The sequence below is a fragment of the Erythrolamprus reginae genome, chromosome 1, assembly GCF_031021105.1.
Source record: "Erythrolamprus reginae isolate rEryReg1 chromosome 1, rEryReg1.hap1, whole genome shotgun sequence".
NCBI lineage: Eukaryota > Metazoa > Chordata > Lepidosauria > Squamata > Dipsadidae > Erythrolamprus > Erythrolamprus reginae.
Window position 1 is genome coordinate 324,357,865 of NC_091950.1, and position 72,089 is coordinate 324,429,953.

A 72,089-nucleotide genomic window follows, 5' to 3' on the forward strand; every position below is an offset into this window, starting at 1 on the left:
ACTGAATTTGCTTCCTGGCCATCTTGACAAGCCTTCCAGAAGATCTATTTTTCAGAAAGCAGGCTCAAAAGAACATCACTGTCGGGGTTTCTTTTTCTTTTTTCTTTTCCCTCCACAAAACCTTCTAGTCTTTTGCCAAAAGCTTGAGCAAGCAGGAAATTTTGCTTCCAGAGAAGCCGAGCTCTGCCAATTTCCTTCTCTTTCTGTCCCCTTTCTTTACAAGCACAACATTGCTTTTTTTAGACCAAAGGTCAGATTACTAATTGAGTGATTGATTATGTGCCATGAAGTTGTTTTCAGATTTCAGAATTGTGTATTAGGAAATCTCTGGTGTCTTTTCTCTAATTCCAAGTACAGTGGTACCTCAAGATACGAACCCCTCGTCTTACGAACAACTCGTGATACGAACCCGGGGTTCAGAAAAATTTTGCCTCTGCTTACGAACTTTTTTCGAGTTACGAACCGGCATTCGGAGACAGCTGGGAAGCCGCACGGCTGTTTTAAAAGGTGACAGCCGTGCGGCGGGGCTTCCCAGCAGCCTCCCGAACGCCGGTTCGTAACTCGAAAAAAGTTCGTAAGAAGAGACAAAAATTTTCTGAACCCCGGGTTTGGTTCGGGAGGTTGCTGGGAAGCCCCCCAGCCCGGCTGTGACCTTTTAAAACAGCCGCGCGGCTTCCCAGCTGTCTCCGAACGCCGAACGCGGAAGTTCGGCTTTGGCGTTTGGCTTCGGGAGACAGCTGGGAAGCCGCGCGGCTGTTTTAAAAGGTCACAGCCGCACTGGGGGGCTTCCCAGCACCCCCCGAACCCCGAACCCGGAAGTTCGGCAAAAGTTCGGGGCTCGGGGGGCTGTTGGGAAGCCCCCCAGTGCGGCTGTGACCTTTTAAAACAGCCGTGCGGCTTCCCAGCTGTCTCCCGAAGCCGAACGCCAAAGCCAAACTTCCGCGTTCGGCGTTCGGAGACAGCTGGGAAGCCGCACGGCTGTTTTAAAAGGTCACAGCCATGCTGGGGGGCTTCCCAGCACCTCCCCCAACCCCGAACCCGGAAGTTCGGCAAAAGTTCGGGGTTCGGGGGGGTGCTGGGAAGCCCCCCAGGGCGGCTGTGACCTTTTAAAACAGCCGCGCGGCTTCCCAGCTGTCTCCCGAAGCCGAACGCCAAAGCCGAACTTCCGCGTTCGGCGTTGGGAGACAGCTGGGAAGCCGCACGGCTGTTTTAAAAGGTCACAGCCGTGCTGGGGGGCTTCCCAGCACCTCCCCCAACCCCGAACCCGGAAGTTCGGCAAAAGTTCGGGGTTCGGGGGGTGCTGGGAAGCCCCCCCAGCGCAGCTGTGACCTTTTAAAACAGCCGCGCGGCTTCCCAGCTGTCTCCCGAAGCCGAACGCCAAAGCCGAACTTCCACGTTCGGCGTTTGGAGACAGCTGGGAAGCCGCGCGGCTGTTTTAAAAGGTCACAGCCATGCTGGGGGGCTTCCCAGCACCCCCCCGAACCCCGAACTTTTGCCAAACTTCTGGGTTCGGGGTTGGGGGGGGTGCTGGGAAGCCCCCCAGCCCGGCTGGGACCTTTTAAAACAGCCGCGCGGCTTCCCAGCACCCCCCCAACCCCGAACCCGGAAGTTCGGCAAAAGTTCGGGGTTGGGGGGGTGCTGGGAAGCCCCGCCGCCCAGCTGTCACCTTTTAAAACAAGGTGACAGCCGGGCGGCAGCAGTTTTTTTGCGGGTTTTTTTTTGGTTGCACAGATTAATTGACTTTACATTGTTTCCTATGGGAAACAATGTTTCGTCTTACGAACCTTTCGTCTTACGAACCTCCCCCTGAAACCAATTAGGTTCGTAAGACAAGGTTTGACTGTACTTTAAGCACCTTCTCTGAGGAGATTTGCTCAAGCTACAGACAACCTCACCGAGTCCCCTGGGCAGGGGTGGACATCAGGCAGGACGGGGTGGAACACAGTTCCACTGGCGGAAATGAAGCTGTGGGCCCAGCTCCAGCTGACTATCCCCCCCTCCCATCCTCTTCCTCCTCCTCGGAAAGCGGCAGGGAGACCAGCACCGGCAGTAGTTGCAGGGGCCCCATTTCCTCCCCACTCTTTTCTCAACAATTGATCAGCACCCGTTCACCTAGCTATCCAGCCTGAGGGAGGAGAGCGCGGCAAATGCGAAGCAAATTGTCCCCCCAGAGAGCGACACTGGTGAGGTTGTAAGTCGAGGACTTAACAGTTCACTTGAACGATGATGATTGTTCAAGCCACTCCCACCTGGTCACATGGCCGGCAACCCACTCCTACCCAGTCACATGACCTTCAAGCCACACCCACAAAATAAGCCACACCCACAGTGTGGCAGTAAAAATTTTGGCTGCCCTTTACTGTCCCTGGGTGATTCGTGCCTGAACTTTATTTTAGTCAACTATCCAGCTCTGTTTCTTAGTTATAATCTTATATCAGTTATCTTCATTCTCGTTCTTATTTAAACTTGCATTTTGATCTTTATCCTTCATGAATTAAACAGACTCTGTATTAGAATTTGAGTGGTAACATTCTCAAAATGAAATATGCATAAATGCTCTGTGTATCCTGAGTATATCGGCACATCGCATGCACCTCCTAATTGCTGGGGTGTGGGAAATTGTGCGGCATTCTGAACGGAGGCAAGCGTGGAGGTGGAAAGTTATTCACAGGTAACATGAAAGTCATTTGGAATTGAGCAGCATCCATGTTGAATAAATAAAATGAAAGGCTCTCTGGGAATAAAATGTGAGTACAGGAAAAGTAAAGACAATAGGATGTGAGATTTAGCAGTTGTTTGAACTGAGTATCTGCTTGAAATGTTTAATTTGGTTTGGATAGTAAGTTTTAACCTAGTTTTATTTATACATGCATGTGGAAAATAATGAATTGAGAAACATACAACTTTTTCTAGAATATCAATGTCTCTTTTGTAGCATGATGACCAAAACTGGATGCAGTACTTTAAGTGTGGAGTACTTAGTACTCTAACTAGGGTATTATAGAGTGGTATTAGCACCTCCCTTGTCTTGGAGTGTATTCCTCTGTTTATGCAGCTCAAGGTTGTGTTAGGGAGGAAAGTTCTCCTCATATATTGCTCAGCTGAATGGACATGTTTATAGCCATCTCAAGGTCAACAGTTTCTGCAGACGAAATGTGAAGGCTTCACTTGAAGATGTGCCCACATGACATTTGAGGGGCATCGGGGCAGCCCGGGTCTTTAAGGAGAGGGATTTGGGATTACAGTGGTACCTCTGCTTAAGAACTTAATTTATTCTGTGACCAGGTTCTTAAGTAGAAAAGTTTGTAAGTAGAAGCAATTTTCCTCATAGGAATCAATGTAAAAGCAAATAATGCATGCAAACCCATTAGGAAAGAAATAAAAGCTTGGGATTTAGGTGGGAGGACGAGCGGTTTTTTTTTCTCTGGGTGCTGGCAGAGGTTTATTCCCTCTCCAAGCGCCCAGAGAAAGGAAAATGCTTTGTTCGCTCTGGACTGCCAAAGCCCCCTTAAGCGCCACCGAAAGGCTCCTCTGGCAGCCCAGAAAAGCCCGAGATGGCCAAGATTAAAGGGGGAATGGCAGAACACTGGCCCAGCCTTCGTGCCACTCTCAAATTTCCTGGGAAATTTTTCCGGGCTCTGGTTCTTAAGTAGAAAATGGTTCTTAAGAAAAGGCAAAAAAAAATCTTGAACACCTGGTTCTTATCTAGAAAAGTTCTTAAGTAGAGGCGTTCTTAGGTAGAGGTACCACTGTATTTTCTATATGTATTTTTTCTGCATTTTGCCTCAGACCTCGCTTTCAACTTGTTGCTATTAGTTCTTATCCAGTAAAAGTACGTTTCTCTACCAGCATGGATTTGGGTTTTTTTCTTTCCTGGACTTTAAGCAGAGGCATACCTACACGTTGCCTTTTCTTTACATGTAAGACCATAGATGCCCTCCAGACCATTGGTTCCTTTATATCTATGTTGTCTATAAGGCATATGTCTTTCCTAGGACATGGAGATGCCAGGGAACAGAGATACAGTACATACATGACTATCCAGCTTCTACTGTATGTCTTCCCTGTTTCATTCCTGCTTTCTTTTTTCTTTCCCTGAAAATGATGTTGGTTGGGTTTTTTTATTAGCAGGATTACTGATAAACTCTGTGCAATACATATAGGGAACATGCCATCCTCAATCAAGTTTTATCGTTGTTTCAAAGGGTAAAGAAAATAAAGGAAACCATGGAAAATCCAAAGAATGACTACTCCAGATGCAGTTCAGTTCTACACTAAATTTTAAAAAAGGCATTTCAATTTCACTGAAGGGAAAATCTGATAATGCATTTATTGATGTATGCAATAAAATCTGAAGTATAAAATATCCTATTTGTATTACAAGGTGAATAAGACAAATGGCAACATTATACACGCACACACACACACGCACACAGAGAGGGAGAGAGGGAGAGAGAGAGAGAGAGAGAGAGACTGAAACCATCAGCAAACATGTAAGGCAAGCAGAAATCTGAAAACTTATTATCGAATGCTACAGTCTTTCATTCGGGGCCTGAATTTATGAGGGTAAAAGACATCTTTGTAGTATGATGATGCATTTTATTTCCAAATAGTTTTCATAGATGTGTGCATATGTAAAAATGATTAATATAAGCCATAGACTGGGACCATGAAGCAAATGATGGATGAATCTGTGAGGCTTTGCCCCAAAGCGATCCCCTTTCCTGAGCCTCAGAGTTACTTGACACATTTTAAATATACAGTATATTGATATGGTAAAGGGGGGGGGGAGAGAGGGAGGGTATGTGTGAGAAAGACAGAGGTGGGGAGGGACTGAGAGAGAGAGATCAAAGAAGGATGCTTGCATGGAAACTATTATTCACTGCGGCTCGATAAAAGAAAAGAGAGGATCATTTCCTGCCAATCTTGAATGATTACCTGGATGGTCTTATATAGGAAGTAACAACATTATTCCCCTATACCACCGGCAGTGGTTTGCTCCCAGTTGAGTCCGGTTCTAAAGGGTTTGAGAACTTACTACCAGTATTGGGCTGCCCTGGTATGCCTGGGATTGCTGATCCCGTAGTGTGCCCCCACTGCATGCACTCACACCCCCGTACAAGAATTTGCCTCCACGCATACGCGGAAGGAAAGACATTGGCAAAAAATGCCGAAATCTTGTGCTTGCATGCATAGGGTTTCAGCGATTTTTGGCAATTTTCGGCCTTTCTTTGCTTCTGAACATGCGCGGAAGTAAAGAAATCACCCAAAATCGCTGAAATTTTGCACGTGCGAATGTCCTCATGTGAGATTTTGGTAATTTTGCTGAGTTCTCCTCATGCTGGGGTGTTGCCCACCCACTGCTGCACATGTGTACGTCTGCGCCAGCCTCTGGGACCAATCCAGTAGGGAAAGGTCAGTATGGTCCTTCAGTGCCTACTACGGTATACTCCTACTTGCTGCTTGCCCCCTTTTCTGCAGAATGCAATGGAATACAATATTTTCTATTCTATTCTATTCTATTCTATTCTATTCTATTCTATTCTATTCTATTCTATTCCATTCCATTCCATTCCATTCCATTCCATTCCATTCCATTCCATTCCACAGGAATGGGGGCGAGCAGCAAGTAGGAGTATACCGTAGTAGGCACTGAAGGGCCATACTGACCTTTCCCTACCGGAATAGAATAGAATAAAATAGAATTCTTTATTGGCCAAGCATGAGTAGACACACAAGGAATTTGCATCAATGCTTATTGTATCTCCTGCAACAAGACCTAATGTTTTTCTTCTGGCTCAGCAAGGCTTTTCCCCGCTGCTTTGATTTATTCTCACTTTTGCAAATCACTGTGCTACACGACAGAAGATGCTTTTAGAGCCCTTGTGGTAGTTCAGTGAGGAACAGAACTGTTATCGCTGCAAGAGGCAAATTTCACTGGCATCAAGATAAGTGACTGAGAAAAAAAGAGAAAGAAATGGGAGGAGGAAGAGAGGCAAGGTTGAAACACTTGAACGAAGGAAGATCGCTTTCTTACTGATATTTACATGCATCGAACTTCCTGCTTGATACAACCACCTCCGACTACCATAGAACAAAGTAGGCTGAAGCATGCTCATCTTCACTTATTTCTTGCAATTAATTCCTTTCCTGCTTTCTACCAATATTTACAGACTAACTCTAGTCGTTTTCACATTTCGACTAAACAATGTTGGCTGGCAGGACCCAGGGGAAGAGCCTTCTCTGTGGCGGCCCCGACCCTCTGGAACCAGCTCCCCCCAGAGATTAAGATTGCCCCCACCCTCCTTGCCTTTCGTAAACTTCTTAAAACCCATCTCTGCCGTCAGGCATGGGGGAACTGAGACATCTCCCCTTGCCTATGTAGTTTTATGCATAGTATGTTTGTGTGTATGCTTTTTAAATAATGGGGTTTTTAGGCTTTTAATGTTAAATTGTTATTTAGACTTTTAATATTAGATTTGTTATTGTATATTGTTTTATCACTGTTGTGAGCCACCCCAAGTCTTCGGAGAGGGGCGGCATACAAATCTAATAAATAATAATAATAATAATAATAATTATAACAATAGAAGAAGAGAAGCATGCATTAGCTGACTATGTGAAGGAGAGCAAAGAGTCAGCGTTGATGGAGGTCAACAATGGGAAGCTTCTCAAGGTGAAGCAGACTAAGGACCAGTACAGAAAAAATGTAACTCAATGTCGTATGGACTGTTGGCGGAACAAAGCATTGCATGGACAGTTCTTGGAAAAGATTGAAGGCAAAGTGGATAAAGAAAAGACCTGGTCATGGCTTACAAGTGGAACACTCAAAAAGGAGACAGAAGGACTAATACTGGCGGCACAAGAACAGGCCATTAGAACAAATGCTGTCAAAGCCAGAATTGAAAAATCAACAGACGATCCAAAGTGCAGACTCTGTAAAGAAACAGATGAAACAATCGATCACATACTCAGCTGCTGCAAAAAGATAGCACAGATTGACTACAAGCATAGACATGATGCTGTGGCACAGATGATCCACTGGAACTTGTGCCGGAACTACCATTTACCAGTGGCAAAGAACTGGTGGGATCATAAGCCCGGAAAAGTGGTAGAAAATGAGCAAGCAAAACTACTGTGGGACTTCCGACTTCAGACTGACCAAATTCTGAAGCATAACACACCAGACATTGTGATCGTGGAGAAAAAGAAAGTATGGATCATCGACATCACAATCCCAGGAGACAGCAGAATTGAGGAGAAGCTGCTAGAGAAATTAGTGAAATACGAAGATCTAAAAATTGAGCTGCAACGACTCTGGCATAAGCCAGGGAAAGTGGTCCCTGTGGTACTTGGCACGCTGGGCGCAGTACCAAAGGATCTCAGTGGACATTTGAAAACCATTGGAATTGGCAAAATCTCCATCTGTCAATTGCAAAAGGCCGCTTTACTGGGATTGGCAAACATAATTCGCCGCTACATCACGCAGTCCTAGGTGCTTGGGAAGCGCCCGACTGGTGATGAAATACAAAATCCAGCATAGTGATCTCGTTTGCTGTGTTGTACTGACATAATAATAATAATAATAATAATAATAATAATAATTATTATTATTATTATTATTATTATTATTATTTTAATAAACATAATAAAGTATAGCAGGAGTGGGTTCTAACTTACCTTGCTGCTGGTTCTCTTCCTCTCATGCCGCGTGGCCACACTATGTGGTCACATGTGCGCAAAGTGCTCACGGACATGCTCAGTGCCCAGTCAAGGGCTACGAAAATTTTTACTACCACACTGTGGGCGTGACTTATGCATTTTCTTTCAACATCTTTCAGTGCAAATTGGGTGCTCAGGGGTGGAGCTCCATTTTCTCTACCCCACTGCGTTCCCCCGTCTGGGCAGTAGCCCACCCCTGGCAGTGCCCCGCCAAAACATCCCCCCAAAAGCCAAAAACAAGAATGCGGCTGAATGTACAGTGCCGGAAACTTGGCTTCTGCACATGCTCAGTAGAAAGGATGGTGCCCATGAACTGATACCAATTGAACCAGTTCTGTGATGTCATCGTGACATCACCAGTGGATCACTACCAGTTTGGGCGAACCAGTCTGAATCGGGAGGAACCCACTTCTGAAGTACATATTTCATTTACTTGTTCTGATTTTCACCACTTCTATAAAATGCAATTATTCAATCCATTTTCTACCTTAGGTGTGATACATTCATCCCCCCCCATGCTTTTATTGCATAATATAATCTATCTAACGTTTGCTGCAAATCGTTCAGATTCTCAAACGATAAGGCATTGTCTGAATGGAAAATTATGCACTCATTCATGCCCTCCAACCACAAACTCATAAGTACAAGCATTACTTCACAATTTATCATAAATACATAAACAGCCAAGGGAAGGTTACACTTTTCCTCTCTGCTCAACGGTGAACCATTCACTAAAGATTTCATCTCTGACAGGCATGAGTGGCATTTATTTCTATCATGCGCTGGTCTAACTGCATTCAGGCATATTTAAGAATCCCAAATTCCATAGTTGCCCCAAACATTCTCTAATCCAAATCTATTCCCTCTGTCATATATTTTCTCTAAACCAACAAATATACTGATATCTTATTTCTCATATTCATGCATTTTCTCAATGACCTGGTCAAAAGCAAAGATGCAGTTTGCACTTCACTGCCCAGTGAATAAAGCAACACTAACCTTCTCATGGTTTCTACTCCACCTCCAATTTACTCACCTATATTTTCCATTCGAATTCTCCCAAGAGTATTTCCAGGCACACTTTGTTCATTTGTTTTATTTATTAAAACAGAATAAAAAGATGATGAATAAAACAATAACTAAAATAAAAAAGAAGGCACCACTCTAGCAGCAAGCATATATGGGTGTAAGTAACTGCTTCTCATTCATAGATTGATAAAATTTTATATAATAAAGAATGACCATTTCTCTACAATAATTGCGCACGCATGATCTACAGCTCTAAGTAGCTTTTTATTTGTTTATTTATCAATCAAATTTATATCCTGCCACAATAAAAAGACTCTCGGCAGCTTAAAAAATGGCAAACAGAAAACATAAAAGCAGGCAGTTCTCAACTTATGACCACAATTGAGCCCAAAAATTTTATTTCTAATAAGACATTTATTAAGTGAACTTTGCCCCAGTTTATGACATTTCTTGCCATAGTTGTTAAATGAATTACTGCTAGGGTAAAGCTAGTTTACACAGTTGTTAAGTGAATCTGACTTCCTTATTGACTTTGTTTATAAGGTCCCAAAAGGAGTCACATGACCCGGGGCATCGCAAAGTCATAAAAATGACTCAGTTTCAAAATATCTGAATTTTGATCATGTGACCATGCGGATGCTTGCAAGCTTGTAAGGGTAAAAAATGGTCATAAGTCATTTTTTTAGTGCCTTTGTAACTTTGAATGGTCACAAACTGAACTGTTTTGAGTCGAGGACTACCTGGGCAATTAAAAACTCCCAAACACAGTATCAGGTCCTCAAGATATCTGGAAAAGTTCTGCCTTTTCTGAAAGGCGGATAATGTTGGAGGCAGTGAAGGGCTGCAAAAAAATTTACTACTACACTGTGGATGTGGCTTATTTTGTGGGTGTGGCTTTTTGGCCAAGTGACCAGGTGGGAGTGACTTGAAAATCATGTGACGGGTGGTGGTGGCTTAAAGGTCATGTGACTGACTTAAAGGTGACCATCTTGATGACACTCACATCAAGAGTTTGCCTTAGATTTAGGGTTAGGGTGCCTGGCCTCTCCTCGCCTTAAAGAGATACAATTTCCCTATCTATTTACTATTACTGAACATCCAAAATATACTATTTAATTCCATGTATATATGCCATATTACACACAGGCACACAAAAATATACATTATCTACTATATCAATGAGTCAGTCGAGGTGACTGGGGCCCGTACTTGTCCATCTGTCTGGGAAGAGTTTGATCTGGTGACAGTCTGTAGGTAGAGATACCACTGTATGTATGCATATGTATAGGTATAGGTATAGGTATGTGGGTATATATCAAATCTCATCTGATGCAAATATATAACAATGTGTGTATTCTCCTATTATCTTAACTAACGTATAAAATGTTTTTTCTTCCTCAAGCAGGGTACTCCACATGCTTTTCCTATTATCCTTTTTGAGTTTAATGGCATTGGTAAGAAAGCGATCTTCCTTCGTTCGAGTGCTTCAACCTTGCCTCTCTGCCTCCTCCCATTTCTTTCTCTTTTTTTCTCAGACACTTATCTCGATGCCAGTGAAATTTGCCTCTTGCAGCGATAACAGTTCTGTTCCTCACTGAACTACCACAAGGGCTCTAAAAGCATCTTCTGTCGTGTAGCACAGTGATTTGCAAAAGTGAGAATAAATCAAAGCAGTGGGGAAAAGCCATGCTGAGCTAGGAGAAAGACATTAGGTCTTGTTGCAGGAGACACACTAAGTACTGATACAAATTCCTTGTGTGTCCAATCACACTTGGCCAATAAAGAATTGTATTCTGTCCTGTCCTGTCCTATCCTATCCTATCCTACCCTACCCTACCCTATCCCACCCCATCCCACCCCATCCCATCCCATCCTATTAAATTACATTTTATTTCATTCTGCAGGAATGGGGGCAAGCAGGAAATAGCAATATATAGTAGTCAATTCTAAAACGCTTTGCTATTCGTTCTTGGAGCCTCCTGCCACTGGTGCTACTGGTTCTTAGAACCGGGTTCAACAGGGAACAACTCACTGCTGGTAGTATAGGAGTATAATGTTGTTACTTCTTATATAGGACCATCCAAGTAATCATTCAAGATCGACAGGAAATGATCATCTATTTTCTTTTATCGAGCAGCAGTGGATAATAATTTCCATACAAGCATCCTATTGTTTGATATCTCTCTCTGTCTCTGTCTCTCTCTCTGTCTTTCTCACACATACATTCCCTCTCTCCCTCCCCTTTATCATATCAATATATATTTAAAATGTGTCAAGTAACTCTGTGGTTTAGGAAAGGGGATCGCTTTGGGGCAAAGCCGCACAGATTCATCCATCATTTGCTTCATGGTCCCAGTCTATGGCTTACATTAATCATTTTTACATATGCACACATCTATGAAAACTATTTGGAAATAAAGATGCATCTTCTTGCTACAAAGATGTCTTTTACCTTCCCCATAAATTCAGACCCCAAATAAAAAAACTGTAGCATTCGATAATAAGTTTTTAGATTTCTGTGGATTTTTCTTGCCTTACAAATTTGTTGATGTACACATCCTGGTTTCTCTCTTGGTCTCTCTCTTTCGCTTTCGCTCTCAGTCTCTTTCTCTCTCTCTCTCTCTTTCTCTCTCAATCTCTCTTTCTCAGTCTCTCTCTCTCTCAGTATCTCTCTCATCTTCAGGTGGAGCCTTTGCATCTGGTCTGCAGAAACTCTTGACCTTGAGCAGGCTATAAATATGTCCATTCAGCTGAGTAGTAGAAACATAGAAACATAGAAGTCTGACGGCAGAAAAAGACCTCATGGTCCATCTAGTCTGCCCTTATACTATTTTCTGTATTTTATCTTAGGATGGATATATGTTTATCCCAGGCATGTTTAAATTCAGTTACTGTGGATTTATCTACCACGTCTGCTGGAAGTTTGTTCCAAGGATCTACTACTCTTTCAGAAAAATAATATTTTCTCACGTTGCTTTTGATCTTTCCCCCAACTAACTTCAGATTGTGTCCCCTTGTTCTTGTGTTCACTTTCCTGTTAAAAACACTTCCCTCCTGAACCTTATTTAACCCTTTAACATATTTAAATGTTTCGATCATGTCCCCCCCTTTCCTTCTGTCCTCCAGACTATACAGATTGAGTTAGTATATGATGAGATCTTTCCTCCCTAACTCTCCAGGCAGACACCTAAGGTGACACCTCCAGCACTGCTTCCCCCCTCCTCCCAAATACCTAAACCTCCTCCCTCCCCCTGTTTCTATGGCAGCCAAAGCTAACAGGCAGCATGGAGGCTGACACAATGTGATGTATCAGCTACTATAGCTGCTTAACTTGTCAGCTGGAGAGCTGACAGCCTAGATTCAAGTCCTGAGCTCCATGCAACCTAGTGAACTCTCATTACCTGCCCAGTCCCTCTGCCCACTTAGCAGTGGGAAAACATGTAAATGCAAGTAGATCAATACATACCACTTTGATGGGAATCTAACACCATTCTATGAGCCTTTGGCATATGGCAATGCTGGCTACATGACTATGGCAATTGCCTTCAGACAATGCTGGCTCCCTCAGCCAAGAAGTGAAGGTGAGCACCATGCCCATAAAGCTGTTAGATGAATCATGTGATCATTAATCAAATCAGGCTTCCCTCATTGATTTTGTTTGCTGTTGGAGGACTCCGGGTGGCTCACAACATATAATAAACAATACACAATATCTTGAATCCAATTAATTAATTAAAAATCTAAAACTCCAGAAAAACATAAAAATACAATCATTCCATACACTCAACATTCTCTCAACACATTCATTGGCCAGTGGGCAAGAATCTAATGGTCCCAAACCTGGCAGCATAAATGGGTCTTCAGACACTTATGGAAGGTGAGGAAGGTGGGGGCAGTACAAATCTCCAGGGGGAGTTGATTCCAGAGGGCCGGGCCCATCACAGATAAGGCTCTACCCTTAGGCCCTGCCAGACGACATTGTTTGGTCGACAGGACCTGGAGAAGGCCAATTCTGTGGGACCGAATCGGCGGCTGGGATGTATGCAGCAGAAGGCGGTCCTGTAAGTATTTTGGTCCGATGCCATGTAGGGCTTTATAGGTCATCACCAACACTTTGAATTGAGTCCAGAAACCAAATAGCAGCCAATGCAGATTTTGGAGTGTTGGAGAGATAGGCATGTGTCTGGGCAAGCCCATGACTGCTCACGCGGCTGCGTTTTGCACAATTTGTAGTTTCTGGATGCTTTTCAAAGGCAGCCCCATGTAGAGAGCATTGCAGTAGTCGAACCATTTGAAGTTATATCAGTGACTTTATGACCATTTTTCACATTTATGACTATTGCAGCATCCTAATGGTCATGTGGCTTAAGTTTGAATGCATGGTAACTGGTTCGCATTTACAATGTGTTAGTACTATGTGCATAACTAGTTGGGTTTGGCAATATATAGAACAAACCAACAATGTATGATTTCACTATTGCTTTAAGAGATAGTGTTACAGATTGCCATAACAGGGAGTCAAAAGCATGACTCATTCTCTGCTATTCTCTGCTATTTCTGTTGTGTCTATATAACTATGCTGTAGTAAGAACTGTGTATTCAAACGATGGTTTATTGTAAGCTGGAAAAGTAAGCTTGTAGTATTGTATATTGATTAAGATGTATTGACTGATTTAACTGTTTATGATTAAGACTATTGTTGACTAAGATATTTGCCAAAGTAAATAATATTTTATACACTTAATGTATTTGGATTGTATTACTGAATCTCAGCTATCAGCTGCATATCAGCAAGACCTCCATGTTTCCTCTGTGTATGTGTATCTTTGACCATTCAGAGATAACTCTGCACATTCCTTAACACAATGGTTGTAGTGTCCCAGGGTCACTTGACCCCTTTTGTGAACTTCCGACAAGCAAAGTCAATGGGGAAACCTGATTCACTTAACATCAGTGTTACTAACAAATGTGATTCACTTAAAAATGTGTCAAGACAAATAGTAAAATGGGACAAAACTCACTTAACAAATATCTTAATTTACTTAGCAACATACATTCTGGGCTTAATTGCGGTTGTAAGTCGAGGACCATCTCTACCTTATTTTGAATGGAAAATAGCTACAAATAAACCTCAAATTATTTTATTATGATCAGGAATACTATGTTTCGATGGCAGGCTGCACATAGATACAGGGTAAGGGTAAGATTCATATTTTAAAGGGTATGGTATAGATTAGCTTTGCAGATAGGCTAAACCAGGGGTGTCAAACTCATATTATCATGGCAGCATCACTTAACAACAATGATGTATCAGGACTATTTTCCCTTTCACTAAACTGGGCATGGGTATAGCCAATGTGTGATGCATCCTGTCCGTGGATCAGGAGTTTGATAGCTCTGGAGAGAATACTGAGAACCTCTATCCAAGTCATTTTGGTTATTGCAGAGACTGTCATCAAATATGTCACCAGCCAGGCTCTTCTTATAGCAATAGCATTTAGACTTATATGCCGCTTATTTCCCCCAACAATCTGAGTCCCCACCTCGGAATGATGGAAGACTGAGTCAACCTTGAGCCAGTGGTGAGATTTGAACTGCTGAACTACAGCTAGCAGTTAGCTGAAGAAGCCTGCAGTGCTGCACTCTAACCACTGTGCTACCCCGCCTCTTATGCTTATGCGTCTCCTGAGATGAAATCTGCATGTAAATTGTGTCATATTCAAAGCTAACGATAAGACAGAAAACTTAAGTCTTAATGTCTATGTTTCTGCATTATTTTATTTTTAAAAATTTATACTCCACTCTATTCCCAGAGGATTCTTATTAATGATTTACAGGAAATAATAAAACATGTAGCCTATAATCTAATAGGGCATAACATTTAAGAATTGGAGATATTTTAAAGTATCTGCCTTCATAGTAATAGAGATATATAGATTCCTTTACTAGAGAACAAACACTTGTTTTAAAATGATGCGGTTCCATTGCTCCAAGCATGCAGTTATCAGCTATCATTTTAAAAAGAAGCTCTAGAAATTTTCCTTGTTATAATAAAATTGAATGCCTCTTGGATCAGTGGATGAATGCCGGTTGCACATTTTTTGAAGATCCTGAGAAAGAGTTTTAGATCCACAAAAGAACACACCAATGCGGTTGCTGCAATGAAAACCAAGAATGACAAAATTATGTTAAGAACTCTTTCCTTGAATATAAATACTATACATATAAGTTTGAAGCAGGAGATTTGAGAGGGATCACAATAATATGACTGAAGTGGTACAGTAATGTCTTTGTGTCAGTAAAATACAAAAGAGGCAACATTTAAAAATCTACCAGCAATGAGTTTCTTGTCAAAAAAAGTTGCCATATCTTCCCATCCCTGGAGAATATCACTGCCTACACAATGCATCTTGATGTTATTATGTAAATCCTGATGGTGTTGTGACATGTGACATTGTGGCTTTTAGACTTATTATATTGACTATTGGTCAACCATCAACATCTATTACAGGATGTTTTTTGCAGTGATCCCAAATTTGTAAAAATTCTTCCCAGAAGGGAGACGTATCACATTTTTATCAAAGTTTAAAGGATTTGCATAGTTTAATTTCTGTTTAGTTGATACTACGCTCCAAGCTAGGTTTTTAAGCATCTCAGTTGTTAGGTTTGAAATTATTTTTAATTAGAATGATTGTTGTCAATTCTTTTTTTTTCTGTTTAAGTTCTAAGTATATTTCATTGATGTTAATTGCTTTCAGGACTTTGTCTCTAAAGGTATTTAAATGTTAGAAGAATAATCTTGTGCCTGTCAAGCTTTCTTGAAGAGAGAATTTCACAATTTTGCTATTGGCTATATTGAATTTCATTTCTTACATAGGAAACAGGTTCAAGTCTGTCAAGGTCCATCTGGATCTTGAGCCTGTCATTTAGGATATTGGCTACTCCTGCTAGTTTATTATCTTCTCCTTTTATCATTTGTATGCCGCCCTGAGTCTTCGGAGGGGGCGGCATACAAATCTAATAAATTATTATTATTATTATTATTATTATTATTATTATTATTATAATAGATATTTTTCATAATTTTTCTATCCTGCACAAATCCCTATTTAGCAATTCTTGGATTAAATATTGACTGTATTATGTCGTCTACTTATAGTTTCTACATAAAACTATATGTGTTTTATGTTTCTACATAAATTGTATGTGTTATTTATTTATTTATTATTTATTTATTTAATTAATTTGACTTCTATACCGCCCAATCCTGAAGGACTTAGGGCGGCTTATAACAATAGAAAATTACAAAACAATAAAAAGAAGTTTAAAAATACAATCTAAACTCTAAAACCCTAATTAAGACTCATAATAAAATAACCCAACAACATGCATACATACCATTCATACACATTCATATACGTGGCCAAGGTAGTTGTTGATTCAGGGCTCCCAGGCCTACCGGCATAGCCAGGTCTTCATGGCCTTATGGAAAGCCAGCAGGGTGGGAGCAGTTTGGATATCCAGGGGGGAGAGGGAGTTGATTCCATAGAGCCGGGGTGGCAACAGAGAAAGCTCTCCCCCGTGGTCCTGCCAACCTGCATTGCTTAGTTGACGGGACCTGGAGGAGGCCGACTCTGTGTGTTCTAATTGGTCTCTAAGGTTAGTTGGGGGAAATATTAGAAGTAACGTGAGAAAATATAATTTTATTGAAAGAGTAGTAGATGCTTGGAACAAACTTCCAGCAGATGTGGTTGGTAAATCCACAGTAACTGAATTTAAACATGCCTGGGATAAACATATCAATCCTAAGATAAAATACAGGAAATCATATAAGGGCAGACTAGATGGACCATGAGGTCTTTTTCTGCTGTCAATCTTCTATGCTTCTACGTTTCTCTGGGAGATATGTGGCAAGAGATGTCCCATAAATAGTCTGGCCCTACGCCATATAGGGCTTTATGAGTAATAACCAACATCTTGAATTGTGCACAGAGACTAATAGGAAGCCAGTGTAGCTCACAGAGTGTAGATATTATATGGGTGTACTGGAGGGGAGGCACCCATGACAACTCATGCGGCTGCATTCTGGACAATTTGGAGTTTCCAAACACTCTTCAAGGGTAGCCCCCTGTAGAGCACATTGCAATAATCAAGATGGGAGGTGATGAGGGCCTGAGCGACTGTGCCTCCTGGTCCAAATAAGGCCGCAACTGGTACACCAGGCAAACCTGGGCAAAGGTGTTCAAGGTTCAGCTGTGGATCCAGGAGAACACCCAAGTCATGGACCCTATCTGAGTGGGTTTAGAGTTTCTCCCTCCAGGACAATGGTCGAATTGTCCTTAGGAGGAAATGCCCACAGCCACTCAGTATTGTCTGGCTTGAGCTTGAGCCTATATACCATTTTAAAGAATCTGCAAGCCTAGTTACAGATATTATACTGTTGTTAGCCGCCCCGAGTCTGTGGGGAGGGGCGGCATACAAATCCAATAAATAAATAAAATAATAAATAAATAAATTAGATAATATGGTTTGCTGAAATTAATGGGGTTTACAATCAGACTGGGTTTGCTCTAATTGATTTCTTTGTTTGCGTATCTTAATAATAGTTTGATTCTTTCTTCCTTTCCATGGCATTGATTTTAGTTTCTGATCAACAAATAATTAAATATTGGGGTCTGATAAGTAATCAGAACTATTTTTCTTCCTCTTTTCTGAAGTTAACAATTGTAGTGATTGCTTCGGGACACTCTGGGAACAAAGAAGCATTTCTAAGACTTTCTATCCCCCAAAACCAACACCTCTCCCAATCCTCTGGTATTCAACTTAGACCCTTTAAGCTGAGATGAACTAATAACATCCAGAGCCAATGAGATTGGGAACAAACACATCTTTGACATTCTAAGAAAAAAGACCTCACTGTTTATATTTTTAATAACCATTTTCAATGAAAATTAATGTTACTTTGTCCTTTGTGTTGTACAATAATTGGATTGGGGCTTTCAATTATAGCTGGATAAATGCCAAGAAGCTGAAATACTTCTAAACATTAGATTTTCATGTCCAAAAATTAGATTTAATGGCATTGCCTACCCCAGAATTCTTCCTTGAAAGCATTATAACACATAAACATGCTTTTAGTATAAATATCCAACTTAAATATATCAAAAAAGTTTCCTTCCTAGCTTTGTACACTGGGAAAAACACAGCATGGTGATATCATCAGTAGTTGCTAACATGCCTTACCCAGGATGATTTTCTGCTATTTGTTTGAATTCAGTATCCCAGTTTGGTCTCCCATAGAAAGTTTTCTGTCTCAAGCCAGTAATTACATCCACCTTTTTCTCGTAATGCAAGGCAATGTGCGTAGCCTATATTGCAGTGGATCAAAAAGTCATTATTTCAGAATTAAGAAGAAAGAGAATATTATTACTGGACAAATGAATATATAGATGTGATGGGGAAATATCATGTATTTCCCACTTTTCAATTCTTCTGTAGAGATTCTCAATTATCCAGATGATGCTTGTCCCAAAAGTGCTTTTTCAGGAGGCAACTGGACTTTCTTGTTTTTGGATTTGAAGACATTTCAATTCTCATTCAAGAAGCTTCTTCATCTCTGACAGGAGAAACGGACCTCCGATTATGTGGGACGGCCTCCTGCCGCATGAATCCCAGCGACCGGTTAGGTCCCACAGAGTTGTTTGCTTGGACCTAGGGGAAGAGCCTTCTCTGTGGGGGCCCCTCTGGAATCCCCCCGGAGATTTGTACTGTTCCCCTTCCTCACCTCTCGTAAGAGTCTTAAGAATCATTTATGTCGCCGGGCTTGGGCCAATTAGACTTTAGCCCCTGGCCAACGAATGATTGTATGGTTTCTGTATGAATGGGTGTAATCGATTTTAATATATCTAGGGATTTTAGATAGTTATGTAATTTTAATTTAATTGGATTTAATTTTATTGTAACCTACTGTTTTTTTAATATGTTGTAAGCTGTCCCAAGTCCTCAGAGAGGGGCAGCATAGAAATCCAATAAACAAACAAACAAACAAACAAACAAACAAACAAACAAACAAACAGTGGACATCCTTCCATTCTCCATGATCCTTTCAGAGCTGAAGATGCTTCTTGGATGAGAAGCAAAACATCTTCAAGAGAAAAAACAAGAAAGTCTAGTTGCCCCCTGAAAAAGCACCTTTAATTCCTGTCTAGATTTGCTTTCAAGATCTCCAAAGATTGTTCAGAGAACAGAAGAACCAATTGAAATATACAGAAAGATGATAGGGAGGAAGAATCTCTGAAGTTTGGGTTCATTTTGTTAACTTTCAGTGATTCTGTTTTCCATCTCTCATCTTCCAGCCAATCAGTAGGATCTTCCAACTGTTGGAGGATTCTTTGAATGGGAGGCTCTCAGAGCAAAGAAAGAGCAGAAATGTCTGCTTCCATCCTTTTTTGTTAGAGACACAGCTTAATCCATGTAAATGTTAAAACACCATCCAATATTATGATAATTAAGTATGAAGGCCCAGAGGTTCTCCAGTCAATGAAGTGCCACTGACTGATGGAACCAGCATCTGATGTGAATCTGTCCAAACCCATGCTTAGATTTCTTTAAAGGCAGCTTCAATCTTTTTCTTTTTTTCTCCAGCAACAGGGTTGACATTTATTTCATATATAGTCTCATCCATCAATCCCCCAAAATAGCATGTAGGAACTGAAGTACAAGCCGTGACATCGGTACTCTAGCCCCATAAAGAAAAGTTCAGTGATATCAGCAGATTGAGAGAATTGGTAGCTAGCTGAGCCTCAGGATAGAGAGGAAGGGAAAGGAGAATGATAGATGAGATGGGAAGGAAAGGGCTTTGGAGAGCAATCACAGATCTGGCTACTCCCACAGTTTCTGAGAACTTTGGCATTAAACCCAGCTTTTGACATTTGCTTTGGCATAGCCGGGACTCTGTGACACTGCACTGGGAACAGAGTCTTTCAAAAGACAAATGTAAGTATGATTCATTTTAAGAAAGCCATTGCTTGATGCGATTAAGCCTTCATTTGATTACAGTTCCTTAGGCTGCAGTCCTAGGAAAAATAAGATGCAGTAACTCCGTCCCAGAAGATTTCATTTATACCTGACTTTCATCCCAGTCGGTAAGAAATATGTGATAGCTCAGAAAATAGGCTTTCCCTTTCTTAGCCATTTGTGCTTCCAGCAAGCACAGGAGATCAGCAAACCACTCAAAGGCAGATGGATCTCGGCAAATCCAATAGAAATAAACCTGTCAAGGGAAAGTAAAACAATTCAACCAAGTGCAAGCTTTCACTGGGCATCCTATATGGGTCTTAAATTATTTATTTGGAGATAAGTGGCTAATCTTATAGCCTGCTACTGTGCTCAGGTTTAAAATTTATACTTGATTTTCTAGCCAGCCCTGACAGTGCAGAGCTCTATTGTTTAATAATGTACTCCAGCAGTCATTCATGTATGTTTTCAATTGATATCTTGAATATCATGCTTAAGGATGCTCTTAAGAGTTGATCTTAAATGGCTATTAGTAATTTGACAGTATCAGGGGATGTAGACTAGGCAGAAGTGTTTACCAAGTCTTGGGCATATCATATACAGATAAGAAATATATTTTTAGATTATGCAGAGCCCATTTCATCTATGATTTCAGGATGAAGACAATGATATGAATCAATCATGATTCCTGGTGATTGGCTGGATAAATTCATACAATTTTCTTGGCAATATTTCTCTTGCTTACCATTGCTTTATTCAGGGGTAGGCTACTGCCAGGGTGGGGTGGGAGGGTAGCAAAAATGGAGCTCCACTCCAGAGCACCCAATTTGCACTGAAAGATGTTGAAAGAAAATGCAGGACGTCCTGCATAAGTCACCCCCACAGTGTGGTAGTAAAACGTTTGGTAGCCCTTCACTGGCTTTATTTCTCAATCTGAAAAATAATGACTAGCACAAAGTCACCTGATGGCTTTAAATATAAGATAAGGCACTCAATCTCCCACTTTCTAGCCCACTACCTTTAATCTTTAGATGAAACTGACTCAATAGTAACTCTTACAGTCCTGTAAGGTTGAATATTTCTACCCCATCTCATACTGATGTTGAAGAAAGATAGTGGGTCTTTTCAAGCTATCAGATAGATAGGTAATAGACAGACAGACAGACAGACAAACAGACAGACAAAAGTAAAGGTTCCTCTTGCACATATCTGTTAGTTGTTAAAAGCTGAAGAGCCAAGGCTGTCTGAAGTTGTCTCCATGGTCATGTGGCCAGCATGACTAAATGCTGAAGGTGCACAGACCCCTGTTACCTTCCTAACCAAGGTGGTCCCTAATTTTCTACTTGCATTTTTATCTGCTTTCGAACTACTAGGTTGGCAGAAGCTGAAACACGTAACAGGAGTACACTCCGTTACGTGGCACTAGGAATTCGAACTGTCAATCTTTCTGATTGACAAGCTCAGCATCTTAGATACTGAGCCACCATGTTCCTCAGATAGATAACCTTTATTGTCATTTTTACTGTGGGCACTGTTGCCTGTTCTCAAAAGTGTACATGTCCATAATGCACACACACACATACATACAAACCTAGATCAATACATATAATACACACACATACACTTAGGACTTCCCTGGATCTTATTTACTATTTTTAGTCTAAATCTGACTCTGATCAAGGACCACAGTTATCAAAGTAGACAAATACTGTATACTAAAGGATGGAGCAAGGACAAAAGCTAAATTTGATGTTTATAACAGTACAGTACACACAATTGAAATAATTATTCCCAATGTCAATGGAGAATATATTTTTCTATCTTCTGTCATGTTTCTGGAATAAAGATTGTTAAAAAAGTAAAATATTTAGGAATATGTTTAACAGCTAAAACAATAACTTTAAAAAATGATAACTATATAAAACTACTAACAGAAATTAAAAAAGACTTAGAAATTTGGAATAATCTGAAAATATTTTTTTTAGGAAGAGTGGCAACAATTAAGATGAATATTCTACCTAAAACTTTATTTCTTTTCCAGGTAATCCCAATAAATCCAGGGGGTATTTTTTTCAAAACTTTAACAAATATAGTTAAAAAAATTTTATGGCAAGGGAAAAAAGCAAGAATAAAAATAAATTGTTTAGAAGATATTAAAGCAAGAGGAGGATTTGGTCTTCCAAATTGGAAATTATATTACCAGGTGGCTGCCTTAACATGGATTAAAGATTGGATAACTTTAGAAAACAAAAGAATATTAAACTTAGAAGGGTACGATCTCATGCTTGGATGGCATGCCTTTATATGGTATGACAAGGAGAAAAATCACTCATATTTTAAAAGACATACATTAAGGAAATATTTATTAGAAGTTTGGAAAGATATAATGAAAAATCACTTTTTAAATATTCCAGAATGGCTTGCCCCCTTAGAAGCAATAATACACCCAAAGTCTATAAAAGATTAAAAAAAAATTATAAGATATAAAGATTTATTAAATGACCAAATGAAATTAAAATCTAGGATTAAATTACAAGAGGAAGGGATAATAATAGATTGGTGGCACTATGCTCAGATTCGATCCAGATACCAGAAGGATAAAACACTCTATATTTTTAATAAAAGTAAAAATTTGTTAAGCAATTTAATTACTCTTAACCAAACAAAGACAATAGGGAAAATATATAAATTTCTCATTGCACACAAAAATATAGAATTGACCCTAAAAGACAATATGATAAGATGGTGCAGAAACATCGATAAGGAAATAGATATCGATACATGGGAGAAAGTTTGGATTAATAATTGGAAAATGACCAAATCAGTATCATTAAAAGAAAATCAAATTAAAATGTTCTATAGGTGGCACCTTCCTCCAAATAGGATAGCAAAAATGTTTCCTAAAACCTCTCCATTGTGTTGGAAATGTAAGAAAGAAATAGGAACCTACTACCATCAATGGTGGACTTGTGGTAAAGCTAAAATATATTGGAAGATGATAGAGAAAATAATAAAAGCAATAGTAAAGCAGGACATAGAAAATACCCCAGAATTCTATTTATTAGGAATTACCAATCAGACTTATAAGAAAGAAATTTTATATTTAATTATACACATATTAACTGCGGCTAGAATTACATATGCGCAAAATTGGAAGGGGGAGGAAATCCCCAAAGAAGAAGAAGTTATAGTAAAATTATTAGATTGCGCGGAAATGGATATGATGACAAGACGTTTAAATGATCAAGAAGATACTAAGTTTTATGAAGCATGGAACAATGTTTATAAATGGATAGATAAGAAAAAATAAGATATACAATCTATTTTTAGTTAACTTGTTGTACTTGTTTTTACTTGGGTAATAATAATACTAATATTAGTTTAAATTTATTGTTTAATGACTAAGGTAGAATTAGTTTATATATAAGAATTAGTTTATATACAAGTAATATAGTAAGAATTTTGGTTTTATATATATATTAGTAACAATGTGAAAAACCTTAACTCAAATTTAGTAAATTTTTTAACATTCAATATATATCCAATTATGTATTCTTTTTCTGTATTTGAACTTATACTTTCAAGATAAGCGGGGAAAATGTATCCCCATTTTGTGTTCAATGTTTGTATGTGTGTCTGTCTATTTTAAGAAAATCAATAAAAATATATTAAAAAAAATAAACCTGACAATATGGTATTTGGGGACTCAGCACAATTCATGGAAATCTTGGCGAAAAAGGATACAAATTAGTTGCAATAGATAGGGCTTGCAAAGGCAACACTGAAATAAATCTACTTCTTTTACTAGCTCCAGGATGTTATGATCCCAAATGTTAGCAAATAGCTGAACAAGAATAACAAAATCTAGTTGATCTAAAAAAAGAAAAAGAAACCAATGTAATGTCTGGTTAGAATTTGGATAAGATACTATCAGATAATCCCACTAAGAAATCAAAATAATCACTCACTAAAAAATAGTACGGGCGGATAATTTCTGTACTGTTGTTAATAAGCAGTGAGTCATGTTGATGTAGTTAAGCTCAACTTAAATACTAGTGACCAGTAGTTAAGCTCAACTTTAACAGGATGTGTCACTAGGTAAGGTTAGTGGAGCAAGCTTTTGACTAAATTAGCTCACTTGCAAAAAGTGATGAAATAAGATAGATGAAATACATAAACACAATATGACTTACCTTTTCCACTCTGAGTTGTGCATTTTGATTACAATTCTTATACCAAATAGATTTCAGAATGGAAGCAAAAGGAGTGACTCCTATTCCTGCCGCAATGCACACACTAATCGGATATTGAAATACATCAGTGACTGCAGCTCCCAAGGGCCCATCCACAGCAAGTCTACAATGACATCCCAAATAATACTTACAAAAAAGTAACTTTCAACATTTCCTTTGTATTGGTATTTAACTACAGATAGACTACAAATGGTTGGCTTACATCCATTGTTTTAATAATTGTTTAAAGTTACAATGGTACTGAAAAAAGTGACAGGCTACAGATTAACAAATTTAGAAAGGACTTGTAGGTTATCTAGTCCAACTCCTTGCTCAAGCAGGAGACCCTACACAATAGCAGTCCAAGTGATGAAGCTCCCACAACTTCCGAAGATAAGTGGACTTATCACTTAGGGGTGTACTCAGTTTTTTTGCCAGCAGTTTAGATATTAATGGCTGTGTGTTGCATTATTTTGAGGGGACAGCACATTTACACTGTTATACAAGCTGTATACTCACTACTTTATATTGTAGCCAAGTGTCATTTCTTCAGTGTTGACACATGAAAATATATACTTAAATATTTACAAAATGTGAGAGGGTTTACTCACTTCTGTGAAATACTGTATATTGCTTTTCGTAAGATATAGTTAGTCCTTGTTTAGCAGCCACCCATGGTGCTAGCAACTAAATTGTTAAGCATAGAGGCTGCTAAATGCAACTGTGACTATGCTTAAGATCTTACTACATCTTTCCTTTGCTCTACTGACCTGCGAAGATCATAAAGTTACTTTTTCATCACTACTGCAATTGTAAACCATCTCTAAACAAGACAGTCTTTAGATGAGACTTCCTATATTTTGGAGGCTGGATCCCTAATTCAATAGATTAAAAATAATATCACTGATGTGACATGAATTAACCGGATTTAGACTTAATTCCTTCGGCTCCTACCTAAAGCAAATCTGGGATTAAAAGGCAGATTCATCAATTACGGTAATACTAGCTAACCTGTCTTGTGTTTCTCTATGAATTTAGTCAGGCATCTCTACAACACTTCTCACCCAAGCTTTGAAAAAGGCATAAATTGGCTTGGACTTATATGAAAGGGTTGCAAATAGGCAACCCTTTCATATAAGCTAAAAGCTATTGAATGAAAACAGGCATCTTATACATTGCCAGATAATGCTGCTTCAGGTTCCAAAGGAGATTTATTTATCTGAATTCCACAACATTCTTCCCTCTCCCCTCAAATTCTCTCTAAATTGTGGGTACAAGTTCATAACAGTTAGGAAAGAGAAATGGTGCTGCTGCAAAATTAGAAATTCTATTGCCATAGAATAATAGACAAAGCAGAACAGTATGATTTTAATTTATTGGGATAAATATTATTTTCAGATAAAACCTCCCCCTCCCCACTCAATGTAACAATAAGCTTTGGAGTAAATCTTAGAATATTTGTGGTTTCTGGGACTGATGGCTTTTTTTTTTAACCAGACATATTTCCTATTTCTTTTAGAAGGTTGTGGAAGTGCCTGATTTAATAAGAAAATGAGGTATTTTTTTTAATTTATTCTTTGTCCAATATACAATACATATGAAAGAGAATAGACATTAAGTAATATATATAATGATAAGTAAGAAAGAAGAGAAGAAGGAGGAAAGGAGAGAAAATGTATGATATATGAGATAAGGAAAGAAGATTGGACAGGGGACAATAGGCACATCAGTGCACTTAATAAAATCTGGTCCACAAGGAGACGTTGGGCATGCAGCCATTAACAAATTCTTATAGCTTCCCCTTGAAAAATGGGATACTTCAAGATGCTTACTTTGGGCTGAACCAGATTCAAGAAAAATTACATGTGAAATCTTTTTTAAGTACTAGCATTTCAATAATCTATTATCTATTTTTCTTACTAGTAAGACAGTAGGTTTGGTTGCATTTGCAGTTAGGATATGAACTTGGCCTCTTCAAATAATCAAAAATGAGCAGCCAAACCAGTTACATTGCAAGTATTTCCAGACCTTGGCAGTTTCCAGGGTTCCTGATATGTTTTTTCACGAGCTCCAAAGGCCTTGAAAATGGCTTCCGTCCAGTTCCCAACAGATCGTATGTGCACACTAAAGAAGTCGTCTTCAGGAGCTGAAGTGAGGGTGAAAGGATGCCACTCCAACTGGGAGATTGCAGGGCACTGGAGGAAGATGTACTGCCCAGGCTCCATTTTAAAGCCACGCTTCTTCAATTGAAGCTCTAAGACCCCAGAGGCATGAGACACCACCTAAGCAAAATAACAACCAACATATTTAAATTAAATATTAAAACACCGCCTTCTGCTGTATGAATCCAAGCGGCTGGTTAGGTCCCTATTTCTTATTTCTACCTATTTTCTAACTTCTAATCAGCTCACTATTGCTAATCCTAATATTAATATACGTGTTTATATAAGGCATAGCCCTTCATTATTTAGTTGTTGACATCTATCAATGGGCAGAAAATTATTAATGACTAACAAGCATGATTATAAGAACAGAACAATTCATTTGAAATAAAATATTTTTTGTCAATGTTTTAACCTCTTTAATGAGGGAAGATGACTGATCCCTGTGTCTGCACACACATATTCAGTTCTTGGGAATAATCCTTGTTATTATGAGTTGCGAGAGTTAATTCTAGTCAGTTATGAATATGAGTAAATTGAATTTTGCAAAGTAACAGGATTTATTTGATTTTAAATGTGTAACATCTAGCTGTATCATATTTCAGGGTCCATAGTTCTTTACAGTCAATAATAAGAATAATATGATGACGGGAATAACAAAATATTCACGAATATAGTATAACATAAATAGGTGAATGGGATATAGAATAAAAAAACCCCAAAAATCTTGGTTGGTAAATCCACAGTAACTGAATTTAAACATGCCTGGGATAAACATATATCCATATAGAAACATAGAAACATAGAAGACTGACGGCAGAAAAAGACCTCATGGTCCATCTAGTCTGCCCTTATACTATTTCCTGTATTTTATCTTACAATGGATATATGTTTATCCCAGGCATGTTTAAATTCAGTTACTGTGGATTTACCAACCACATCTGCTGGAAGTTTGTTCCAAGGATCTACTACTCTTTCAGTAAAATAATATTATCTCATGTTGCATTTGATCATTCCCCTAACTAACTTCAGATTGTGTTCCCTTGTTCTTGTGTTCACTTTCCTATTAAAAACACTTCCCTCCTGAACCTTATTTAACCCTTTAACATATTTAAATGTTTCGATCATGTCCCCCCTTTTCCTTCTGTCCTCCAGACTATACAGATTGAGTTCATTAAGTCTTTCCTGATACGTTTTATGCTTAAGACCTTCCATCATTCTTGTAGCCCGTCTTTGGACCCGTTCAATTTTGTCAATATCTTTTTGTAGGTGAGGTCTCCAGAACTGAACACAGTACTCCAAATGTGGTCTCACCAGCGCTCTATATAAGGGGATCACAATCTCCATCTTCCTGCTTGTTATACCTCTAGCTATGCAGCCAAGCATCCTACTTGCTTGGCTGCATAGATAAGATAAAATACAGGAAATAGTATAAGTCTTCGGAGAGGGGCGGCATACAAATCTAAATAATAAAAATAAATAAATAAAATAAGGGCAGACTAGATGGACCATGAGGTCTTTTTCTGCCACCAATCTTCTATGTTTCTATGTTTTTATGTATAACAAAATATAGCATTACCTTTGTAATGACAACATCTTGCTGAAATCTCCATAATCTAATCATTCTTTCACAGATGTTTAATATCACAGGGCCCAAGACCCACTTCCAAGCCTGTTGGGAATCATATAATAACAATGTTGTGGTTAAAAAGGTAATTTTATAATTTCAAGGGTAAACATTAACAGATATATTCCAAACTATATTTACTTTATCTATTGCAGTGTTTCTCAAACTTGGGCAACTTCTGGAAGTAGACCTACTCCCAGAATTTCCCAACCAGTCCACACATCTTAAAGTTGCCAAGTTTGACAAACACTGATCTAAGGGGAGATCAATGTAAAACTATATGCATCTCCATGAAGGTAAGGAGGTCAGGATACCAAGTGTACATTGATAGGCTACCTTTTAAAGTTTTAATACAGGGATAGGCAAAATTCTCTCTTCTATGACTTGTGGACTTCAACTCCCAGAATTCCTGAGCCAATCATATTATCTCAAGAATTCTGGGAGTTGAAGTCCACATGTCATAGAAGAGCCACCTTTGCCTACCCCTGCTTTAATACATTACCAGACTGGTATCCCACACATGCAGATATATCTGTTCACATAACCACTTTTCTTGTTTGTCACGTTTTATCCTTAAGGGCAGTGAGAGGCGCGGTGGTTAAAATGCAGTATTGTAGGCTAATTCTACTGCCTGCCAACTGCCAACAGTTCGGCAGTTCGAGTCTCACTGGCTTAAGGTTGACTCGGCTTTCCTTCCTTCCAAGGTTGGTAAAATAAGGACCCAGACTATGGGGGGCATTATGTTGACTCTGTAAAGAAGACTGTAGAGCACTATGAAGTAGTATATAAGTCTAAACATTATCATTGAGTCTGTCATCTGCACCTCTATAACTGTCTGGTTTGGTGCTGCAACCCAACAGGACCGACACAGACTTCAGAGGACAATCAGAACTGCAGAAAAAGCAATTGCTGCCAACCTGCCTTCCATTGAGGACCTGTATACTGTACGAGTCAAAAAGAGGGCGGGGAAAATATTTACTGACCCTTCACATCCTGGACACAAACTGTTTCAACTCCTACCCTCAAAACGTCGCTACAGAGCGCTGCACACCAAGACAACTAGACACAAGAACAGTTTTTTTCCGAATGCCATCACTCTACTAAACAAATAATTCCCTCAACATTGTCAGACTTTCTACTAAATTTGCACTTCTATTCTACTAGTTTTTCTCATCCTTCCTATCACCCATTTCCTCTCATGTTGACTGTAGGACTGTAACTTGTTGCTTATATCCTAAGATTTTTATTAATATTGCTTCTTCATTGCTTATTTGACCCCTATGACAATCATTAAGTGTCGTACCACATGATTCTTGACAAATGTATATTTAATTTTATGTACGCTGAGAGCATATGCACCAAGACAAATTCCTTGTGTGTCCAATCACACTTGGCCAATAAAATTCTATTCTATTCTATTGTATTGCTATCTTTATTTCTACCTCTGAATCAAAGCAAAAAATACTGTTATTGTTTTAAGTTAAAACTCGGATCTTATCCACAGATGAATGAGGGATCAGGAGGCAGATAGGACAAGGATGCTAATGGCAATAGGAAATGAACAATACAACCCATGCTAGAAAACAAACAATAGAAAATCAGGGCATTTCCTCAAAGGTTTTAAAATAACATTTTGTATAGTCAAGGACTGCATACTGCCCTTTGGTCAAAATTTGCTTACACATATACTCTACAATAGGAATTGCAAACTCACCAACAAAGACATGCATAGATAATTTCAGGTGCGATAAAGCTTTCTGCAAAGTGTTTGCTTGTAGACAAGCCACATCAATTTATGGGTTTCAATGGACCATACTACATTGACTTGATAATAAACCACAAGGAAAACAAGGTTCCACAGCACAAAACTGGTATACAGTGATCCCTCGAGTATCGCGAGGGTTACGTTCCAAGACCTCTCGCGATAATCGATTTTTCGCGATATAGTGGTGCGGAAGTAAAAACACCATCTGCGCATGCGCGCCCTTTTCTTCAATGGCCACGCATGCGCAGATGGTGGAGCCGGTGGCTGGGGAGGTGGATTCGCCGCCCCCACCAGCCCTTCCTGCTCTGGGTCAGAGCCACGGAAACCTTCGGCTCGCCGAGGCTGCGTCTGATCCCTTCGTTTGTATTACAGTGAAGGAGGCGAAGCAAGGCTCCAAGCTCGCCTGCCGCCGCCGCCGCTACGCCTCTGCCGCCTCAGCCACCCCCTCTGCTCTGCAGGGACCTCGCATGCCACGATCTCCCTCTCTCGCCCTCCCCGCGCTTCTCCTCGGCGGCGGCCAAGCGGCAGGCTTAATGGGAGACCAAAGGCGAAAAAAGAAAAGAAAAAAAATCCCCAAAAGAGGCAGGCACAAAGCGGGGGCACAAGGGGAGCTGCCCGGCAGAGGTTACTTTTTTTCTTCTCGTGGGCAAGTGGAGGGGGGGAGAGAGAAGGAAAGAGAGAGAAGGAAAGAAAGAGATGAGAGAGGGAGGAAGAGAGCGTGAGAGAGGAAGAAAGAGAGAGAGAAATGATAGAAAAAAGGGGAGAAAAAAGAGAAATGAGAAAATGATTGAAGCAGAGAATGACAGGAAAGAAAGAGAAAGAGACAGAGAAGTGACTCTTGGTGATGACGTATGACGTCATCGGGTGGGAAAAACCGTGGTATAGCAAAAAAAACGTGGAGTATTTTTTAATTAATATTTTCTGAAAAATCGTGGTGTAGCGTTTCACGAAGATCGAGATCGCGAAAATCGAGGGATCACTGTATTCCTATTCTGCCTCAGCGGTGAGCCCCCCAAAATAAGATGTACACAAACAGATTGGAACACTAAATGTATTTACTCCTAATAATGTTTTAGCAGTTTTGAGTTTTTTTCAAGGCACACAAAATCCTAATAAGTTTTTCAATGAGCTGTTAATGTCTTCTTAACAGCTGGTCAGAGTCCCAGTAATAGGCAAAAACAACAGTATCTATTTGACTCAAGCAGATATCTTTATCAAAGACTTACTGAAGTTGGCAGAAAACCCAGATCTAATTAGCGAAAGCAAGAATGTTGCTTTTAAAATCAGAAGCTGAAGACAAACAGCCGAAGCAAGATTCTGAAACAGAACAGGGTTGTTCTCTGTGCCAAGCACCGCATGACTGAGCCTTAAATAGCCTAAGGATGTGACCAATTAGCCTGCAGTTCTACTCACGAGGAAGCCTCCTCCTGAGTAGCCACTCTTGCTCTTAGAAGCTCTGTGAACCCTAGCATCAAGAAGAAGCTTCTCCTCTTCTCCTGAGTCACTCATGTGCATCTCAGGAGGTGCAGAAGGCCCTGGTTGATCTTCAGCCTCTGACACCACGTCCTCTTCACTCTCAGGCTCAGATACCAGGAACACAGGCCGCTTGTAACACGCCATCACTGCCTCTGGGTCCTTTGGATCTATTGCTAGCTGCTCAGGATGCGAACAGGCCACAACAGTTCCCATGTGTTGTTTTATTTTGGCACAATGTTCTTGATATAGCATTGGTTCATGACAGTCCATATTAGTTCTTTGCTTAGGATGCTGAGTTGGGGAAAGTATTTAAAGGGGAAACTTGCAGAGCAGATGTCAGCATTGGCTTTGCTTTAGCAAAGAGCCTTGACAGCTATTCTAATATATCTCCTTTTGTTTGGTTATTTTAAACCTATATTCTCCATGAGTTCTCTTCAACTCACACATACATTTTTGAAGTGGGAATAACCACTGGAAGGAAAACTGTTTTTTCTCTCTCTGAAAAATCAGCAGTTTTCTAGTTTAATTTATTAATAGTCAGAAATTGACCCAAGAAAGTACTGTTACGCGGAAATAATCTATTTTTATTTAATTGATTAGATTGTTTTATTGTCAGTGATTATACTCAGCTGATCTATGACATTAAGTTGCTTAGATCTCCAGATATGGCAGCTTCATGGTTATATATACTGATCATCCTATTGATCAAAGCTACTTAGCTGCCTATATATATCAGCTGGTAACTCTGTTCAGTTCAAAGTACAACAGCTTTAGATAATTAGATATAATAGAATGTGCAGGATTTTTTAAAAGATTTTTTTTAGATGTGCAAGCGTGCCTATTCATTTTAAGCATTTCCTATTAATATTTAGAAAAAAAGCTTAGGCTGGCATTTTTAGACTGCAAAGAACATGGAAAATCTAATTTCTCCAAATTGCAACCCAATTACACCAAAGAAAATAGATTTAAATTTACTTTTAATATACATATGAACAGAAAGAAATATAACACTGTACAATACAACTGAACCCTAAACAGAATTATTCTGGTCTGTATCAAAAAAAGAAACAAAACTAGATTAATCATTTATAAACTGCTATTATTTACTCATTTTTCTGTTCCTTCAAAATTCAGATTTTTCTACTTAGATTAAAAAAAAGAGATTACTTTTCACTTCTACATTTTTAGTATTAATATTTATTAATAATATTAATAAATTACAGAATATTAATATCCCTTAATATTCCATTTCAATTAATAGAAAGCTACTAGCTCTAGATTTAACAGAGTGGACTTGTTTAATTAATAAAAACAATTATATAAAATAAAATTGATTACATCTGTTACATATTACTAAAAAGTCATGTGTCCTTTTCAGCATTTTTCATTTCTCTTTCCCTAATATTAATATTGGCTTTCCAAACCATAGCATTGTCACAGAATTACTTCATAATAATTTTCGATGAACGTTTTCATTAACGATACTGAAAATTGAACAGTGGCATCCTAAAGTAACTTTGCTCTAGCACAAACTATTTTGAGTTTTCACCACACAAATTATGCAGAAAACTGTATATAATTGAATCTGCTTCACACTAATTTATTTTTATTTTTTATTTATTTATTTGTCCAATACACAAATACATAGGAAGAAAAATAGACATGTAGTAATATATATAAGGGTAAAGTGAACTTAGAGGAGAGGATATATGAAAGAAAGAAAATATATATAAGTGAGAGAAAGGAAAGACAATTGGACAGGGGACGAAAGGCACACCAGTGCACTTATGTACGCCCCTTACTGGCCTCTTAGGAACCTGCAGAGGTCAATCGTGGAGAGTCTAAGGGAGAAATGTTGGGGGTTAGGGGTTGACACAATTGAGTCTGGTAATGAGTTCCACGCTTCGATAACTCGATTGTTGAAATCATATTTTTTACAGTCAAGTTTGGAGCGGTTCATATTAAGTTTGAATCTGTTGTGTGCTCTTGTGTTGTTGCGGTTGAAGCTGAAGTAGTCATTGACCGGTAATTGTTTGTTAACTTTTTCTTACCCAGATTAGTGGCACTAGATTGGGGCCATCCAATAGGCATGCCAAGGCTGTGTGAGCTACCTGGAAGCACAATCCTGTATACAACTCAAGTGTACTTCCCTCAAGAGAAGTAGCGTAAACCACAGTGTGGACTTCATTTCTGCTAATCCAGGGTTCTACTCTCTGGGTATGTGAGTGTAATACATGGAAGAACCAGAATCAATTGGGGAAAAGCAGACACTTGGCCATAATGGGCACAGACATGGACTTCATTGATTTGCGAGCTCTCTGGATTGAGAAAAGGGAGATAAGTTGATACAACACCAGGTGCTTGCTAAAAGATAACTGTTCTTGGAAACATGGCCAATAGTGAGCAATTATGGGAGGTATTGTTTGGCGATATCTTGAGTGCTGTAAGTTGCTTGTTCCTTAACTAGACTATTTAAAGTGGCACCACAGATTCTAAGTATGAATCTCATAAAAGCAGGAGGGCAGAATCTTTGCAAATGATCCAAATGAAGATTTCCAGTTCTTTCAGGGTTTTTAGTTGTTTCATTAAATTGGATTGTTACATGTTGTTTTTTATCATTGTTGTTAGCCGCCCCGAGTCTGCGGAGAGGGGCGGCATACAAATCCAATAAATAATAATAATAATAATAATAATAATAATAATAATAATAATAATAATAATAATCTGCAGACTGTTCCCCGAGTAGGACCCTTCATTAGTTTGAAATCATGCTCATGTTCTAATGGTCCAGTTAAATATATCTCATCATGTGGAGTATGGGTAGGAAGTGGAGTTAGAAGCATCTAGGGATCACTAGTAACGATGAACATCACAACTCCACTCTTGAGCCAGTTCCAGAAACCACCCAGTGGTAAGTGGATATTTGTGATGATTCAACAACAACCAAGAGCAGGGCTCTCTAGATTGATGAGATCTGCCAAGAAATAATCCTGCGGAAGAGCCAATGTTGAGTAACTTTCCACAGTTTTGTGTACTAGGTGGAGGCTCAGGGTGGCTGATTTATTAGCCTCTCTCCTGGTGAGGAAACTCCAAAATCATGGTTTTTAAGTGAATCTGGTTCACCCTTTAATTTTGCTTGTTAAAAGGCTGAAAATGATGCTTCCCTACCCCAAGAGATAACTGGACTTTGACATTTCTTTGAAGACATTTCGCTTCTCACCCAAAAAGATTCTTCAGCTCTTATTGGATGGTGGGACAGGGAAGAATTTATACCCCTTGAAGAAAGCTGGCCCTTTGCATTCTTTTAGTGGGTTGGTAAAGTCACCTGAGATTTATTTGTGTCATCAGTCACCTAAGTGGTGCAAATTGGTGTGGAGCCTTCTTGGAAGGGTTGAAAAGACTCTGTTGTAGATTGGAGAAAGATAGCATATACATCCTTCCATATCCCACCATCCAATCAGAGCTGAAGAAGCTTTTTGGATGAGAAGTGAAACGTCGTCAAAGAAAACCCAGAAACTCCAGTTGCCTCTTGAGAAAAAGGACTTTTGTGTTTTGCACTTTGGTTTTTGTCATTTGTCTGGATTTGTGATCTTGACCCATGCCAGGCCTTTTGATTATGTTTACAATTGCTATCTTAAGATATCGGTAAAAAATTCTGCCTGAGCTTTGCTTATCACTGGGCAGGCATCCAGCTTGCTATCTTTTTGGCTGGCAACCAGCAGTATAGTCATATAATTTTTTTTTTAAAGAAGTAGAGGAATCCAAACTTAACTATCCTTCTCCCCACTGCAAAATTAAGCAAAGCTGCAGAGTCATGGCTTACATTCCGCTCCACAAATTTGTGACTCTGACCACACCTGCTGTTTGTTGGAATGTGGTTTCTAACACATTCTATTGAGGGAAGGCAGACTCTGAAGGATGCAAAATCACATCTGCTCCTTTGAATTCTGAAGGATGCTACTTTTTGAATTTCTTCTAGATACTGTTCTGTCGAGCTCTCTGGTAGAATCCTCCCGAAAATGCACAGATAAAATTTCAGACACACACACGTTTGAAAATTCGAAACAATGTTCTTTATACCGGAAATGCAAATAAATGAAGCACTCTTTTTGTATAGCAAAGAGCACTTGTCTCCAAACAAACTGGTAATTTGTACAAGTCCCTTATCAGTTCTGTGATACTTAGCTTGCAGCTGTGAGGCAATTCACAGTCCTTCTTCTTTCACAAAGTGAAACACACTTTGCCCTGGTTTAGTTTCAAAGTGGGGAAAAATCAGCACCAAAGGTCAAAGTCAGCAAAGCAGGCAGGAAACACAACAATCAGATAATCCTCCACAATGGCCAAACCCACAGGCTGCTATTTATAGCAGTCTCACTAATTACCATAGCCCCACCCAACCACAGGTGGCCTCATTTTCTTTGATAATAATCTCTCAGTTGTTGCTGCCTATGCATCGCTCTCTGCATGCGTGGCTGTATCATTAACTCTTGTTCTGAATCCAAGGAGGAGCTAGATAATTGATTTCCTTCTGAGCTATCTGCCACACTCTCCTCCTCCCTGTCACTCATGTCTTCTTGGTCAGAGGAGCCTTCATCATCAGATTCCACCGGGAGCAAAACAAGCCTGCAGCATGTGGATGTCTCCCCCACATCCACAGTCCTTGGGGCAGGAGCTGGGCCAGAACTAACCACAACAGATATGAAGACTGTCAATCACTGTTGGTCCTACCATGATGGAGAAATTGTCCGCTGCTGGAAGATGTCACTGATAGAAGACAAATTTTGGTCCTAATGACTTGATAAAGAAAAGGGGGAATAATAAGATCATTTCCCCCCCTTTTGTTTATAGTGTTCAGACGTAAAATCATTGTGACGGATTTTAAAGTATTTTATATCCTCTCTGACCATTCAGCCATGGTCTTTCAGATTGGTTCTTTTGATCCTTAGTGAGCTGCTCTGGAAAGCACAATCTTTAATATGTCTATTTGTAGGAAATGATTAGCCTTTAATGCCCTGTTGAATGTTCAAAATATATATTCATTATATTTAGGACATATGCCTTTTGTAAGGGTGGCAAGTCATCGATAATGACAGTAAATGATCCTGGGTAGACTCCGATGAAGACTGTAGAAGTGACAAACTTTACTACTCTATGAAATTTAACACCATTAGCAGAAAAGTTTGCTATGGGACAACCCTTTTTTCATCTATCTTTTACATGGCAGTGAAGAAACAACAGCTTACAATTCCAAATAAAGACATACTGTATTTGATTCCATTCTTTTACTGACACTGAATTTTCTAATTTATTGCAGTGAACACAAGTTCTTTTAAGTATACAGTGTTCCCTCGATTTTTGCGGGGGATGTGTTCCGAGACCGCCCGTGAAAGTCGAATTTCTGCGAAGTAGAGATGCGGAAGTAAATACACTATTTTTGGCTATGAACAGTATCCCAAGCCTTCCCTTAACACTTTAAACCCCTAAATTGCAATTTCCCATTCCCTTAGCAACCATTTAGATTATTACTCACCATGTTTATTTATTAAAGTTTATTATAAAAAATGTTTTTCAAAGGCAGACGAAAGTTTGGCAATGACATATGATGTCATCGGGCGGGAAAAACCGTGGTATAGGGGAAAACACCGCAAAGTATTTTTAAATTAATATTTTTGAAAAACCGTGGTATAGACGTTTCGTGAAGTTCGAACCCGCGAAAATCGAGGGACCACTGTATAGATATTTACATTAGATTTCTTGCTACCTATTCACATGGAAACAGGCAATTGTAATTTGGTAAAACTTAAATCGTATTACTGTCTTACTGTTAATGTGTGTCTTTATACATTCCCATTTGTGTTGTCCAATTAAACTAAAGGAATGTCTGATTCAGTGATGGACTCCCATGGGTACTGTCAGGTACACAGAACTGCTAGAAAAAAAATGTTTTTTTTTTCTTTTTTCCCATCTGGACTCTGGGTACGTTTTTCCTATCGCAGTAAATGAGGTTGATTGTGTATAATTTCAGAAGAGCTGTGTGTCCGTGTATCTGTGTACATACACATGCAGTTTATATAGTAGATAATGTATATTTTTGTGTGCCTGTGTGTAATATGTATGTACACATATGGCATATATACATAGAATTAAATAGTATATTTTGGATGTTCAGTAATAGAAAATAGATAGGGAAATTGTATCTCTTTGAGGCGAGGTGAGACCAGGCACCCTAACCCAAACCCTTGATGTGAGGGATGTCAAGTTGGCTACCTTTAAGCCAGTCACATGACCTTTAAGCCAACCTCACTGTCTCATGATCATCAAGCCACTCCCACCTGGTCACATGGCCAGCAAGTAACACCCACAAAATAAGCCACACCCACTGTGTGGTAGTAAAATTCTTTGTAGCCCTTCACTGATATGATTGTAATTACATTCTTTAGGGTCCCAGGAGGCTGTAGTTAATCTGATTATTTCAGTAGCTGCAGTGTAACTAAAAGTGGAGGAGAAAAAGCTACCTTTCTTTTTCTATATTCTATACATTTATTCTTTTCTATAAAACAGCAGAACTGATGGGTAATACATTTTCCTATTTAAAAGAAATCCTAGCTCACTCTTTTTTTCAAGCTAGTGGGGCAAACTGTATACTGTACTACTATCTTTTCTGAGACACTTTAATGCATTCTGTTGATGGTTTAATTCACTTATTTTTTTTCAGGGAAAGCCCAGGAGAAGGCATGAGTTCTATTGGGAGGCTCTAGCAGAACCAGCATACATGGTCACTAACACTGAAGCACCTTTTCAGTTTTTTATCTTAACTCCAACACATCCCTCTTTGGGGGAAAAAATGACTCAGATGGCGATGAAAACTATTTAAATGCCAATTCAGACTGCTTGTGTCAGCATTATGCTTTCCGTGTTTGATAAGTTTACCAGCTGTTTCATATATCAAATCATCCTAATGGGCATTGATAAAAGAGAGTCACAGTTCATTACTTTCATATAAAGGGTTGGAAGATATAGACAGTATGCAGCCAGAATCACATTTGCAAGCAGGAGATGAATGCAATAATTTCTAGGACAGAGCCACAATGTCTTATTTAAAGACATCAGGCTGGCAGATAATCTTTAGGATTCAAAATTTAATTTTTTTGCTACCTGTCCTTGAATACCAAATTCTGCAGCTGTTTTTCCTGCTCAAGTTAAAAATCGTGGAAGTGGGACCACCATATGGATTATAATCCTGTTTCTCTTTGGGTTACGTGGGGCTCCCTTTGATTTTCATTTGGGGCAATCTAACCTTTTGAAGATGAAGTTAACATTTAGCAATAGCATTTATTATTATTATTATTATTATTATTATTATTATTATTATTATTATTATGTCAATACAACACAGCAAACGAGATCACTATGCTGGATTTCGTATTTCATCACCAGTCGGGCACTTCCCAAGCACCTAGGACTGCGTGATGTAGAGGCGAATTATGTTTGCCGATACCAGTAAAGCTGCCTTTTGCAATTGACAGATGGAGATTTTTCCAATTCCAATGGTTTTCAAATGTCCGCTGAGATCCTTTGGCACTGCGCCCAGCATGCCAAGTACCACTGGGATCACTTTCACGGGCTTATGTCAGAGTCGTTGCAGCTTGATTTTTAGATCTTCGTATTTCACTAATTTCTCTAGCTGCTTCTCCTCAATTCTGCTGTCCTCTGGGATTGCGATGTCAATGATCCATACTTTCTTTTTCTCCACAATCAGGATGTCTGGTGTGTTATGTTTCAGAATTCAGTCAGTCTGAAGTCGGAAGTCCCACAGTAGTTTTGCTTGCTCATTTTTGACCACTTTTTCGGGCTTATGATCCCACCAGTTCTTTGCCACTGGTAAATGTTAGTTCCGGCACAAGTTCCAGTGGATCATCTGTGCCACAGCATCATGTCTATGCTTTTATTATTATTATTATTATTATTATTATTATTATTATTATTTAGATTTGTATGCTACCCTTCTCCGAAAACTCGGGGGGCTTCACAGTGCTTTATTGCCCCCAATAATCTGGGTTCTCATTTTACCCACCTCGGAAGGATGGAAGGCTGAGTCACCCTTGAGCCTGGTGAGATCTGATCTGCCAAACTGGTGGCAGCTGATGATCAGCAGAAGTAGCCTGCAGTACTACACTCTAACCACTGTGCCACTGTGGCTCTAAATTCCAAGTGTTCTAATGAGATTTGTGTGTATCAGTCATGTGTGTATATGTGCTAGTTGCATATAGTTCTGATCTGAAGGAGAAAAGATGTTTTGTCCTTGCCATTGAGAAGAAGACCTGCAGGGTCCCTTCCAATCCTATCATTCTATACTTTGGAGAGTCATGTAACACCTCTCAGTTATGTAGTCCTTTTCATATGGTTAGGGGTGGCCTTAATTTTTTTTTAGCAAGGGTTCTCTGCCGGGTTGCTGGATGGATGGCCATGGTAGGCATGGCATAGTCAGCCTCCTGCACCATGTTGGAGACGGTGTTTTTTGCCCTCCTCTGGGTTTTCACCAGATTCTGGGAAGGTGAAAATGGCTTCCCCAGGCTCCAAAGGCCCTCTGGAGGCCAGAAATGTGTCCATTCTCATCCTTCCTGAACTCCCAGTAGGCCTGTTTTTTACCCTCTTGAGTCTCTGCATGCACCCTGCATTTACCTGCATCCAAAATGAGCCACATAGGGACTCCTGGGAGGGGCATGGAGGGGTGGGTGGGGCCAACCAGGAGTAGGATTTGGGGGTTCTCTGAAGTGCAAAGAATCTTACCTAGAGGTTCTCCCAAACCCCTGTGAACCCCTAGTAGTCCATCCCTGATTAGGAGCATCTCTACAAGTCTGTAAACTGCATTAATGATGAAGTATTCACAATATAATTGCAATTCTTACCGAAGGGCTGTTACCCGAAAACTGGGGCAGAGGACACTGAGCTGATCTTTCCCACTCCCAGTAATGATCTTTACAATAACTCACATTGTGAACCAGCAGACTCTGATTGGTTTGACCACGGATAAGATGACTAGGGAAAAAAAATTAACACAATTAAATAGTATTTTATATTAAAATGTCACTTTTGTTTTGTTAAAAAAACCTTTCTATAATTTAAAACATCAGGAACATTTGAGTCAGACCTCTATAAAAGTCCTAGCCTTTCTAATAGTGTTTTTTTCCTTCAGTAATATTATATTGTGCTATAGTAGACATCCATGATGATGATGGAAATGATGATGTTATCCATTCAATCATGTCCGATTCTTGGCAATTCTGTGGACCTGGTCTCTCCACTTCTTCCAATCTTGCACTACTTTTTTGAGATTTTTTAAATGCTCTGATTGGTGTCAGTTTTGATGGTGTCCAGCCACCATATTACTTAATGCTGGCTTGGAACATCAAAGTTGACACCAGGCATCATATATAATAATAACAACATAGATTAGTTTTAGAAGAAAAGAGAGCTGAGATTGATTGGTGGTTGTCCTGGCTTACGTTGATGTTTGATCTCAGAAGTAGTCTATAACTCCCAATTAGTCACCTTGTAATTTAGACAATCAAAATAATATTTTGCTGTGTTTCTCTTTCTTTCTCTCCCTTCTCTTCTCTCTCTCTCTCATGCACACACACTTACCCCATACCATGAACTACCAGGCCAGCGAAGAAAACAATGAATAGGTGATGGGTATACCAGAACACCTCATAGAAGGATCTTCTGATGGTTTCAGTAGATGAGGTCATTATCAGAATTAGCGACACAGTGATTAGGAGTCCGGTCACTCCAGCTATGCTTCTCAAGATTTCAGCTAATGTATTCTAAGGGGAAAATGGTTTATAGGAATATTGGATTAATAGTATAATAAAATATTAATTTAATTTAATTTTTTTTAAGATCAGACCTGGGGCATTAATATTAAAGCCTATTTTCTATTTGATACTAAAAAAATCTATCAGTAACAAGGAATGAAATCCCCATATTTCTGTGAAATGGTAAAAGGAACCAAGACAGTCTTAGCAGTTTTTTGGGCATTTTGAAGGAAAGACATAATTCAAACAAGATTTAATGATGCAGATACTAACGATGAGGAAAGCATAGCATTATCAAATAAAGGAATATAGGGTAATATATATATGATTCTATATTCCTCCAGAAGTTGGATTCATCTGTCTTAAACCCAATCTATTCTCACAGCAATTACAATGAGGACAAATCTTGTAGTTAATATAAATGAATATTTCATTGCTTAAAATGTGTGGCTGTCCATTGGAACTTACTCACTGGTAAATGAATTTTGGATGACAGCCTAAATTATTTTATTGGCAATAATAACTGTACATTTGTACTGGTTTTAGAACAATGACAATTGATTGTTGAACACGAAGACTGTCATGATATCATTATCTCTCTCTCTCTCCTTCCCCATGTCACATCAAATATATGTTGCCATGGGTTTCAAGAGACTATGGAATAGAAACTATCAACAACTAATATCAGAGGGCAATTCAAAGTCTTTTATTTTGGTATTCTTATGCATTACTGATGACTAAAACACTGAAAAATTACCCTCTTTTTATGTATTCTTTTCATTTTCTTTGCTCCCAACATTTCTATGTTAATTTAGGATGTGAGTTGGATTTTGTCAACTTTCTGACTAAATGAAAGCTAACCAACCACAAGACTAACACCAAAAATAACCTACTGTGTCATAGCTTCTGATGGGGTTCAGGTAGCTTTCATTTGGGTTCCCACCAATGCCAGACAGTTTCTTCTTCAAGTCTCCTGCTTGTTTTGAATGGCTGAGATGAAATTGTTCTATATTGACCAAATGTGCAATGATGTGAATAGCTATGAAAATAGGATTTAGAAAGTAAAGATTACAATGTGGTATTACTGGAAAAAAACAGACATCAATTTAGGAGGGACTATTTTCCTGCCATAGTCAATCAGTACATCTGATAAAGTTTTCTTTCCTTAACTAAGAGACAACACATAGGTTTATTCGTTATTGCTGAATGGAAGCTTATTTATTTATCCTTTCAATGCAAAATAACACTATGATTTTCCTGCTCCTAATGTCCTGCCCCTATTGCATCTCTTCTTTCAAATGGTATTGCCCTGATTTTATGAGAGCAGATACATTATATTATATGTACCTCTGTGTGCATGTGTACACAAGGAAATATACATGATAGTCATGATAGGCAAGGCATTCGTTTATTTCTTTAGCTTTGCTGCTTTCCAACTTCAGCATATTATTTGCCAGGAGGGGAAAAAATCCACCAATACTTTTATTATTTTTGTGTCTAGCTACTTTTATAATTTATTATTATAAATAAGCTGCAATTACAAGTCATTAGCTATCTATTCAGTAAGCAAAGAAAGAATGAAGCAAGGGTTAAGTTCTGTTATTTTTTACTACTTTGTGTTATCCTCAGTAAAACACATACAACTGTCAATTGAATTAGTATCTGAGAGAGAAAGAATAGGAATTACAGTGTGGATTTTGGAGAGTAGTTAAATTGTCACTTTATAATTAACCACTTTGCTATTCCCCGATATAATCAATCACTTGCCAAATTACAGGTAGGCCTAGACTTATTAACCTAAATGGAATAAGGTTGTAAGTCATGACAGTCATAAAATAGGTCATCCAAGTATCTGACCTGATTTTACAATTTTTTGGCAGTGGTCATTAAACAAAACAATAGTCGTAGGTTGAGGAGTACTTGTACATTGTTGTAAATAGGAGGACCTCATAGATAGAAGGCTAGAAGATTCAAATATATTTTCACAGAAATTTTCTAGAGCTTCACGTTATAGTTCTACCCAACTATTTTCGGAAGCAGTGCTTTGATATATCTGCTGTCTGTCACCAGTGTCTCACGTGACACCCTTTACCTGTCTGTGATGTGGCCAAAATGCTACAACCTGTGCAACCTTCTTGGTGATTAAAATGGAAAGGATGGGCCTGTAGAATAACCAGGTTTTTAAAACCCTCCTAGGATCATGGCCATGTGGTATCAGGAGGGATAGATGCCCAAAACTCAGCATGACTTCTGGTGCTATAACATGACATTCTTTTATTGATGGGACCTGATGGGAGGATGAGGCACATCAACCATGGGTATTTGGGTTCTAAAAGTTTTAATTTAAATTATTGGTAAATAAGAATATAGATACCCTTAGTTCATGGATTCTTTCTTCCATTCCTCTGGGATATACCTCAGGCAAGATTTTTAAAAATAAATGGGTTATTCCATATATCAATCCTTACTTACACACAAACACACACAAAAGATACAGAAATCCATACTGAAATGTATTCCCACTTTATGAATAACTTTCATGCCTAAATTGTTAAATTGGAAAGCGCAGCCAATGTAGTTTGGTGCACTTTTACTTTGTTACACAGGAAAACTAAAATAAGTCAAATTAATGGATTTCTATTCCTGGAATGACTTCTTAATTAAGAAAAAGAAATGTGTGCACATTTTTCAGGAATGTATTCATATGATGAAAGCAAATTGATAAATTGCTGTCCATGATAAAGAAGCATCTCATTGAATCGCTTTGTGGCATATTCTGAATTCCATACTCTTTTGAGGTTTTCAGCAAAACAAAGAACAAAAATTCAGCTCATTGATTCTGGCAGGAATTATGCCATATTAGATTTAAGAAACATCAGCACCTGTTTGGTAAAATGACTGAAGCATTTGTCTTATTGTTTAAATGTTCCTTATGAGCTGTGAACAAAGAGAGTAAGGGTAGGCAAAGTGGAGAGAAATCAATGCATGTCAGGCATAGAAGATGGGGATAGAAATAATATTTTCCCCTTAACATTCTTACAATGTTAGAATTAGGCATTACTAACTGAAACTGAATGCAAATGATCCAGAGCTGATCAAAGGAAAGACTTGAATATTTTTATATATTGCATGATTTGTTCACGGTGGTGAGGTCATCAGATGCAGATACCCATCGATTTAGCTGGTTTTAGAAAGTTCTGGACCAAATCAAGGAGGATTGGCTTATCAATGGCTTTTACACCCTCTCCTCATTTAGTTCTATGAATGATGTTACTAAGCAAGATGCTTATGAAGTGAACATGAGAGAAAGGGAGAGGGACAAACAGACAGACAGACAGACAGACAGACAGACAGACAGACAGACAGACAGACAGACAGACAGACAGACAGACAGACAGACAGACAGACAGCAAAAACCACTCACTGCTGTCTCATTCAGACAGGGTTCTTTCATACAGCTACACTAGTGTTATTCTCACTCAGACATGCATTGTTATCAGGGATATGAAATTTACTTGTAAATGCATGCGTTGGTTGGAAAATGAATTTTTAGTTACCATTTATTACCATCATATTTGCAAATGGTTGCTAACTGAGATAGTTGCTAAACAAGGACTATAGTCAGGAAATTCTGAATATACCTTAAACACCAGCAGCTAGGGGACAATAATTGAAGACTACTGTCCTCCTGTCTATATTTCCAAATTTCATGAATCTACCTGGTTAACCATGCTGTAATACCAGAAAGTTAGACAAGATGGATCAAAGGCTTAATGTTATTTTATTCTTGCATTGTCTCTGTGGTACAACAGTACTGTATTTACAATAAAGTTGCCTTACTGCTAGAAAAAACCTAAAATCTATGTGTACACTACACAAAAAGCACAAATATTCCTATTTGAATTAAAGCTAGAAATAGAAAGGTAAATAAAGGTGGTAATTCAATTCAATTCAATTCAATTTATTGGATTTATATGCCACCCCTCTCCGAACACTCGGGGCGGCTAACAACAGTCATGAACAATATACATGAACAATATACAGTAAAAATCCAATACTAAAAACTAACTTAAAACCCCTTAATGTATAAAACCAGCATACGTACAAACATACCATACATACAGTTGTATCAGCCTAGGGGGAGAAGAAGTCTTAATTCCCCCATGCCTGGCGGCAGAGGTGGGTTTTGAGTAGCTTACGAAAGGCAAGGAGGGTAGGGGCAGTTCTAATCTCTGGGGGGAGTTTGTTCCAGAGGGCCGGGGCCGCCACAGAGAAGGCTCTTCTCCTGGGTCCCGCCAAGTGGCATTGTTTCGTTGACGGGACCCAGAGAAGACCCACTCTGTGGGACCTAACTGGCCGCTGGGATTCGTGCGGCAGAAGGCGGTTCCTAATAAGAATTGCATGGGGTTCCCATTTTCAAAACAATTGTATTAATTCCAACTCCATTAAAGCTAGATGAGAGTTCAGAAATGGTCTCCATCACAACAAAAGTTATTGCCCTAGAAAATTATTATTATTATTATTATTATTATTACTATTATTATTATTATTATTATTATTATTATTATTATTATTATTATTTAGATTTGTATGCCGCCCCTCTCCGTAGACTCGGGGTGGCTCACAGCAATAACAAAAACAGTGTACAATAACAAATCTAATATTTAAAAATATCTAAAAACCCATTATTTAAAAAAGACATACACACAAGCATACCATACATAAACTATATAGGCCTGGGGGAGATGTCTCAATTCCTCCATGCCTGACGGCAGAGGTGGGTTTTAAGGAGTTTACAAAAGTTTACTAAATCCTGTACGCTAACTTCAAGAATGGAGCAATTTAGGTGTTTTAACTTCCACTGAGCCACAATTAAGCATTGGGAAGTATTGTATGTGGAATTACTCAAGCATGCAGCTAATATGCTGAATTTGTATGATACTGGATAGAAACAAGTAATACTGCAGGCAAAATGTTTTCTAACTTACTTGCATTTACAGCTACTCCATAGGCAATTATCCTGTGAAATGTGATGTTTTTATCCAGTTGTCTCTTCAGTATTGTCCTGCGACACTTGATGAAAACAAAGATGTATTTTAAATCATGTTTATTTCATTTACATGACTCTGAGCTTGAATTTAGTAACTGCGATACTCATGCCTCTCCTCCCTCTCATAATACATGAGAAAGAATGAGATCAGATGTTTTTCAATCTAATCAATCTTCAATTATTTAAGCAAAATACATAATCCATATTATGAAGTTGATTTGGTCAGGAACTGTAAATATGGATAAATCATAGTTTATCCATTTTTTTGTAATCTGATAAAATGGAAATAAAAATATACAATCTTTTTAAAAAGACAAGGAGAGAAGGAAGTCCATACCTTAACAACGTTCACTTCTTTAGCAAATGATGCTAATATATAATTTATTACGTTTTACATATAAATGCAATTCAAGAATTCGAAAGGTTGAATATTAAGTTAGTTTTTTAATTGCACCACCAAAATACTTTGCATACTGGAAAAGCAACAGTTTTGTTGGTTAAAATTGTATTGGTAAAATTATAAAACTTTCTATTATGGAAAAAAAAGATTGCACCATGTATTTAATTGATATAGGCTATAGGTGTTTTTCTTTAAAACATATTTTAAAAAGCACAAATAGAGCCATATAAAATTGCCACTGCATCACAAGGCAGACAAATATATTTATTGTGTTACAAAAGACTACCTTTTTAGCAGTCCATTTTATTTCTAAATGTCTTAAATAATTTCCTGTTTGCAGATTTCCCAACCCTCAGGGACTCATCCGTTTCATAATTACCAGTAGCACTTCCATTATACTGGCAAATATGCAGTTTCTGCATTACGTTGTTTAACCGGTTTGAAATTGGGATCACAGCTTTTTCCAAAGAATTATGCGAATCATAATAGTGAAAGGTTGCTGTGAATTTTTTGCTATACAATTGCCTTAAATCCTAGCACCATAGTCTTTTGTTGTGAACCAAAATAATTAACTAGGTTGAAGATATGGTGCAAACAAATCCACCTGGTCATTATTCATTTGTGCAAGATCATCATATTTCAGGCTTCACTTTTATGGATGTTATAAGGTACAATGAAACAATAAATTCATACAAGATAAAAATCACAATGGATAATTTCCCTGTGATGCTTGTCTGGTGAATTGGCTTTTTTCCATAATGAAAAGTGATAATAATCATATTTAACAGATGCATTCATGCATCTTTCCCGCCTTGTTTCATTCCATCAACAAGCAAGTTATTATGTACTATGTTAATCAAAGTCTATCCAGATTTGTCTTTCCAACAATGCAAGAGTTTCTTCCTTCCTTAGAACAAATTGAGATATAAAGGGAGATATAATTTTTTGTCACTTCTTTTCGCTCTTGGAACTTTATTGTAGTTTTGTGATTCAATTTCATGATTCAAAACGCTGTGTAGTGCGGAGGTCTTCAAACTTGGTAACTTAAAGACTTGTGGATTTCAATTCCCAGAATTCTCCAGCCAGGGAGTTGAAGTCCACAAGTCTTAAAGTTGCCAAGTTTGGGGACCCCTGATTTAGTGAATATAGGAAGTTGCCATAGGAAAAAAAGTTACAGCTGAAACATCTTTCTAGTATGAATGCCCTGTGGACTAAGCTGTATTATGGATCAACTCCATTTAACATGTGTTTTGATAAACTTTTATTTATTGCATTTGTTCCTCACTTTCTTCTAAGAGGCCAAAGGTTAAAAAAAAGATTTTTATTGATTATATAAATTTAAAAAACACAAGACAAACAGAACATACATAACAAGAAAGAGGGAAAAAAAGGAGAGAGAAAAAATACATTAAAAACAAAAACAAAACATTAAATGGACATTTCCATAATGTGAATTGTACATGCTACACATCATAAAAGTGAAAAAATAATATTATGACTACAAGAGATTGTTTTTATGATACATTGGGTTGGTTTATAGTAACTTATCACTAAGTACACAATATATGTATATATATACAGTGATCCCTCGATTAGCACGGTCTCGATTAGCGCGAAACGCTGCAACGCGGTTTTTCAAAAAATATTAATTAAAAAATAAGTCCGCGCTAGTTCTCTCTCTCTTTCTCTCCTTGTTGCCGGCGTGGTATATGAGAGAGAAAGAGAGAGGCAGAGGTCGGGCGCATTACCGGGAGGTGGAGGCGGCGTGGGGACGCTGGGTGCCGGGGACACCGAGGAGGGGGTGGACGTGGCCTCTCAGCTGCAGAGCTGAACAAGGGCGGAGGCAACGGTGGAGTCCGGTGCTGGGGCCATGCGGGGCCGCTCATCCAGGGGGGCGTGGACTGGCAAGTCGCCCTCCTTTCTCTTTCTTTCTCTCTCTTATACCACACCGGTAACAGGGAGAGAAAGAGAGAGAGCGGAGGGCACCTTGCCGGTCCACGTCCCCCTAGATGAGCGGCTCCGCATGGCCCCAGCGCTGCCCAGGCAAAGGGGAAACCCCAAGGTCGCTTGCCGCTTGCCGTATTGCAGCGAAGGAGGCGAAGCAAGGCTCCAAGCTGCAATATGGCAAGCGGCAAGCGATCTTGGGGTTTCCCCTTTGCCTGGGCGGCGGGAAGACCAAGGGAAGGTTCCTTCAGCCGCCCAACACCTGATCCGCTCCGCAGCGTGGCAGCAGCGAGGAGCCGAAGATGGGGTTTCCCCTTTGCCTTTACCCCATCTTCGGCTCCTCGCTGCTTCCGCGCTGCGGAGCAGATCAGCTGTTGGGCGGCTGAAGGAACCTTCCCTTGGTCTTCCCCGCCGCCCACACGCACACTCCACCATCTGCGCATGTGCGGCCATGAAAAAAATGGCACGCATGCGTAGATGGTGTTTTTTACTTCCGCACCACTATAACGCGGAAATCGATTAGCGCGGGAGGTCTTGGAACGTAACCCCCGCGCTAATCGAGAGATCACTGTGTATATATATATGTGTGGATTAATATAGTTTAAATTTTGACCCTTATTTCTTTATGTTTAAGGTTCTAAATTTTATGCCCACAATTATCCCTCTGTGAGATACGTTGGGCTCAGAGAGAGGATTGGCCCACACCCACCTTTGGAGCTACCGGTCCAGATATATTTACTTATCAGCATCTACTTACCAATGTTATCCATTTACACCTAAATCTTACAGATTATCTTCTTCTTGAAGAAGAAGGGGCATTTCTATTACCCAATCTGAAAGTATACTAAAATCCTGAACCTTGGAAATAAGAGTTAAAAAGACAACAGATGGACCACCACTATCACTTACAAAAGTTCCAAAGGTGCTTTTCATAGAGGCAACTGGACTTTCTCTTGTTTTTCTTTAAAGAATTTTCACTTCTAATCCAAGAAGCTTCTTCAGCTCTTGGATGAGAAACGAAATGTCTTCATGTCACCTTTGGGACAACTATTTATTTATTTATTCAATATTTATGCCACCCTTTTCCTTAGGCTCAAGGCGGCTTACAACATTTTAGCAATAGCACTTTTTAACAGAGCCAGCATATTGCCCCCTGCAATCTGGGTCCTCATTTTACCCACCTTGGAAGGATGGAAGGCTGACCCAACCTTGAGCTGGTTATAAGATTTGAACCACTGACCTACAGATCTACAGTCAGCTTCAGTGGCCTGCAGTACAGCACTCTACCTGCTGCGCCACCCCGGCTCATATCTATGACTATGACTTGGATGATTGAGACTCTCCATAGACATTACTTACCAAACTTCCCCGTAGGAAGGAGACGAGGTTCCTACTGACTGGCAGGAGGATCAGCAAACAGTTGAAGTTGAGGCAAGTAGCAGAAGCCCTTGCCCATGCAAGTGCAGACTAGGTACAGGAGAACAAAACTGTTACTTAAGTGGAATTAAGAATTTCACATGCTAAAACAATCAAATCTTTTCTTCTTTGTTTATTTCTGAAGATATAATTCCCAGGTTGACCTTGGATGAAATTATTAATATGGTCTACAGTGAAAGAAAGACATTCAGATTTAAATAACACAACAACCTTTTTTTCAAAAAGGTTGGCCAATTATTTGGTATCGGAAAAATATCTTGCAGTCTGATCTTAAGACCTGCTACTTGGCAACTAAGTTCAAAGATATCAAATAAGGTGATAAATGATGCTTATGATGGTCCAAAAAGAATCCTACTTTAGCAACATAGTGTGAAGGTCTAACTCTTTGAAGAAGATTCTAAGACTGTGATGGTGAACCTATGGCCTGTGAGCCACAGGTGGCACGTGGAGCCATATCTAAGGACAAGCGAGGCTTTGCCCTATGTCAACTCCAGCATATATTGTCACACTGAATATTGCCAGCCACAGAGACATTCAGTAATTAAAGAGTTAACATGTGTGCCTTGTCATTAATCACCGCCCATATTTTATGTAATATCCTTTTATATCACTTCCGTCTTGTTCATCTTGTTGTTCTGCTTGTCTCCCGTTGTTCTTAAGACTCCATGATGTGAGCTGTTTATTTTCTACTTTTATAATAAAAGAAAGCTTGTTTTGAAATAACAATGCTTGGATCTCTTAAATCCATCACCTCCACGATGTAAAGTTCAAATGGACTTTTACAATCCGTGACATATATGTGCATTTATTTTTGGTCTTTTGGATGATGGGGGGAAGCCGTTTTTGCCCTATCCAGGCTTCAGGAAAATCTCCTGAAACCTGTGGAGGGTGAAAAAGGGCCCAACAGCCCAACCTGAAGTTCATTTATGAACTTCTGGTTTGCCTGTTGGGCCCTTTTTCACCCTCCAGGGGTCCGGAGGCTTTCCTGAAGCCTGGGGAAGATTGAAAAGCAGTCTAACGGGCCTACTGGAAATCCAGAGGCTTCAGTGAGGCCTGCATGAATGCACAAGGGTTTGGAAGTGGGGTGTTGTGCATGCATGCATGGGGGAGGGCATTGCATTATGGGTGAGGGCATGCACATGTGTGCTATAATGTGCGCATGCACCTTTTTGGCACTCAAGCAAAAGAAAAAAGCTTCACCATCATTGCTCTAAGGTATAAAATAAAGAAAGGGAGAGTTCAACCAGCAGAAAACTGGAAAGATTCAGCTACTCAGATTTACTGATATTGTTGGAAGACCTAAAAGTATCACATTAAGGCCAGATCACCACAGGGAAAATCTATTTCTGTTGTTACTAAGGCAGAATAAGTGGCCTCTTCAGCAAGGGAAAAGGAGGTTCATTTAAGAAGCTTTGAGGTGGAGATTGAAGAGTTTGTAGATAATGGATAGATTTTTTTTAATTCTTCACCCTATACTTTTAAGATGCGTTGCATAACCCATTAGAAACTGTATATGTTTAAAGTGCCACAGTTGCATAAATGGAAAATAATTTTAAAATAAATTTCATTAAGACAATAAGTCTAGCCCATTGTCTCTCAACTTTGACAACTTTAAGGTATGTGTGGACTTGACTCCCCAAAATCCTCAGTCAGCATGAGGGCAATTGCACAAAAAAAGTTTGCCAAGTTTGAGAAGGTAAAGACATAGGTGCATAAGAAAAAACAAAGATGCACTGGAAAGTTGGGCAAGTGAAGGGATTGGGTTGGCATAACAAAACAGATGGAGAGTTAAGTAAAAGATCCAGAAGGTATTTCAGAAAAGGTTTACTCACACCCAACATAATACGTGTGTAGAGGTAGGCATCCTCGGATTCATACCAGAAGAATGTGTCAATGAACAAGTAGAAGTTTATCCCCGACCACAATAACTAGAACAGAAAAGTTTTCACTAGTTGATTTCAAGTACTTATTTAAGACCATTGGTTTAGAAATGTCTTCTTTGGTGCTTTGAGAAATTCACAAATGCTATGTGGAAAACAACAACAACAACAACAACAACAACAACAACAACAACAACAACAACAACAACAGAAAAGCTATCTTCATTTTCTCCATGGCCTCCCTTTTCCATTTTACAAAACCAGGAGATAAACAACAGATATCAGGACTGCACTTTGCCACCACAACTTTTACACTATGGAAAACCTGAAAAATGTAGCAAAAGTTCAAGAATTCTTCTCCAAACCCCAGTGGTTTATCACACTCATCAGATTCAGTAGCTTGATTAGGACATACTTACAACTAGCAGAACTGACAAACTTTCATTCAAAATCCAAATCCCCATCTTGATTTTCTTTGTTCTGCTCTAGCAGAGGTTTGCTATTTCCTTGTAATGCCAACTGAGTCCTTTGGATCTTCCCTGCACGGCATATTCAGCACTAGAACTGCAACCTAGGGATACGGTATTCTAATTAAGAGCTTTCTACCAGATGTCAATCTCCAAGGGGAAGAGACTTTGCGATTTGTGAAACGAACAAGCAAGTCATGGAAGATACATCACGTGTATTCTAATCAATGAGGCCTCCCCCTTCCCCCACCCTCCCCAAGTCATCTACACAACTGCAAATAACAACTTTAGAGATGCCCTGGAGTTCTTCTTCCAGCTGCAAGCAAAGGCAGTGCAGAGAGACGTGTGGCGTTTTGAAAGGGGGAACTTTGCTTCAGCAAGGCTTTGATCAAAGTGATGCACTGATCAAAGCGGCCCCCTTGCTTGGGGGGGTTTCTATACGTGGCTGCACGTGCTCAGAGGCTCCTTTCCCTCACATTACAGCAGATGGCTCAGTCAAGCTGGCCTGCTTTGATGTCGAGATATGTGGTGTAGAAGCTAAGCGACTCCATTTTTCCTAGGAAAGATATCGCCTTGAATTGGAGCACTGTAATAGCAGAGATCAGGAGTCCCGAAGCCCAGCAAACCCCCTTCAAATATTAATATGTATGCTATTATAATGAAGTATAACATTCAGATAGAGCCTTCATAACTACCGTGTAGTTTTCTTAGCAACAATAGAGAAGTGGTTCTCTTCTTACATTCCTCACCACAACTTTTCAGCCCTAGTCCACAGTTCTAGTGGTCTCCCATTCAAGTACTAAACAAGTCTGTTCTGTTGGACAGGTGCTGCGGAGGCTTATTATTTTGAATCAGCCATATCCAATCACAACCACACAAGAGCACACAACAGATTCAAACTTAATATTAACCGCTCCAAACTTGACTGTAAAAAATATGACTTCAGCAACCGAGTTGTCAAAGCGTGGAACTCATTACCTGACTCAGTAGTGTCAACCCCTAACCCCCAACATTTTCCCCTTAGACTATCCACGATTGACCTCTCCAGGTTCCTTAGAGGTCAGTAAGGGGCGTGCATAAGTGCACCAGTGTGCCTTCTGTCCCCTGTCCAATTGTCTCTCCTTATCACATTTATCTTTTATTCCTTTCAAATTTGTTCACCTATACTTTTATATCTTTTCTTCTATTCGTTTCTTTAGTTATATTACTACATATCTATTCCCTTCAATGTGTATTATGTATTGGACTAAATAAATAAATAAAAATAAAATTAATCCCAAAAGTGATAAATCAAGGTTTTCATTTTTATTCCAAAGAATCTAAATTTTCTTCAGAGACCAAGTCAGGACATGCACACATTTTTTTGCACAGAAAAAAGTTGTGTGCACAGGCATGTGGGTGCACACCGAGACCAAAAAATGGATTACAGTCCTCAGCTTGTTCTGCAGATGTTGATTGGACTGATAAGCAAGTTTCTTTCAGGCCCAGTGATATTGACCATTTCTGAGAACAGAAGCTTGGTGAGCCTTGGTGCTCTTTGAGTTTGATTGTTTTCTTGCAGATGTTTCGTCACCCAAACTAAATAACATCACCAGGGCTGGAAGGGAGTGGGGTTTATTCTCATTTTGAATTATAGTGGCTTGCCCTGCCAGTGTTGGTGGGAGTGATTTTGGTGGTCCTTTGACTGGCCTGTTTACTGTTGGCTTGTTTGGAAGTTCCTTAATTGGAGTTCTGTTTACTTCTTGATTGTTGGATCTGATGTTAACCTTGGTATTAACTTCACCAATTAGGAAACCCCCAAAAAGATCAATCACGTTCTATGTCTGGTTGAAGATCCTTTTGTTTCCCCCTTTAATATACACAGCTATGCAAAAGTCTATACTGCTCCCAGAAATGGCTGTACTTCGCCCTAATGCAGTGTGCCTCAATTATTTTCTGTATGCACACCCTAGGAAGAAGTAAACAATAGCAATAGCATTTACCATTTAGACTTATATACCACTGAATACCTCCGGAACTGCCTTCTACCGCACGAATCCCAGTGGCTGATAAGGTCCCACAGAGTTGGCCTTCTCTGGGTCCCATCGACCAAACAATGTCGTTTGGCGGGCCCCAGGGGAAGAGCCTTCTCTGTGGCGGCCCTGGCCCTCTGGAATCAACTCCCCCCCGGAGATTAGAACAGCCCCCACACTCCTTATCTTTCGCAAGTTACTCAAGACCCACCTATATCGCCAGGCATGGGGGAACTAAGACATCTCCCCCAGGCTTTCTTATATTTTATGTTTGGTATGTATGTGTTGCATGGTTTTTAACAGTTGGGGTTTTTTAATATAATTTTTATTATTAGATTTGTTCCATTGTTATACTGTTTTTATTACTGTTGTGAGCCGCCCCGAGTCTTTGGAGAGGGGCGGCATACAAATCTAATAAATAATAATAATAATAATAATAATAATAATAATAATAATAATAATTATTATTATTATTATTATTATTATTACTTTATAGTATTTTTACAGCCTTCCTTAAGAGGTTTATAGAATCAGCCTATTGCCCCCAACAATCTGGGTCCTCATTTTACCCACCTCGGAAGGATGGAAGGCTGAGTCAACCTTGAGCTGGTGGTGAGATTTGAACTGCTGAACTACAGCCAGCAGTTAGCTAAAGTAGCCCACAGAGCTGCACTCTAATTCTCTGCACCACTCTGGCTCTTCATTTTGTGCCGCTCCCACCTCTCCAATCTGGGTCCCAGTGGAATCGTTTTGATATGTGGCCAGGCCAGCTTAATCAAGCCAATGTTTTTGAGTTTATGGGCCTGGCCCATAAGCACTGCCTCTGCTGAGAACTCACAGCGAATGGTGTGGAAGGAGGCTTTAGGATGCCATTTGAAGCATTCTCCCAGGTGCAGAGGATTCTCTGCCTTGCCCAGCAGCAGCTTTATCACACTGTTCATGGCTACTGCAGTGTCCACCAAGCACAACAAGAACCCATGCAGCCTCCCTGCCCTGCCTGGCCGCCTTCTCTTCTGGGCTTGGAGCAGTGTGCAACTGGGAAAACACTCCCCATTTGGGGGAATCGATCGAGAGAGACCAAGCATGTTCCCCGAGGTCATATGCGCCTCCCTGGCATCGCTGCCCATCCCCCCAGGGGGTCGTGCTCCACTATTTGAGAAGCACCGCCCTAATGCCTGTGGAAAGTGTTGCTAATCCAGATTTACCTTCCTTGGAAGTGCAAGACCTTCGTGAAGTGGTGCCCTCACATGTTAGGCTACTGCTACTTTCTCCTCCCTCCAGCTGATGGTTTAATTTAACAATTTATAGGGCAGTGACGGCAAACCTTTTTCTCCTCAGGTGCCGAAACAGAATGTGCATGTGCTACCACGCATACACAAGTGCCCACACCCATAATTCATTGCCTGGGGAGGGCAAAAACAGCTTCCCTCTGGAGGCCGGAACTTGTGGTAGGCCCAGTAGGTTCATGTTTTGCCCTCCCTAGGCTCCAAAGACTTCCCTGGAGCCCAGGAGGGTAAAAACACCCTCCCCCATCCCTCTGGAGGCTCTCTGGAAGCCAAAAACACCCTCCCAGAGTCTCTGTGTGAGCCAAAAATCAGCTGGCCAGCACATACATGCACGTTGGAGCTGAGCTAGGGCAACAACTTGTGTGCCAGCAGATATGGCTCCGCGTGCCACCTGTGGTTTTCCATCACTGTTATAGGGCATACTTCGGGGGATTTGAAATACAGTAATACCTCATGATACGAACTTAATTGGTGCAAGGAGGAGGTTCGTAAGATGAAAGGTTCGTAAGACGAAACATTGTTTCCCATAGGAAACAATGTAAAGTCAATTAATCCGTGCAACCAAAAAACCCCCCGCAAAAAAACGGCTTTCAGCGACTGCTGGGAAGCCGCACGGCTGTTTTAAAAGGTGACAGCCGGCCTGGGGGGCTTCCCAGCACCCCCCGAACCCCAAACCCGGGTTCGGGGTTCGGGGGGGTGCTGGCAAGCCCCCCAGGCTGTCTGCGACCTTTTAAAACAGCCATGCCGCTTCCCAGCTGTCTCCTGAAGCCGAACGCTAAAGCCGAACTTCCGCGTTCGGCTTCAGGAGACAGCTGGGAAGCGGCGAGGCTGTTTTAAAAGGTCGCAGCTGGCCTGGGGGGCTTGCCAGCACCCCACGAACCCGGGTTCAGGGTTCGGGGGGGTGCTGGGAAGCCCCCCAGGACGGCTGCGACCTTTTAAAACAGCCGCGCCGCTTCCCAGCTGTCTCCTGAAGCCGAACGCTAAAGCCGAACTTCCGCATTTGGCTTCGGGAGACAGCTGGGAAGCGGCGAGGCTGTTTTAAAAGGTGACAGCCGGGCTGGGGGGCTTCCCAGCAACCTCCCGAACCCTGAACCCGGGGTTCAGAAAAATTTTGCCTTTTCTTACGAACTTTGTTCGAGTTACGAACCGGCGTTTGGGAGGCTTCTGGGAAGCCCCGCCGCCCGGCTGTCACCTTTTAAAACAGCCGTGCGGCTTCCCAGCAGTCTCCGAACGCCGGTTTGTAACTCGAAAAAAGTTCGTAAGAAGAGGCAATATTTTTCTGAACCCCTGGTTCGTATCACGAGTTGTTCGTAAGACGAGGGGTTCGTATCTTGAGGTACCACTGTAGTTCTTTCTCCACATATTCTTTCAACATGTGTTGTTGTTGTTGTTGTCAGTCTAAGTCAACGCAAAATGCCTTGTACTAGATGGCACCATGTGAAATGACGACCAATCATTAATTAAAAAACACAAATATATCATGTTATAGTAACAGTTATTGTTTAACTGTAAGAGGTACCCCTAACTACTTAAATGTACCTCCTCCCCCTTCCCCCAACTTTTGCACACTCTAAGATAGAAAATGAGAAAGTGAAATAAGGTCGGCTGCGATTGGGTGACCTTCTTTTCTCCTCCCTTCCTTCCCTTTTTAATGTCAGTATCTGAATTAGCCGTACTTCAAAGCCAAAGGGGGAAAAAAAACTCTGCACAAGACATTCTCTTTTGAAGTACAGCTGATCCAGACACCAGTTTTCTAAAATGAAAGTCTCTCTTACTCTCTCTCTCTCTCCCCCCCCTCTCCTCTCTCTCTTTTTCTCTGTTTTTTCAAAGGCATCTGACTGGGATTTTTCCAAGAACAGCAAAGTCAGAGGCTGCTTTGGATTCCTAACCATGAGAGTGCTTCTAAGTATACTTCAAAGAAGAATTGTTCCTGTAGCGCCTCTTTGAAGTTCATCTGATTCAGAACCAGATGCTAGCTTTCTGAAAGAACCCAGTATTTCCACAGGAATTAATAGCACTCCTCTAACATATTATTTAACAAAAAGTAAAGTACGCTCTCAAACACAAAGTGATTTAGGATAGATTTTGAAATGTGGATGAAACAAGGGGTGCCAGATGTAGGAATCGTGCCAGTTCATCAGTGTTTTATTTGTTAGAAGCGACAGCTCAAATCTAATAAACATACAGTCTAAACAGAAAGTATTGTCATCTGTATGCAACATTACAGGCTTTTACAGACTTTGAGAGTCTTGAGGCAGATATTCCTCTGAGATCCGTTGCCACTTTATTCTCTATTCTCTATTCTGCATCTGGGCCAACATTGTATCCCGCCCCCCACCCCACCATTGCTTTTCATCCATAGAAGTCAAATTTACTGCTGAGCATTTCCCTCGATATTTGTCCATGTAGTTTTCTCGGCTGAATACAGAAGTGATTTGCCTTTGCTTTCTTCTGGGATGTGTTTAACTTCCTATTCTAGCATATAAAGTACCCACTTTTTCTAACCTCTTTTTCTTATCTGAAAACTTCAAATTCTTGTGCACTCTTTCATATCCTTTGAGTGACTTGTAATAAAGCTATTATTACTCATCGGTGGATGCTGCTTGTGTGTGTTTGTATGTGTCTGTGTGTGTGCATTAGCTTCAACCGCAACAACACAAGAGCACGCAAGAAATTCAAATTTAATATTAATCGCTCCAAGCTTGACTGTAAAAAATATGACTTTAGCAATCGAGTTGTCGAAGCGTGGAACTTATTACCGAACTCAGTAGTGTCAACCCCTAACCCCCAACATTTCTCCCTTAGACTATCCACGATTAACCTCTCCAGGTTCCTAAGAGGTCAGTAAGGGGCGTACATAAGTGCACTAGCCTGCCTTTCATCCCCTGTCCAATTGTCTCTCCTTATCTCATATCTCATATTTTTTTCTTCCTTTCACATATCTTCTCCTCTACTTTTATATCTTTTCTTTATATATAAAATACTTCATGCCTATCCTCTTCAATATGTATTGTGTATTGGACAAAATAAATAAACAAATAAATAAACAAACAAATAAATAAATAGATAAATAAATATTAGCTATGACCAGTGAAGGGCTACCAAAAAGTTTACTACCACACTGTGGGTGTGGCTTATGCAGGACGCCCTGCATTTTCTTTCAATATCTTTCAGTGCAAATTGGGTGCTCTGGGGTGGAGCTCCATTTTCGCTACCCCACTGCGTTTCCCCCCCCCATCCGGGCAGTAGCCCACCCCGGCTATGACTGTTCTTTATCTGAAGTCATTTTGGGATGATATTATTTTATTTCACCTTCTGATTCTTTCGAATCCTGGAGTGTAAACTAGACAAAGGACAGTCCACCTTACAAGTTGTTTGAATAGCAGAATGTCTATGGAGATTCTCAGTCATCCAGGTTATGGTTGTTCCAAAGTTGCTTTTTTTCAAGAGGAAACTGGACTTTCTGGTTTTTCTTTGAAGATGTTTCACTTCTCATCCAAGAAACCTTTTCAGCTCTATGTGCATACTACTTGCACTCAAAAAAATGTATATATCTACCTATGCACATAAATAACACACATAACAGACAAAATGGACATGATATATAGACACAGAAAGGGGTGGGCTGCTGCCTGGATGGGGGGTGAGGGAAAGTGGGGTAAATGGAGCTCCACCCCAGAGCACCAAATTTCTACTGAAAGATATTGAAAGAAAATGCATAAGCCACGCCCACAGAGGTAGTATAAATTTTGGTAGCCCTTCACTGGACACAGAGATATATGATGTGTGTGTGTGTGCGTGTGCACGCACGCCATAGTTCCCTCTAAGCTGAGCAGTGAGCAATTGCTCACTTAAAAATCATCATCAACTCAGAGTTTTCCAAACCTGCCCAGAAGCCGAGAGGGAAAGAGTGAGAGGGAAGGAGAGAGAGAGGAAGAGAGGAAGAGAGAGAAACAGATAGAAAAAAGAGAGGAAGGAAAAGAGAAAGAAAAAGAATGGGAGTAAGGAAGAGAGAAAGAAAATCAAAATCTAGTTTGAAACTAGCTCAACTATTTAAGTGGCATTTTGATATTGATAGAGTTGCCCTATTATGAGCTCACTGTTATAGACACACAGTACAGTATTTTATTTTGAAATTCTCTGAGGCAAAACAGGGTGGGTTTTTTATTTATTTGTTTGTTTGTTTGTTTATTTATTTATATATTTATTTATTATTTCTGTGCCGCCCAGTCCCGAAGGGACTGCCGCTCAGACACTATACTTTTCCGCCCACCCCCCAAAAAAATTAGAGGGAACACTGACGCACGCTTGGGTGAATCGAAGCTGAAAGCACCAGCCTGAAGATGAAGAGTGGGACCTCATCGAAACGTTGCCAAGATTCTCTGAAACTTACACGGGAAGAAACCCAAATATGCCAAGACCTTCATACCTGTACCTGTGAAAATCTATGAAAACATATGTTTTATACACATGCACACACACACACACACACACATATATATGTTTTCGTAGATTTTCATGGGTACAGGTATGATGGTCTTGGTATATTCGGGTTTCTTCCCGTGTAGGATTTGGAAAGTTCTGGCGACGTTTCGATGAGGTCCCACTCATCATCTTCAGGCTGGTGTTTCTGTCCTTGTTCTAAGGCGAACACTGCGAGACCTAAGCTGCCTTCCTTCTATAAATACTGGTGGCTGGGTGTGGTTTGATGGCTCAGCAATTGCCTGCTGTGTAGAAACTTCCTGGTGAGTCAGTGGGGTAACATCTGGGGTCGTTGATGTAGCTGAAGTATGCTGATTAGTTAATGGTTGTTGATTAGGCGTGATATCCCGAGTAGTTGGAGCTTGCAGGCTACTTGATTGTTTTGCAATATGTGTTCTGAGTCTAGTGATCTCATGGGGGCTCCTTCTATCTGTTTGTATCTTTGTCCATTGTGGATGAAGTATGTATTCATCAGGCAGTGGTTGGTCAGATCTAAGACGTGCTTCGGGGGGTTGTATTTGTTTTGGATGGCTGTCAGGGCTTCTTTGATAGGCACTTGGGTGAAGAGAGATATGACATCGAAGCTTATGAGAAGGTCACTGGGTTGTACGTTTTGTTCCTTTATGATTTCTATGAAGTGGAATGAGTTTTGTACATGAGACATGATGGCTTCTGCATAGAGCTGGAGTTGTTTGGCAAGAAATTTGGCAAGGTTCTGTAGGGGTGAGCCTATGGATCACCCCTGTCACCCGTCATCGCAAACTTATACATGGAATATTTTGAAACCAATGCCTTGGACAAATCTGAACACAAACCCAAACTCTGGCTTAAATATGTAGATGATACCTTCATAATTTGGCCACATGGGAAAGAAAAACTGGACAGCTTTCTCACACATCTCAACAGCCTACACCCCGAAATACAATTCACCATAGAAATAGAAACCAACAACAAACTTCCCTTCCTGGATGTCCTAATCTACAAAAAACCCAATGGCTCCCTAGGACATACCGTCTACCAAAAGAAGACACACACCAACCGCTACTTAAATGCAAAATCCCACCACCACCCTGCACAGATCAATTCCATAGCCAAGACCCTCATTTCCAGAACCAAACGCCTAGCCGACAAAGACCACCTGGAACCTGAATTACACAGTCTCACAAATGTATTAATTTCCAATGGATTCCAAAGAGAGGCAATCAACAACTTAATCCAAAAAGAGACACCCCCCAAGAACCAAGACACAGAACAGGACAACGGCATCGCCCTCCTCCCTTACATCAAAGGCACCACAGATAAAATCAGTAAAATTCTCCGCAAACACAACATCAGGACAGCCTTTGGTACAGATAAGAAAATAGCCAACATCCTAAGAAACCCGAAAGACAATATCCAGCTAGAAAACCAGGGAGTTTATCAAATACCGTGTAAAATCTGCCCAGCCACATATATTGGACAAACTAACAGGAGAGTAAATGCATGTGTTGCAGAACATAAGAATGCATTAAGGAAAAAAGAAAAAACCTCCTCCCTTTTCCAACACTTCAAAACTACAGGATATGAAATTGATTTTGACAGTACTAAATTAATTTCCAAAACAGAACACTACAGCAAAAGAATAATAATGGAAGCCATCGAGATAGAAAAACATCCCCAAAATATGAACAAGCGGGATGATACCTCCCGCCTACCAGACAGCTGGAAACCAGCCCTCAAACATAACCCAGCCATAAAAACAGAAACTAGACTCAGAACACATATTGCAAAACAATCAAGTAGCCTGCAAGCTCCAACTACTCGGGATATCACGCCTAATCAACAACCATTAACTAATCAGCATACTTCAGCTACATCAACGACCCCAGATGTTACCCCACTGACTCACCAGGAAGTTTCTACACAGCAGGCAATTGCTGAGCCATCAAACCACACCCAGCCACCAGTATTTATAGAAGAGAGGCAGCTTAGGTCTCGCAGTGTTCGCCTTAGAACAAGGACAGAAACACCAGCCTGAAGATGATGAGTGGGACCTCATCGAAACATCACCAGAACTTTCCAAATCCTACACGGGAAGAACCTCGAATATACCAAGACCGTCATACCTGTACCCGTGAAAATCTACGAAAACATATATATATATATATATATATATATATATATATATATATATATATATGTATGTATATGTATATATATATATATTTATTTATTTTGTCCAATACAAATTGAAAGTTAAAGAGAATAAAAACGTGTAGTAATAAATATCAGGGAAGGGATAGAAGAAGAGATATGAGAATAGAATACATCAATGAAGACTAGAGGAAGGATATATGAATGGGAGAAAGGATATATAAAATATAGGAGAGACAATTGGACAGGGGACGGAAGGCACACTAGTGCACTTATGCTCGCCCCTTACTGACCTCTAAGGAATCTGGAGAAGTCAACCGTGGAAAGTCTAAGGGAAAAATGTTGGGGGTTGGGGGTTGACACCACGGAGTCTGGTAATGAATTCCACGCTTCAACAACTTGATTCCTAAAGTCATATTTTTTACAGTCAAGTTTGGAGCGGTTGATATTAAGTTTGAACCTGTTGTGTGCTCTTGTGTTATTGCGGTTGAAGCTGAAGTAGTTGTTGACAGGCAGGATGTTGCAGCATATGATCTTGTGGGCAATACTATAATCTCAGACAATCCTAAGGACCCTGCTCAAGCATTGTTAATATGCCATGTGTCTTGGACAGAAGGAAGTGAACTACCAATAAACTTGTCTGCCATCCTCACCACTCTTCGCACTGCCTTCCTGTTTAAAGCAGCAATGCTCCCAACCAGACTCTGAAAGTTCCAAGCTCCATCTGCCACCCCCACCCCCTAAAAGTCAGGATGCCTGGCTTGCCTTCCCAATGGTTTATTGAACTGAATCTCAGCACTTGGTGAGCTCGAATGAACAAGGTTAGCACTGGGAGCCTCTACCTCCCAGCTGCATAAGAAAGGCTGGATCAGCCCCCAGCTGATCCAGCCAAACCACAGGCAAACACTCTCAGCTGTTCATCGGCTCTCAGGGAAATACAATCAGCTGTTGGTCGGCTTTGCTCTTGGGCCAGCCTCGCTTGCTGCTCATATTTCTGGCTTCTGATGCTCGTGGTCTCTGCTCCTGATGCTGCTTGATAGTAAGTCCATCAAGACCCACCACCCACCTTCCATGTCATTCCTCTCCTCCCCTAGTGTAGCATCCCTGAGATGGTGCTTGTAGTCACCACCTTTTGGGGGGCTGACACAGACAGTAATGCAATTTGACAGGTTGGTCTTTGTTCTGTCGGGCTCTCTGGTAGACTTCTCCCAAAAATTCACAGGTACAAATTTCAGACACACACACGTTTGAAAATTCAAAACAATGTTCTTTATAATGAAAATTCACTTAAACCAAGCCCTCTTTTGGTATAGCAAAGAGCACTCCTCTCCAAACAAACTGGTAATTTGTACAAGTCCCTTATCAGTTTTGTGATACTTAGCTTGCAGCTGTGAGGCAATTCACAGTCTTTCTTCTTTCACAAAGTGAAACACACTTTGCTCTGGTTTAGTTTCAAAGCAGGGAAAAATCAGCACACAAAAGGTCAGTCAGTAAAGCAGTCACGAAACACAACAATCAGATAATCCTCCACAATGGCCAAACCCACAGGCTGCTCTTTATAGCTGCCTCACTAATTACCACAGCCCCACCCAACCACAGGTGGCCTCATTTTCTTTGATAATAATCTCTCAGTTGTTGTTGCCTATGCATCGCTCTCCGCATGCGTGGCTGTATTATTAACTCTTGTTCTGAATCCAAGGAGGAGCTAGATAATTGATCTCCTTCTGAGCTGTCTGCCACACTCTCCGCCTCCCTGTCACTCATGTCTTCTTGGGCAGAAGAGTCTTCATCATCAGATTCCACCGCGCGCGGGGGGGGGGGGGAAACAGGCCTGCAGCATGTGGATGTCTCCCCCACATCCACAGTCCTTGGGGCAGGAGCTGGGCCAGAGCTAACCACAACAGTCTTGATCGTCCCTCTATAGAAAGTGGTAAGATGTACTTTTTTTCATGTGGTGCAGAAAATGCAGGTGCAATATTCTAATCCTTTGACCATGTCAAAACCATCATTGTTACTTTCCTTTTGCAATGGAAAGGCTTGTGTTAAATCCTGTAAATTCTGTAATGTTCTATGTTGTTCTGTATCTGGGGTAACTTGTTAAACAAGAGTTGTTAAGCAGAATTGAAAGAAACCATATGCATTGTTTACCTGCTTCCTATTGGTTGCTGTAGAGGGCGCCAAAATGGAAGAGCTGTCAGCCGCCGGCTGTTGCTGAGGGAAAGTCTTTAAATAGAAGCGCTACTCGTCTTACGCGCTTCTTCTGTTAACTCGCGTCTACAGTGAAAGTGTTGATCCGCTCGCTTAGAGCCTGTAGAGAATAAAAGTATTTAAATTGGAGATCGTGTTTCTCGGTTATTACATTGGCGACGAGGGTCTTAGCGGTGATTTTTTTTTTTTTAGGAAAAAATCAATATGTCGACCCTTTCACTTATTTAGCCTCCGGAGTTGTTTGACCCGGAAAGGTCGACTTGGGCAGCCTACATGGCTAAATTTGAGATATTCCTGGAAGCTGCCAGTCTACATACTGCTGAGGACAGCAGGAAACGTGCCTTATTTTTGAATTATTGCGGCACGCATATATTTGAATTAGCCGGGACTTTGACAGATCCCGACCCTCCTAATTCTGTGCCATGGGCTACTTTACAAACAAAACTGGCTGCCCATTTTAAACCTACTAAGCCGCCAATAGTTTATAGGCATCAATTCTCCCGGATGTCTCAATCGGATGGAGAATCGATTAACCAGTTCGCAACCCGGCTACGCACTATCTTGGCGAAATGTCAATTTGACAATCCTGAAGCGAGATTGACAGACGCCTTAATTTTTGGGATGCGGAACGTCACCATAAGGAATAAGCTCTTGGCTACTGAAGATTCCTCATTACAAGACGTGATTAAGGCTGCTCAGACAGCTGAGGTAGCTGAGGCTGCGGCGGCTGATTTAAAATCCAATGACAAGCTGCAAACTGTTTTTAAGATAGCAGACACCCAGCGTGCCTCGGTTCGCCGCCTACCTGAAGTTCAGCTCTCCGAATATGAGGACTACAATGAGCACTGCTGCTACCTACGAGGGCCGCCAGACAGACAAGCCCGATCAACTTTTCCTGCCTGCGCTGGTTGCAGAGGTCAACATCAATGGTCTCGCTGCCCCTTTAAGGACGCCTTTTGCTACAGATGTGAGAAGAGAGGCCACATCGCCGCCGCTTGCCGTGCTGCCTTGCCAGATGACATCTCTTCCCCACAAGGTCAACAGCCTTCCTTTGCTGCTCCACGAGCCTACCGTCCTTTCCGGCCACAAGGACGGGGTTACCGCCGTCCTTGGAATGCCAGAGGTAACCGCTTTTTCAGTGGTCCTGCAGTTTACCCTCCTGCCCCTAATAAAATTGTTGTCCCCCTCGTCTTAAACCATCAGCCGTGCCATATGGAGTTGGACACAGGCTCGAAATATACACTAATGCCCTGGCATAAATTACATTTGTATGTACCAAGTTTGACACGGGACGATTTGCAACCTTTGGACATTGCTATCAATGACTTCCAGGGTCACCCTATTAGGGTTTTGGGTAAAACCAGGGTTCCTATAACCTTTAGAAATGTGCACCATGTTCTCGCTCTGTTAGTTGTGGACGGGGCTAATCATTCCCTTCTAGGGTTGGACTGGATGGCACCTTTGGGGTTAGCAGTCACGGGTCTTAACAAATTGACATATTCTACTGCCCCTAATTTTGTGACTGAATTTCCTGAGGTTTTCCGTGCTGGTCTAGGTACCTTTAAAGGGCCTCCTATTTCTTTTTCATTAGATCCTGCTGTTCCTCCCGTTAGATTAAAACCTCGCAGGGTGCCCTTGCCCTTGCTCAGTAAGCTAGATGAACAATTAACTAAACTTCAAGCACAAGGCATACTGGTTCCAGTGGAACATGCCCCCTGGGAAACCCCAATTGTAACCCCACTAAAGCCAGATGGATCGCTTCGAGTTTGTGCAGATTATAAATCTACCATTAATAAGGCACTACAGCACAACTCGTATCCCATTCCAGTAGTGCAACAGCTGTTGCACACATTAGGTTCTGGGAAAATCTTCGCGAGGCTGGACCTTGCCCAGGCATACCAGCAATTAACAGTAGACGAAGCCACTGCCTTATCGCAGACTATTGTAACGCACAGGGGTGCTTTCAAATGTACGCGCCTGCAATTTGGTGTTAGTGTTGCTCCTGGTATATTCCAACGGTTAATGGAGCGCTTATTGGGGGGCCTTGATGGGGTGGTCCCTTATTTTGACGACATTTTGATTTGTGGTGACACCTCTGCCCAGCTGCATGGTCGAATTAGACAGGTGCTCACGAGATTGAGAGACAAGGGCTTGCGGCTGAAGCCAGAAAAATGTGTGTGGGGAACCCCATCAGTCGAATTCTTGGGATTTCGTATAGATGCTGAAGGCATTCACCCCACAGAAGAAAAAGTTAGAGCCATTAAAGAAGCGCCTGCCCCAACTTGTAAAGCGGAGCTGCAAGCCTTTTTGGGGCTATTAAATTTTTATGCTGTTTTTCTAAGACAGAAAGCCTCCGCAGCTGAACCGCTACATAGGCTCCTCCACAAAGGGACAGACTGGCACTGGGGTGAGAAGGAGCAACGGGCGTTTAACACTGTTAAAGATCTTTTGTCGTCCCATAGCTTAGTGGTGCAATACAGCTCTACACTTCCCGTGAGGCTCACATGCGACGCTTCTCCGTACGGGGTGGGCGGAGTGTTAGCCCATATCTTTCCTAATGGTCAGGAAGCGCCCATTGCCTATTTTTCGAGAACGCTATCTGGGGCTGAGCGCAATTACGCGCAGATTGACAAGGAAGCTTTAGCATTGGTAGCCGGGGTGAAAAAGTTTCACCATTATTTGTTAGGGAGACCTTTCCAATTAGTAACAGACCACAAGCCTCTCTTGGGTCTGCTGGCCACAGGACGGCCGACTCCTCCCTTCATGTCTCCCCGTATGTCCAGGTGGGCTATTTTTCTAGCAGCATATGACTACAAGCTCATTCATAAAGGGGGATCTACTATTAATCACGCAGACGGCCTTAGTCGCTGTCCATTGGGACAGAGAGTAGAAGACCCAGCGCCAGCATCAGAGATGCTCCTTATTGAATTAGATAAGACTCCTGTGGTCACTGCCAGAGAGGTGGCATTGGAAACCAGGCAGGATAAGATTTTGAGCAGGATTTTAAGTTACATTCTAAAAGGCTGGCCAGCAAATGGGAACGATCCCTTAGTAGGTGAGTTCAAAACAAAGCGGCTAGAACTATCGGTTATGCATGATTGCATACTCTGGGGGGAGAGAGTGGTTATTCCCACTGCCCTGAGACCGCGGGTTATGAAAATGCTGCATGTGGGACACCCAGGGGTGGTGAGGATGAAAGCATTGGCAAGGGGATATTTGTGGTGGCCTGGCTTGGATAAAGAAATAGAGAACTGGGTGGCAACATGTGGCCAGTGCCAAGAAACGCGGCCAGACCCGCCTAAAACCACCCCTGCACAGTGGGACAGTCCCCAAAGGCCATGGTCTAGGGTGCACATTGATTTGGCCGGACCAGTGGGGAATAATATGTTTTTAATCGTGATTGATGCGTACTCAAGATGGCTTGAAATAGTGTTATTAACATCTACCACATCATCAGCAGTAATACATGTATTAAGGAAGTTATTCACAACGCATGGGTGCCCAGACATATTAGTCTCAGACAATGGGCCCCAATTTACATCTAAACAGTTTGAAGTGTTCCTAGCTGATCTTGGAGTCTGGCATGCACTCACATCGCCCCACGCAGCGTGGTCTAATGGAGCAGTAGAACATTATGTTCGCGTGGCCAAAGAGGCCATTAAGAGGTCAGCTCCAGGTGACATCCAGGAAAGATTAGACACGTTCTTGCTGACCCAACACATAACACCTAGTCTGACTACTGGGAAAAGCCCTGCTGAGTTGTTAATGGGGAGAAGGTTAAGATCCCCCCTTGATAGGCTGCACCCCTCCTACATCAAATTAAAACCGGACAATGTGCTAATGCCTGAGCGTGCAGTGGCTGTGGGACAAAAAGTATATGTTAAAAATTTTGATGCGGGAAAGCATTGGGAAAGTGGCATTGTGCAAGATCAAACAGGTCCCAAAACATATATGGTCAAATTACTAGATGGCCGCCTCTGGAAGAGGCACATTGACCACATTAGGGGGAGAGTGGAAAAAGCCGAGAGTGAAGGACATAAAGATAACACTCATCCCCTCCCCACAGGGAATTTCGCAAGGGCTAACAGGAACCCGGAACCAGTTGATTGGGACTTACCTGGGGGAAATAGCCATTCCAGCGCTGCCTCTGCTCTGCCATCTCCTGGTCATGGAAGCAATGCGTCTGCGGGATGAGAGGAACCATCTTCGTCGGTGGACACACAAGTCATGAGCGACCCTAGACGGTCAGATCGGACCTCACGAAGACCCCCTCACCTGGAAGACTTCGTTACTTATTTGTCCGAATAAATACCTGTAAAATCATCCAGAAGGGGAGGGGTGTTAAATCCTGTAAATTCTGTAATGTTCTATGTTGTTCTGTATCTGGGGTAACTTGTTAAACAAGAGTTGTTAAGCAGAATTGAAAGAAACCATATGCATTGTTTACCTGCTTCCTATTGGTTGCTGTAGAGGGCGCCAAAATGGAAGAGCTGTCAGCCGCCGGCTGTTGCTGAGGGAAAGTCTTTAAATAGAAGCGCTACTCGTCTTACGCGCTTCTTCTGTTAACTCGCGTCTACAGTGAAAGTGTTTATCCGCTCGCTTAGAGCCTGTAGAGAATAAAAGGATTTAAATTGGAGACCGTGTTTCTCGGTTATTACAGCTTGTGTTGAGAAAAAGGAAACAGCACTATTCTAAAACCGGAACACTGAAAGGTGAATTTCTATTGCTTTCCACGGTGGGCTGGGAATGAACGAGAGAAAGATCACAAGGATACGTCCTCTAAAAATGATTAGCAAGGCAATTCCATGGGTTAGTTTGTTATGAGGAAGTGTCCACAGAAAACCTTCAGTAATAGAATGACAGATAATGAAAGCTTCAGAGCTCAGTCAAATTTCCCCCTGGATGTTCTTGCTTTCTGTATGCACAAGCTCCTTCCCCCAGGGAAGCACTAAAACATGAAATCTTCCATCTGCAATGTGAAAAGCTGCAACAGCAAACAGGACTCCATTAAAGTCCCAGTGATTTTCAGTGGACTAAATTACAAGATGCCTAGCCAGGTTACAGGCTCAGTTATCTGAAAAGATGTGTTGGGGAGAGGACAATTGGTTGTTGTTGTTTCAATTATTCCCCTCACCCACGCCCTCCAAAGCCATATAAGCTTTAGGCCAGCTGAAGGCTTTTAGTGCTTCAAGAGAAAAGTATCAGAAGGCTTTTAAAAGATTGCAGCATGTAGCAGGTAGATACCAAATGTTTCTTGTTCTTCTAAAAAATGAATACTTCTGTTACTACAAGATTGAAAGGAGCCATAAAACAGGCAGAGAGGAGTCTTCATATTCCCTAGCGAAGAGCATAGAAGGAAATAGAGTGAGTTAATTGTACTCCATAATGAATAATTCATTTTTAAAATTTCAGACAGACCAGTAGAATAACAAATACCGCTCAGTAAAGAAGAAGGTACTAAACTTTATGGCTAAGATACCAGGTTCACCTTCTGGACCAAGCTGCCTGGACCAAGCTGCCTGGTCAAAGAATGAGAAAAGAAGCCATGGATGCATGCATGTTTTGCGAAACCATCACTTAGCAGTTGTCACCATTTTGAAGACACAGTTGTCTTCTGCACTTAGATTAGATGTGGGGCATCATGACACACACCAATAGCACTTAATTCCTATTTTATCTTACTGTCTTATCAGAGTCCACCTGCTCTTATAGGTATTGTAAGACTTGATAAGCACCGGTTGTTTATCCCTCTTTACTTAAAAATCCCCAATACCTTTATTGAAGAATTTTGCTTTACTCAAAGATAATACAAGTGAAAGTCAAAAACAAGAAAAGATAAGTCAAAAATAAATAAAACCCGCCTCCTATGTGGCTATATACACATAATTCACTCTTCCCATAACCTCCTTCCCAGATTATTCAATCAGAAATCCAAAAATTGTCATATCCAGGTGTCAGCAGAAGTCCAAAAAAGATTTCTTGAGTTCTATAAAGATTATTTTAAACCTGAACCAATAGATCAACTTAATATACCTTTTTTTGTTGCTTCTTCCAGTCTTAATCTCTAATTTATCATCAAGTTGCTGCTATGGAGTTAATTTTACTTCCAAATTTTCATTCTCCCAATTCAAATATTTGTTTAAGGCTCTAGAATTTTTGTGTGTGTGTGTGAATCCAATAAGTCCTTGTCCAGATAATTTTCCAACTCCTGATTCACCCTCTCCCAATATTTCTATATTGTTTGGGATTTGCTCTTTACATATTTGCCTTTTAAAAAGAAAAAGAAATATATTGGCAAGTGTAGAAATAGTTGGTGTCAATTTAATTATAATGTTCTCTGACAGATCTTCAAAGATCCTTTGAAATGTTTCCAATGTCACACTTTTATCTCATTCTGCAAGTTTTTGCCTGAAAATTTAATCTCCTCTAATGTCCCATTTCTGTACAGTATTCACAAAATCTCAAGTTTCTTTATTTTGAATTTTCTACCAATAATCTCTTTTCTTGTAGACTAAACAGTTCTCATTCCCATGAAAACTGTTTCTTTACTCCATTTTTCAAAGCTCTTACAAAAGTTATATTCCAAATTTATCTGGTCCCTTAATCAATATAAAATATTTTTGGGTTAAATTCGTATTTAGTTTTTTGTTGTTTATTTTATGTCCTTGAATTCTTTAAATTATAATTTATTTTTTCTTCTCTTTTTCTTCTATTTTGAAGTTTATCAGATAGATTTCCAGACTTGTTTGTAAAACCTCTTTTAACTTTAAAATAATTTTAAATCCAAAAGTGATTAAATGTTAAAACAGACAAATTTAGTATCCTTAAAGACTCCACCAGGATTGAGACTCCACCAGGATTGATAACTTCTCTCACATTCTGTCACTCAGACCCACAGGTTGACTGTAGTTCTATGTTCTCCTTATGAGGAGCTACCACCTGGATCACAAATAAGAAATCTCTCATCCTCTTCTTATCCATCAGTCATCTCATCATCATTTCTGCTTATTTGGAAGCATCTTCACCAGGGTTTTTTTCCACCCAGAAGTCCTGGGAGCAGTTGTTTATTAATAATAGAAACATAGAAACATAGAAACATAGAAGTCTGACGGCAGAAAAAGACCCCCATGGTCCATCTAGTCTGCCCTTATACTATTTTCTGTATTTTATCTTAGGATGGATATATGTTTATCTCAGGCATGTTTAAATTCAGTTACTGTGGATTTATCAACCACGTCTGCTGGAAGTTTGTTCCAAGGATCTACTACTCTTTCAGTAAAATAATATTTTCTCATGTTGCTTTTGATCTTACCCCCAACTAACTTCAGATTGTGTCCCCTTGTTCTTGTGTTCACTTTCCTATTAAAAACACTTCCCTCCTGGACCTTATTTAACCCTTTAATATATTTAAATGTTTCGATCATGTCCCCCCTTTTCCTTCTGTCCTCCAGACTATACAGATTGAGTTCATTAAGTCTTTCCTGATACGTTTTATACTTAAGACCTTCCACCATTCTTGTAGCCCGTCTTTGGACCCGTTCAATTTTGTCAATATCTTTTTGTAGGTGAGGTCTCCAGAACTGAACACAGTATTCCAAATGTGGTCTCACCAGCATTCTATATAGCGGGATCATAATCTCCCTCTTCCTGCTTGTTATACCTCTAGCTATGCAGCCAAGCATCCTACTTGCTTTCCCTACCGCCTGACTGCACTGTTCACCCATTTTGAGACTGTCTGAAATGGCGCTGGGTTCCTTTGATAGGGAGGAAATTATTTCAGATTGTGTCGTCTGTTAGGATGATTAAGTAGACTCAACATTATAAAATAATTATCTGTCCCAAGATAATTATTTAACTAAATATTGCATATCTTCAGAAGTGAATTATATTTTGAAACATATACACTAGCATAAATAAATGCATAATAAACAGACAAAGCAGAA

General features: G+C 40.3%; 1 protein-coding gene across 1 annotated transcript; it reads right to left on the reverse strand.

The window, feature by feature from the left end:
• Nucleotides 1-14,780: 14,780 nt before the first annotated feature.
• Nucleotides 14,781-52,022, reverse strand: NOX3 (NADPH oxidase 3). Its single transcript, XM_070740135.1, has 13 exons — nt 51,978-52,022; nt 51,511-51,606; nt 49,601-49,708; nt 45,836-45,920; nt 41,741-41,886; nt 40,675-40,856; nt 39,939-40,068; nt 27,741-27,833; nt 26,028-26,281; nt 23,961-24,123; nt 19,877-20,023; nt 17,995-18,119; nt 14,781-14,907 (listed from the first exon to the last, which is right to left on the reverse strand). Exons 1-13 carry the CDS (start codon nt 52,020-52,022, stop codon nt 14,781-14,783), a joined length of 1,701 nt encoding a protein of 566 aa, XP_070596236.1.
• Between the last annotated feature and the right edge of the window lie 20,067 nt (nt 52,023-72,089).

Excerpts from the sequence above, each read along its gene's own strand:
- NOX3 (XM_070740135.1), bottom strand. The coding sequence starts at position 52,022 with ATGGGGATTTGGATTTTGAATGAAAGTTTGTCAGTTCTGCTAGTT. Across the intron at positions 40,857-41,740 it reads CCATCAGAAGCTATGACACA|AATACATTAGCTGAAATCTT; the intron begins GTAGGTTATTTT and ends TTTTCCCCTTAG. Across the intron at positions 20,024-23,960 it reads CACAACTCAGAGTGGAAAAG|GTTTATTTCTATTGGATTTG; the intron begins GTAAGTCATATT and ends TTCCCTTGACAG.